Genomic DNA, 72,089 nt, shown 5'->3' with positions numbered 1-72,089 from the left:
CCATCTCGAATCAGACCAAAACATATTTGCCCATTTCCTCGCAAGTTACCTCTGTATGTGGCAGAGGTATGTACACCTTCAGCTAATAGCCACAGACTAAAAGATCAATCGCAAAGATACCTTTAACACAGAAATGAAATGAATGAATGAAATGAAAATTGCTTATTGTCACGAGTAGGCTTCAAATGAAGTTACTGTGAAAAGCCCCTAGTCGCCACTTCCGGCACCTGTTCGGGGACGCTGGTACGGGAAATGAACCGTGCTTCTTTAAAAGCCAGCTGTTTAGCCCTGTGCTAAACCAGCCCCAAGCCTCCCTATTAATGTACTGGAGACAACCCTCACCAACCCAGTTGATAGGTCCAAGAGACCTCAACTAGAACAGCAGCTCCATCCATCCCTGCAGAACACGGGCTAATTTGGAACCCACAATCAGTTTTCTTTCTGACCTCTTTCAGAGCTAAACTTAAAATTTGCTCTGGGTTCCACTTTCTGGATGTATTATCCCAAATGGGAGTGTGTCCCATGTGCAGGATGTGCTTAAATGACCACAAACCTGTGGGCAGGCTATGTGGGCAGGACGCCGGGGGCTGTACGCCGGGGGGCTGGGCACTGGGGGCTGGTCGCTGGGCACTGGGGGCTGGGCACTGGGCGCTGGGGGGCTGTACACTGGGGGGCTGTACACTGGGGGGCTGTACACTGGGGGGCTGTACACTGAGGGCTGTACACTGAGGGCTGTACACTGAGGGCTGGGGGCTGTACACTGGGGGGCTGTACACTGGGGGCTGGACCGCACTGGGGGCTGGTCGCTGGGGGGCTGTACACTGGGGGGCTGTACACTGGGGGGCTGTACACTGGGGGCTGGGCACTGGGGGCTGGGCACTGGGGGCTGGGCACTGGGGGCTGTACACTGGGGGGCTGTACACTGGGGGCTGGGCACTGGGGGCTGTACACTGGGGGGCTGTACACTGGGGGGCTGTACACTGGGGGGCTGTACACTGGGGGCTGGGCACTGGGGGCTGGTCGCTGGGGGCTGTACACTGGGGGGCTGTACACTGGGGGGCTGTACACTGGGGGCTGGGCACTGGGGGCTGGTCGCTGGGGGCTGTACACTGGGGGGCTGGGCACTGAGGGGCTGGGCACTGGGGGGGCAGGCTGTGTGTGGGTGTGTGTGTGTGAAGATGGCTGGAGCACATTGAGAAAGGAGCAGAGACAATGCTGACTTACCGGTATGAGCTGGGAGCGGTGTCCTGAGCAGGAAGATGCAGGGGGAGGGTCGCTGTCTGTGGCCGGTGGGAGGGTGGGGTCGCTGTCTGTGGCCGGGGGGTGGGTGGGGTCGCTGTCTGTGGGTGGTGGGGGGGTCGCTGTCTGTGGGTGGTGGGGGGGCACAGGACCAGTCCGCAGCCTCGGACCCTCCAGGAATCGGTGAGAAGTCGAGGCCACACCCCCCAATCACACTGACCTTGCAACAGGAAGAGCTCTCTGCCAATCAGAGGCAGCCGGCCAATGAGGTCATGGTGCGGTGACGTCAGGGGGACCCCGAGGGAATTCCCTGCGGAGTGACTGAATTGTGAGGGTCAGTTTCCGGGGAGGGGGGCAGTGCCCAGGGAGGGGGTTCAGTGCCCAGGGAGGGGGGCAGTGCCCAGGGAGGGGGGCAGTGCCCAGGGAGGGGGGCAGTGCCCAGGGAGGGGGGCAGTGCCCAGGGAGGGGGGCAGTGCCCAGGGAGGGGGTTCAGTGCCCAGGGAGGGGGTTCAGTGCCCAGGGAGGGGTTCAGTGCCCAGGGAGGGGGCAGTGCCCAGGGAGGGGGGCTGTGCCCGGGGAGGGGGCAGTGACCAGGGAGGGGGGAGGGGGTTCAGTGCCCAGGGAGGGGGGCAGTGCCCAGGGAGGGGGCAGTGCCCAGGGAGGGGGCAGTGCCCAGGGAGGGGGTTCAGTGCCCAGGGAGGGGGCAGTGCCCGGGGAGGGGGGCAGTGCCCAGGGAGGGGGCAGTGCCCAGGGAGGGGGTTCAGTGCCCAGGCCGGGCAGGACAAGGCTGCACCCGGCTCAGTGCTTCCCAATGATTGTTGCTGTTACTCGGGACATGAAAGAAGCAGCGGGTTGGGGAAGCCTCCCACCCCTCCCTGCCCCCCTCCCGGGCGAGGCAGATCCAAAACCAGGCTCCTATTGACAGAGGCAGAGGCGGTGGGGCAGTGAGACCCGGTGGGGTCGGTGGGTGGGATGAGTTTGAGGGTGGGATCAGGTTGAGGGTGGGATCAGGTTGAGGGTGGGATCAGGTTGAGGGTGGGATGATTGAGGGTGGGATGATTGAGGGTGGGATGATTGAGGGTGGGATCAGGTTGAGGGTGGGATGATTGAGGGTGGGATCAGGTTGAGGGTGGGATGATTGAGGGTGGGATCAGGTTGAGGGTGGGATGGTTGAGGGTGGGATCAGGTTGAGGGTGGAATGATTGAGGGTGGGATGATTGAGGGTGGGATCAGGTTGAGGGTGGGATGATTGAGGGAGGGATCAGGTTGAGGGTGGGATAAGATTGAGGGTGGGATCAGATTGAGGGTGGGATGATTGAGGGTGGGAAGATTGAGGGTGGGATGATTGAGGGTGGGATCAGGTTGAGGGTGGGATGATTGAGGGTGGGATCAGGTTGAGGGTGGGATCAGATTGAGGGTGGGATCAGATTGAGGGTGGGATCATTGAGGGTGGGATGATTGAGGGTGGGATCAGGTTGAGGGCGGGATCAGGTTGAGGGTGGGATGATTGAGGGTGGGATGATTGAGGGTGGGATCAGGTTGAGGGTGGGATCAGGTTGAGGTTAGGGTGAGTTTGAGGGTGGGATGATTGAGGGTGGGATGATTGAGGGTGGGATCAGGTTGAGGGTGGGATGATTGAGGGTTGGATCAGGTTGAGGGTGGGATGGTTGAGGGTGGGATGATTGAGGGTGGGATGATTGAGGGTGGGATGATTGAGGGTGGGATGATTGAGGGTGGGATCAGGTTGAGGGTGGGATGATTGAGGTTGGGATGATTGAGGGTGGGATGATTGAGGGTGGGATGATGGAGGGTGGGATCAGGTTGAGGCTGGAATGATTGAGGGTGGGATCAGGTTGAGGGTGGGATGGTTGAGGGTAGGATGATTGAGGGTGGGATCAGGTTGAGGGAGGGATCAGGTTGAGGGAGGGATCAGGTTGAGGGTGGGATCAGGTTGAGGGTGGGATCAGGTTGAGGGTGGGATCAGGTTGAGGGTGGGATCAGGATGAGGATGGGATCAGGTTGAGGGTGGGATCAGGTTGAGGGTGGGATCAGGTTGAGGGTGGGATCATTGAGGGTGGGATGATTGAGGGTGGGATCAGATTGAGGGTGGGATGATTGAGGGTGGGATCAGGTTGAGGGTGGGATCAGGTTGAGGGTAGGGTGAGTTTGAGGGTGGGATGATTGAGGGTGGGATGATTGAGGGTGGGATCAGGTTGAGGGTGGGATGATTGAGGGTGGGATCAGGTTGAGGGTGGGATCAGGTTGAGGGTGGGATCAGGTTGAGGGTGGGATCAGGTTGAGGGTGGGATGATTGAGGGTGGGATGATTGAGGGTGGGATCAGGTTGAGGGTGGGATGATTGAGGGTTGGATCAGGTTGAGAGCGGGATCAGGTTGAGGGTGGGATCAGGTTGAGGGTGGGATTAGGTTGAGGGTGGGATGATTGAGGGTGGGATCAGGTTGAGGGTGGGATCAGGTTGAGGGTGGGATGATTGAGGGTGGGATTAGGTTGAGGGTGGGATCAGGTTGAGGGTGGGATCAGGTTGAGGGTGGGATCAGGTTGAGGGTGGGATTAGGTTGAGGGTGAGATGGTTGAGGGTGGGATCAGGATGAGGGTGGGATGATTGAGGGTGGGATGATGGAGGGTGGGATGATGGAGGGTGGGATCAGGTTGAGGGTGGAATCAGGTTGAGGGTGGGATCAGGTTGAGGGTGGGATCAGGATGAGGGTGGGATCAGATTGAGGGTGGGATCATTGAGGGTGGGATGATTGAGGGTGGGATCAGATTGAGGGTGGGATGATTGAGGGTGGGATCAGGTTGAGGGTGGGATCAGGTTGAGGGTAGGGTGAGTTTGAGGGTGGGATGATTGAGGGTGGGATGATTGAGGGTGGGATCAGGTTGAGGGTGGGATGATTGAGGGTGGGATGATTGAGGATGGGATCAGGTTGAGGGTGGGATCAGGTTGAGGGTGGGATCAGGTTGAGGGTGGGATCATTGAGGGTGGGATGATTGAGGGTGGGATCAGATTGAGGGTGGGATGATTGAGGGTGGGATCAGGTTGAGGGTGGGATCAGGTTGAGGGTAGGGTGAGTTTGAGGGTGGGATGATTGAGGGTGGGATGATTGAGGGTGGGATCAGGTTGAGGGTGGGATGATTGAGGGTGGGATGCTTGAGGATGGGATCAGGTTGAGGGTGGGATCAGGTTGAGGGTGGGATCAGGTTGAGGGTGGGATGATTGAGGGTGGGATCAGGTTGAGGGTGGGATGATTGAGGGTGGGATCAGGTTGAGGGTGGGATGATTGAGGGTTGGATCAGGTTGAGGGCGGGATCAGGTTGAGGGTGGGATCAGGTTGAGGGTGGGATTAGGTTGAGGGTGGGATGATTGAGGGTGGGATCAGGTTGAGGGTGGGATGGTTGAGGGTGGGATCAGGTTGAGGGTGGGATCAGGTTGAGGGTGGGATCAGGTTGAGGGTGGGATTAGGTTGAGGGTGAGATGGTTGAGGGTGGGATCAGGATGAGGGTGGGATGATTGAGGGTGGGATGATGGAGGGTGGGATGATGGAGGGTGGGATCAGGTTGAGGGTGGGATCAGGTTGAGGGTGGGATCAGGTTGAGGGTGGGAAGATTGAGGGTGGGATGATTGAGGGTGGGATGATTGAGGGTGGGATGATTGAGGGTAGGATGGTTGAGGGTGGGATGATTGAGGGTGGGATGATTGAGGGTGGGATGGTTGAGGGTGGGATGATTGAGGGTGGGATGATTGAGGGTGGGATGGTTGAGGGTAGGATGATTGAGGGTGGGATGATGGAGGGTGGGATGGTTGAGGGTGGGATGGTTGAGGGAGGGATCAGGTTGAGGGAGGGATCAGGTTGAGGGAGGGATCAGGTTGAGGGTGGGATGATGGAGGGTGGGATCAGGTTGAGGGTGGGATAATGGAGGGTGGGATCAGGTTGAGGGAGGGATCAGGTTGAGGGTGGGATCAGATTGAGGGAGGGATCAGGTTGAGGGTGGGATGATGGAGGGTGGGATGATTGAGGGTGGGATTAGATTGAGGGTGGGATGATTGAGGGTAGGATTAGATTGAGGGAGGGATCAGGTTGAGGGTGGGATCAGGTTGAGGGTGGGATTAGATTGAGGGTGGGATCAGGTTGAGGGTGGGATTAGATTGAGGGTGGGATTAGATTGAGGGTGGGATTAGATTGAGGGAGGGATTAGACTGAGGGTGGGATCAGGTTGAGGGTGGGATTAGATTGAGGGTGGGATCAGGATGAGGGTGGGATGATTGAGGGTGGGATGATGGAGGGTGGGATGATGGAGGGTGGGATCAGGTTGAGGGTGGGATCAGGTTGAGGGTGGGATCAGGTTGAGGGTGGAAGATTGAGGGTGGGATGATTGAGGGTGGGATGATTGAGGGTGGGATGATTGAGGGTAGGATGGTTGAGGGTGGGATGATTGAGGGTGGGATGATTGAGGGTGGGATGGTTGAGGGTGGGATGATTGAGGGTGGGATGATTGAGGGTGGGATGGTTGAGGGTAGGATGATTGAGGGTGGGATGATGGAGGGTGGGATGGTTGAGGGTGGGATGGTTGAGGGAGGGATCAGGTTTGAGGGAGGGATCAGGTTGAGGGAGGGATCAGGTTGAGGGTGGGATGATGGAGGGTGGGATCAGGTTGAGGGTGGGATCAGATTGAGGGAGGGATCAGGTTGAGGGTGGGATCAGGTTGAGGGTGGGATGATGGAGGGTGGGATCAGGTTGAGGGTGGGATGATGGAGGGTGGGATCAGGTTGAGGGTGGGATCAGATTGAGGGAGGGATCAGGTTGAGGGTGGGATTAGATTGAGGGTGGGATCAGATTGAGGGAGGGATCAGGTTGAGGGTGGGATCAGGTTGAGGGTGGGATCAGGTTGAGGGTGGGATTAGATTGAGGGTGGGATTAGATTGAGGGAGGGATTAGATTGAGGGAGGGATTAGATTGAGGGTGGGATTAGATTGAGGGAGGGATTAGATTGAGGGAGGGATTAGGTTGAGGGAGGGATTAGATTGAGGGAGGGATTAGGTTGAGGGAGGGATTAGATTGAGGGAGGGATTAGATTGAGGGAGGGATTAGATTGAGGGAGGGATTAGATTGAGGGAGGGATTAGTTGGGTCAATGTGAAAGTGCTGTGTCCCAGAATCCGCGCCCTGCTGCACTTCCTAAATTACTGGGACTTTTTCAGTTATTTTCTAACACGTGAATGTGAAAGGAAATATTTGCAATAAAATTTCCCCTACGATATGGAAAGGTCAAACAGCAGAGAATTGCAATGAGTAACACCGGAAACCTGACATCTTTCCTCCAAAATGATCTTATTTCGCTCTCTTCGCCGCCTTTTTCTGCAGAAAGCTCTCCATGGGCACAAAGGGCAGGATTTCCACCCCCCTGCCCGGCTTTCCAGCTGGGACTTGGGCTGGATAAACTGCTGCCTTTCTCAATCTGGGAGAGGTCCCATTCTGAGTCTCTGCGCTGTCCAAATGGGAACATATAAATGTTCCCAGCCTGTTCACACCGTCAAACTTCCGCAGGCAATCTCCAGCCACTGGAAAACTGCAGATACCGTCTGGAGAATCAAACCCCAGAACTGAGGTTCCAGCTAACAGGACAGAATGGCCAGGGCTCTCCACAACACAGACAGTCCCCAGGCAGCTAACAGGACAGAATGGCCAGGGCTCTCCACAACACAGACAGTCCCAGGCAGCTAACAGGAGAGAATGGCCAGGGCTCTCCACAACACAGACAGTCCCCAGGCAGCTAACAGGAGAGAATGGCCAGGGCTCTCCACAACAGAGACAGTCCCCAGGCAGCTAACAGGACAGAATGGCCAGGGCTCTCCACAACACAGACAGTCCCCAGGCAGCTAACAGGACAGAATGGCCAGGGCTCTCCACAACACAGACAGTCCCCAGGCAGCTAACAGGAGAGAATGGCCAGGGCTCTCCACAACAGAGACAGTCCCCAGGCAGCTAACAGGACAGAATGGCCAGGGCTCTCCACAACACAGACAGTCCCCAGGCAGCTAACAGGAGAGAATGGCCAGGGCTCTCCACAACACAGACAGTCCCAGGCAGAAATCTTTAAAATGATGAAGGGGTCTGATAGCAAGATGTCCCTATTTGCTGTGTAGGTCCAAATCAATCAATAGGGGATGGACATTAATCCAATGGGGAATTCAGGAGACACCCTTTACCCAGAGAGTGGGGAAAAGTACCTTAGGAAGTTCCATTATGAATGTACCAAATTGATGGTCAGGGAAAGGGCAGCTGAGGGTTTATGTAGTCTGCACCGCACTACAATGATCGGTGCATCAGGACTAAACCTTACTCAGCTGCCTCTACCCACCCACCCCTACACACACACACACAGGCTCCACACCCACCGAATTCCAGGGGGAGCAAAAACAGGGAAAGACCCCCAGTGCTGATTAAGGGGGGGGGGGGATGAAACTCTGGACCAACTGTTTTTTTATGAATACATTTACTTTCTGCAGCATAGTAAGAAGTCTTCCAACACCAGGCAACGCCGGCATCTCCACATCATTTCTGCAGCATAACCTGGCAGCCGCCTCAAAGACAGACAGCGAGTCAAGTATTTCAGCTGGCAGAACTATCCTCTGGAGAAAGACACACCCAGTCTCCTCCTGCTCTTACATTCCCCTCTTATCCTCTCCAATTTGTCAAACGGAATGGAATGTGGCTGTGTTAAACATTACCAAGGAGAGGGAGGAGGTTGCTGTTGTTGGATATTGGGGAGGAGCGTGGATTAGTAAATTGTCCCGTTTACCTTGAGCTGCTGTTGGCGAGTGAGGAGTTTCCGCAGACTCTGTATCAGATACTTCATGTAGCGATTCACTGCACTTATTCCCAAAATGACACAGTGTAACACTGCTGAATAGGCAGTTTACAGACAGAGGAACTCCGATAATGTGTCAGTAATGTACAGATACATAAATCAGTCATCATAGAAGAATTTGATAATGTTTGGAATTAATATATATTTCTTAAAATACTGATCATTTAGACTGGCATAGATACTGTGAGATGCCAAGAAGGTCCAACAGCACCGATAACAGCAAGCCCAATTTGATTCTCCACCAAAATTAAACCCTCTCTGCTCTGGCCCAGACACCATTCCAGTGCTGAATCAGCTCTGGCCCAGGTACCAGTCCAGTGCTGAATCTGCTCTGGCCCAGACACCAGTCCAGTGCTGAATCAGCTCTGGCCCAGACACCAGTGCAGTGCTGAATCTGCTCTGGCCCAGACACCAGTGCAGTGCTGAATCTGCTCTGCCCCAGACACCAGTGCAGTGCTGTTTCTGCTCTGGCCCAGGCTCCAGTCCAGTGCTGTATCTGCTCTGGCCCAGGCACCAGTCCAGTGCTGAATCTGCTCTGGCCCAGGCACCAGTCCAGTGCTGAATCTGCTCTGCCCCAGACACCAGTGCAGTGCTGTTTCTGCTCTGGCCCAGGCTCCAGTCCAGTGCTGTATCTGCTCTGACCCAGACACCAGTCCAGTGCTGAATCTGCTCTGGCCCAGACACCAGTCCAGTGCCTGAATCTGCTCTGGCCCAGACACCAGCCCAGTGCTGAATCTGCTCTGGCCAGGTACCAGTCCAGTGCTGAATCTGCTCTGGCCCAGACACCAGTCCAGTGCTGAATCAGCTCTGGTCCAGGTACCAGTCCAGTGCTGAAACTGCTCTGGCCCAGAGACCAGTCCAGTGCTGAATCAGCTCTGGCCCAGGTACCAGTCCAGTGCTGAAACTGCTCTGGCCCAGAGACCAGTCCAGTGCTGAATCAGCTCTGGCCCAGACACCAGTCCAGTGCTGAACCTGCTCTGGCCCAGGCACCAGTCCAGTGCTGAATCTGCTCTGGCCCAGGCACCAGTCCAGTGCTGAATCTGCTCTGGCCCAGACACCAGTCCAGTGCTGAATCTGCTCTGGCCCAGACACCAGTCCAGTGCTGAATCTGCTCTGGCCCAGACACCAGTCCAGTGCTGAATCTGCTCTGGCCTCAACACCAGTCCAGTGCTGAATCTGCTCTGGCCCAGGTACCAATCCAGTGCTGAATCTGATCTGGCCCAGGCTCCAGTAGAGTGCCTGAATCTGCTCTGGCCCAGGCACCAGTCCAGTATTGAATCTGCTCTGGTCCAGGCTCCAGTCCAGTGCTGTATCTGCTCTGGCCTAGACACCAGTCCAGTGCTGAATCTGCTCTGGCCCAGGTACCAGTTCAGTGCTGAATCTGCTCTGGCCCAGACACCAACCCAGTACTGAATCTGCTCTGGCCCAGACACCAGCCTAGTGCTGAATCTGCTCTGGCCCAGACACCAGCCCAGTACTGAATCTGCTCTGGCCCAGGCACCAGTCCGGTGCTGAATCTGCTCTGGCCTAGACACCAGTCCAGTGCTGAATCAGCTCTGGCCCAGACACCAGTCTAGTGCTGAATCAGCTCTGGCCCAGACACCAGTCCAGTGCTGAATCTGCTCTGGCCCAGGCACCAGTCCAGTGCTGAATCTGCTCTGGCCCAGACACCAGTCCAGTGCTGAATCTGCTCTGGCCTAGACACCAGTCCAGTGCTGAATCTGCTCTGGCCCAGGCACCAGTCCAGTGCTGTATCTGCTCTGGCCCAGGTACCAGTTCAGTGCTGAATCTGCTCTGGCCCAGGCACCAGCCCAGTGCTGAATCTGCTCTGGCCCAGACACCAGCCCAGTACTGAATCTGCTCTGGCCCAGACACCAGCCCAGTACTGAATCTGCTCTGGCCCAGACTCCAGTCCAGTGCTGAATCTGCTCTGGCCCAGATACCAGCCCAGTACTGTATCTGCTCTGGCCCAGGCTCCAGTCCAGTGCTGTATCTGCTCTGGCCTAGACACCAGCCCAGTGCTGAATCTGCTCTGGCCCAGGCACCAGTCCAGTGCTGAATCTGCTCTGGCCCAGACACCAGTCCAGTGCTGTATCTGCTCTGGCCCAGGCACCAGTCCAGTGCTGAATCTGCTCTGGCCCAGGCACCAGTCCAGTGCTGAATCTGCTCTGGCCCAGGCACCAGTTCACTGCCAGGATCAAGAAAAAATAAAATGTTAGAATGGTGGAAAAGTTGGGCCTCACTCAATCTGCCTGAACTTCTTACCTGTCCCACAAACCAGTGTCTCAACAAACACAGTTTGCGCCCAACTGGAGGGGATTCAAATGCTCTCGGGAAGCTCTGTGAACTATTATATGTCCCAACTGTGTGTTTGTGAGGGTGTGTGGGTGCATGAGGTGTTTGTGGGCAGATGTGTGTGGGCTTGTATGTGAGGTGTGTGTGGCTGTGTGTGTAAGGGTGTCTGGGTGTGTTTGAGAATGTATGTGAGGGTATGTTTGTATGTGGGTGTGTGTGTGTGAGGATGTGTGTTTGAGGGTGGGTGTATGAAGGTGTGTAGGTGTAAGACTGTACGTAGGAGGGTGTGTATGTGTACATGGGTGAGTCTGGTTGTTGTAGGAGTAGAGTCTGGTATATACAGGGTTAATGAGGGTCTGAGTACAGTAACTCCTGGCCAGTGAATGCACATGACCCAGATCTAGGGTCAGTCCAGAGATGTGAAAGGCGAGTATGGAGTCAGCTGTATTCCTGTACCTACTCCTGTATGTACTTATATCGGTATGAGTTGACAATACAGACCTGCTATTAATATACTCGAGACTAGGAAGCCTGCTTCATGGTGTCTACAGCAGCATTCTTCAATCAAAAACCCTTATCCTCACAAAAATGCAGAAAATCTAAGAAAATAAACAGATTCTGAACTGACACAAATTCCAAACTAAAGCTAAGCCCAGAGAAAATTCACCAGAAAGAAAAATTTCCAGAGAGCGAGGACCTAGCAGCAGAAAGATTGACATTTTACTCCAGCATACGGCTCCATTGAATCACCCTGCGGTATCCAGCTCCAGTACAGCTGGCAGCCTGCTGGATAGCCAACCCTGAGAAATCCCTTTCCATTCATTCAGTCAGAAACACCATTTGAAAGAAACCCATTTCTCATCCCGACCTCCGTCCCGGGTCTCAACTTGTGGCTCCCGAGCATTGGGAAAAAGAATGGATCAATAATTCTGTCTACTTCAGGCACCTCGCAACCATCTGATTCTACACGTCCCGACTCGCAATGCAATACCGCTAATTAACTGTAATCGGCGGCCACCTCGCCCACTCAGCCATTGTAGTCCCTTCTTCTTCAGGTAGACGTGAGCCGCCGATAATTTGGTAAATACGTCAGAAACCAGCGTGCGAGAGCCCCGTTGTTCAGCTGTGAATGGCCATGCTGTCTGGGTAGCCTGGAATCTCCTAAAGCTGCACTACAACTTTTGGAAATCTTCAAAATGGATGGCAATTCCACACTTTCTGCTCCACTGGGATTCACTCATGTCCAGAGTAGTCCTCAAATTACAGTCTTTGGACGAAAAGGTTTTAAGATGCACCATTGCTACAGACCTGAATAAAAAAATCAGAACAAGTCAATACACTTCTTTACTGGATTGGGCCAGTTGCGACAATATCATTGCACGGCCAGCTAGCGATAAGTCATCTGCCAAGTTTACAAAGGAACACACAAACTAGGAGCAGAAGTAGACCACTCGGCCCATCGAGGCTGCTCCACCAGTCAATAAGATCGTGGCTGATCTGTTTTTAATCTCAACCCCACGCTCCTGCCACCTCCGATAACCTTTCACCCCCCCGTGTCCATCAAGAATCTATCTAGCTCTGCCTTAAAAATATTCAAACACTGCCTCCACTACCTTTTGAGGAAGGGTATTCCAAAGATTCACAACTCAGGTTCGATTCCCGCTTGGGTCACTGTCTGTGTGGAGTCTGCAAGTTCCTCCCTGTGTCTGCGTGGGTTTCCTCCGGGTGCTCCGGTTTCCTCCCACAGTCCCGAAAGATGTGCTGTTAGGTGAATTGGACATTCTGAATTCTCCCTCCGTGTACCCGAACAGGCGCCGGAATGTGGCGACTGGGGGCTTTTCACAGTAACTTCATTGCTGAATGAAGCATAACCTCCCTTCTCTTGGATTCAATTCCCCTCACAATAAACAATAACATTCGATTAGCTTTCCTAATTACTTGCTGCATCTGCATACTAACCTTTTGGCGATTTCCGCATGAGGACACCCAGATCCCTCTGCAAGTCAGAGCTCTGCAATCTCTCACCATTTAGACCATAGATTTATTTTTTATTCTTCCTGTCAAAATGAACAATGACACAATTCTTCACATTATACTCCATTTGACAGATTTTTGCTCACTCGCTTTATCCATCCTTTTGCAGCTTCTTCGTGTCCTCTTTGCAATTTATTTTCCTATCTCTCTTTGTGCTATCAGCACATTTACCAACCGTACATTTGGTCCCTTCATCCAAGGCATTTGTATAAATTTTAAAGAGTTGAGGCTGATGATATTTTAAAAGTCTTCACCGTTTATTTTAACTTGAGGTCCAATAAAATATTGGAGACAGCCAAGTTTGATGAGAGTCCAACTGCTCGGGGACTTTATTGATTCCTTCAGAAACAATTTCCACAGGATGACAGAGAGATGTGAATACAGCGATTTCAAGTCTGAGCTCATCTGAGGCAAAGTCACGGTGGGCTTTACAAATAATTCACTGTCTGATCTCCTACAAGTTAAAGGTGATCTTAGCCCAGATAAGACAGTCCAGCTGGTTCGATTATCTGAGCAACACAGGACCAAGGGGAGAGAACATTACTTGGGGCAGAATCCAATCCTCAGTCCACCATATCAGGTCACAGAAACGCAAGGACCACCCAACGTGAGGAAAGCGATTCCTGAAGAGCCCAGCAGATAGTCTTGCTCACTGATGTGGTGTGAAGGACCCTCATAGGAAAGATCAGTGTGCTGCGAGCACGGGCCAATGTCTTCCACTGTAACCAACAAGGACACTTTGGGTAAACTGCAAGTCAAACTCCAGTATCGCACAGACATCCCATAATCCGCAAGGTCAAGACCGAAAACCCTGAAGAGATACAGCCTTGCTTCTTTGGTGAACTTTCAATTCGGAATGCTGGCATCCTGGTCATTGAGGTTTGGTAACAAACAGATCTTTCAGCTGATGTATGTTGTCTGGAATTATCCGTTCTCTCTTCTGAGCACAGTCTGCATAGCCCTCGATCTCCTCCAGACAGCAGGGGCTGTCAAGAATCCCCTTGTCATTAGCCAGCCAAAACAGCACAGTCCTGATCCCCTCAAATACAAAAGAGTATTCAGACCCTGATTTCACCTGAATCTGTCTTCTCTTTCTGCGGAGCATGTTTATCTGTCATCATTCCTGGTCCCAGGAATGGTCAGACCAACCTCCCATAAACCAGATTACCACAGCACCTCCAATAGAAGTGGTACCAGAGAACGATCAACAGTCTGAGGAGCCTCTACCTCCAACTATGATGATGATCTAGTTGGCAGAGACAACCAGAAGGAATGCTGGAACATAGTGGCAGCCTGGCTAACCAATCACAAAAAGCTGTGGTCAGCATCTTACCCAATCTCTTCTTACCACAGGAACATCCTTCCTCAGCCTCTGAGATCTTCTCCATGGCCTTAATGTCCCACAAGAATTTAGCAAGAGTAACAGCAGCCATACACCACCAAACCACCAGATCAACCATTCCCCACCAAACCAGCCAGATCAACCATTCCCCACCAAACCAGCCAGATTAACCATTCCCCACCAAACCACCAGATCAACCATTCCCCACCAAACCAGCCAGATTAACCATTCCCCACCAAACCAGCCAGATTAACCATTCCCCACCAAACCACCAGATCAACCATTCCCCACCAAACCAGCCAGATTAACCATTCCCCACCAAACCACCAGATCAACCATTCCCCACCAAACCAGCCAGATTAACCATTCCCCACCAAACCAGCCAGATTAACCATTCCCCACCAAACCACCAGATCAACCATTACCCACCAAACCAGCCAGATTAACCATTCCCCAATAAACCAGCCAGATTAACCATTCCCCACCAAACCAGCCAGATTAACCATTCCCCACCAAACCACCAGATCAACCATTACCCACCAAACCAGCCAGATTAACCATTACCCACCAAACCAGCCAGATTAACCATTCCCCAATAAACCAGCTAGATTAACCATTCCCCACCAAACCAGCCAGATTAACCATTCCCCATCAAACCACCAGATCAACCATTACCCACCAAACCAGCCAGATTAACCATTCCCCACCAACCACCAGATCAACCATTCCCCACCAAACCACCAGATCAACCATTCCCCACCAAACCAGCCAGATCAACCATTCCCCACCAAACCAGCCAGATTAACCATTCCCCACCAAACCAGCCAGATCAACCATTCCCCACCAAACCACCAGATTAACCATTCCCCACCAAACCAGCCAGATCAACCATTCCCCACCAAACCACCAGATCAACCATTCCCCACCAAACCACCAGATCAACCATTCCCCACCAAACCACCAGATCAACCATTCCCCACCAAACCAGCCAGATCAACCATTCCCCACCAAACCACCAGATCAACCATTACCCACCAAACCAGCCAGATCAACCATTACCCACCAAACCAGCCAGATTAACCATTCCCCACCAAACCACCAGATCAACCATTCCCCACCAAACCAGCTAGATTAACCATTCCCCACCAAACCACCAGATCAACCATTCCCCACCAAACCAGCCAGATTAACCATTCCCCACCAAACCAGCCAGATCAACCATTACCCACCAAACCAGCCAGATCAACCATTCCCCACCAAACCAGCCAGATCAACCATTACCCACCAAACCAGCCAGATCAACCATTACCCACCAAACCAGCCAGATCAACCATTACCCACCAAACCAGCCAGATTAACGATTCCCCACCAAACCACCAGATCAACCATTCCCCACCAAACCAGCCAGATCAACCATTCCCCACCAAACCAGCCAGATTAACCATTCCCCACCAAACCAGCCAGATCAACCATTCCCCACCAAACCAGCCAGATTAACCATTCCCCACCAAACCAGCCAGATCAACCATTCCCCACCAAACCAGCTAGATTAACCATTCCCCACCAAACCAGCCAGATTAACCATTTGCTGAGCTTCTGCGCACCTCGCGCACCTGTCCTCTACCCCGAAGAACTTGCCCATCCTAGCCACTGTCATGTGTGCCCGGTGGACTACCTTAAATTGTATCAGGCTAAGCCTGGCACATGATGAGGAGGTATTAACCCTGCTTAGGGCATCCACCCATAGACCCGCCTCTATCTCTCCTCCCAGCTCGTCCTCCCACTTGCCCTTGAGCTCCTCCACCGGTGTTTCCTCCGTCTCCGAAAGCTCCTGGTAAATATCCGATACCTTCCCCTCTCCCACCCAGGTACTGGAAACTACTCTATCCTGTATCCCCCATGGCGGCAGCAGCGGAAAGGCCGGAATCGGCTTTCTCAGGAAGTCTCGCACCTGTAAATACCTAAACTCGTTCCCTGCTGGCAATTCAAATTTATCCTCCAAAGCTTTCAAGCTGGGAAAGCTCCCGTCTATAAATAGATCCCCCAGCCTTCTAATTCCTGCCCCCTGCCAACTCCAGTACCTGCCATCTAGCCTACCCGGTACAAACCTGTAGTTGTTATAAATCGGGATCCAAATCGATGCTCCCTCCACTCTCTTATATCTCCTCCACTGCCCCCAGATCCTCAGAGCCGCCACCATCACCGGACTTGTGGAGTATCCGGCTGGCGAGAACGGCAGAGGTGCCGTTACCAATGCTCCCAGACTGGTGTGTTTACTTGACGCCGCCTCCATCCGCTCCCATGCCGACCCCTCCCCCACTACCCACTTCCTAATCATGGCTATATTAGCCGCCCGGTAGAAATTGCAGAAGTTCGGCAGCGCCAACCCACCCTCCCCCCGACTGCGCTCCAGCAACACTTTCTTCACTCGCGGGGTTTTACTCTCCCACACAAAGCCCGAAATAATCTTATTCACCCGCTTGAAAAAGTCCTTGGGGATGAAGATGGGGAGGCACTGAAGGACAAACAGAAATCTGGGGCGGACCGTCATTTTCACGGTCTGTACCCTCCCCACCAGTGACAGCGGGAGCATGTCCCATCTCTTAAAGTCCCCTTCCATTTGTTCTACCAACCGGGATAGGTTTAACTTGTGCAGTGCCTCCCATTCCCGGGCCACCTGGATTCCCAGATATCGAAAGCTCTTCCCTACCATTCTAAGCGGCAGCTCTCCCAGTCTCTTCTCCTGTCCTCTTGTCTGGATCGCAAACATCTCGCTTTTCCCCATGTTCAATTTATACCCCGAAAAATTGCCAAATTCCCCCAAGATTCGCATTACTTCCCCCAGACCCTCCAGCGGGTCTGAAATAGACAAGAGAAGGTCAACTGTGTCGAGCGAGACCCTGTGCTCCACACACACAGCCCCCCCCCCCCCCCCCCCCCCGAAGTAGCCCTTTCTGGTTCCTAGAGGCGCTTAACGCCATGGCCAATGGCTCTATGGCCAGAGCAAACAGTAACGGGGAGAGGGGGCACCCTTGCCTCGTCCCTCGGTGTAGTTTAAAATACCCCAACTTCAGCCGGTTCATACGCACACTCACTACTGGTGCCTGATAGAGCAACCGCACCCAGTCAATAAAGCCCTCACCAAACACAAACCTTCCCCGCGCCTCCCACAGGTAATTCCACTCCACCCGATCAAAAGCCTTCTCCGCATCCATCGCTACCACCACCTCCGCCTCCTCTCCTTCTGAGGCCATCATAATAACAGTTAGAAGTCTTCGAACATTGGCCTTGAGTTGCCTGCCCTTACCAAATCCCGTCTGGTCTTCCCCTATCACCCCCGGGACACAGTCCTCTATCCTTGCTGTATCTTAGCCAGCAGTTTGACATCCACATTCCGTAGAGAAATCAGCCTGTATGACCCGCATTGCTCCGGATTCTTCTCCCGTTTCAGGATCAATGAAATCAAGGCCTGCAACATTGTTGAGGAGAGGACTCCCTTCTCTCTTGCTTCATTAAATGTCCTCACCAGCAGTGGACTCAATATCTGTGAAAACGTCTTATAGAATTCCACCGGTTAGCCGTCAGACCCCGGGGCCTTGCCCGACAGGAGACCACAGACCTGTTGGCACCAGTGAGACAGATGGATTGGGACTCGCTTTGATTGGCTGGTGACCAATGAATTGGCCCAAAAGGCTGTACTCTGCCTGGTAACAGGTGGTAATTGCATTACATCCCAGTGGAATGCTTTTCTGAGTCCCAGAGTTTTAGTTTTGATCCTGGCAGCTCAAAGGAAGGTCCTGCTACTCTCCTCCGAATCTCTTTCCAGAAAGCTGGGCCTTCAGCTCGAGGGTCACATCCAGACCAAGATCTTTCTGTGTAGACACTTTATTTTACATCAGACCTTGCCTTTAGCTCGTAGTTTGACTTCAAGCCTTTGCAGTCTCAATAGAATGACACCCAGTCTGACTGGCGAGAGAATCAGCCCTCACAGTGGGTTTATGGAGGGGATTCATTCGATCTTTTTGGAAAGAGTTTGTTAAATTCCTCCATCCAGGCTGCAGAATCAAAAGTGAAACCAAACTGGAACCTCGTAACTTTGATAACATTTTAGTGGGATCAGATCCAATCAACGGCTGTTACCGGGCAGAGTACAGCCTTTTGGGCCAATTCATTTGCCACCAGCCAAATCAGTAAAACCGAGTCATCGCTGATGTTAGCCAGTCTAAAACAGCACCACCTTCTGGAACCTTCTATTTGAATTAAAGCCACAGGTGTCTGAAAGACACATGACCACAAATCATCCATTGATCAAAAATGCAATGGCAAAAGCCAAAGAAAGGGTAAATAAGGGAATAAACGCGAAGGACCCTTACATACCCCCCCCCCCCTCGCTCAAAAGAATGAAACTTCAGAGCATGGATGTTTCATTATGAGGTATGCAAGCCATAAATCACAAATACATATCCTTCTGCAGCTTCCCTACCCAATCGCTACATTGGTAACTTGGCCATCTTTAAACATGTGACAGAGCATCCACAAACACATTATCATTTCCAGGAATATGTACTAGGGGCTGGTTTAACTCAGGGCTACATCGCTGGCTTTTAAAGCAGACCAAGGCAGGCCAGCAGCACGGTTCAATTCCCGTACCAGCCTCCCCGAACAGGCGCCGGAATGTGGCGACTAGGGGCTTTTCACAGTAACTTCATTTGAAGCCTACTTGTGACAATAAGCGATTTTCATTTCATTTCAATTTTAACATTGAACTGTTGTAATGATAATCTGCAACTAAATAATCTTGTATTACAGATCTTAAACGTCTCTATAAACACAAGCAGATTATGGTCTGGAGAGGTGAGGGGCAGCAGCAATGGTTCATCGTCCAACATGGCTCCCAAACTCTACTTGGTGTTCTGTGGACCACACTGTTTTTGCTCTTGTTTGTGCAACATGCCCAACATGCACTGTATTTCCATCTCTAACTGAGCCAGTTTCTGTGGTTTTAGTCGAGACAGCTGTGGCTTTAGTGGTTCAGAATTTATCATGTCAAATCATGAGTATCTAACAGAGTTCCCCCTGTTTTTTTCCCTACAACTCCATCTCCACTATTTCTGTCTCTCGCATAATGCAATCAGTCTTTTCTGATTGTCCAATTAATATTTAACCAAATTTTGAGGATCTCCTGCAACTAAACTGCAAGTAGTCTTGTCAATGCTGAGAGAAATATTGGGTTCATGTTTAACCAAAAAAACACACTTCATCCCGTCCAGGTTTACATTCTCTCTTGTCCTTCACATGTCTACCTTCAGCAACAAGTGCTGCTGAGGGTTCAATCCTCTCTGACTTGGTTGACTGAGTTCTCAAAATCTGGTTCGTTACCAGTGCCATTTGATATGTGATCAACTTCTTTCCACATTTTTTTATTTGAGTATTTGAGTCCTTAAATTCCAAACCTTTTGTCCGTATGCATCAGGAACCAATTCATATGCACCCAGAATAACCTTTTTGTAAGCTCGTCATAATCCTGAAACACCCGCTCTGACAGGGTAGCATTAACCTCTTGTTCCTGCCTGGTCAGTTTACTCTGCGTGGGTAATGTCCACTTTTCTCCTTGGCCACTCCATTCGGGTCTCCATTTTCTCAACAGCCTGAAAAAAGACGGGCTGGTTTAGCACAGCGGGCTAAACAGCTGGCTTGCAATGCAGAACAAGGCCAGCAGCGCGGGTTCAATTCCCGTACCGGCCTCCCCGAACAGGCACTGGAATGTGGCGACTAGGGGCTTTTCACAGTAACTTCATTGAAGCCTACTTGTGACAATAAGCGATTATTATTATTATTTATTTTTAAAAATTTAGATTACCTAATTATTTTTTCTAATTCAGGGACATTTTAGCGTTACCAATCCACCTACCCTGCACATTTTTGGGTTGTGGAGGTGAAACCCACGCAGACACGGGGAGAATGTGCAAACTCCACACGGACAGTGACCCAGAGCCAGGATCGAACCTGGGACCTCAGCGCCGTGAGGCAGCAATGCTAACCACTAGGCCACCGTGCTGCCCTAGCGATTATTATTAAATGGTTTCCAACTCCTTCTCTTTGCATTTTAGGGGGGCCTGTATAAATTTAAACATATCGCCCCGGGGTTCCATACTAGAATTGGTCTCGCCTCTCGTTTCTGGCAACTTCCCACTAATTTCCAGCACCTACATCCGGAACTCTCTCTCCTTTTGCTTTTTCCTCTCTGTAGTTCCAGCTTCTGCACCCCCAATTTCTTTTTCTCTTTCCTTTTTTTTAAATTTAAATTTTTCTGATGAAGGGACAATTTAGCATGGCCAATCCACCTATCCTGCACATCTTTGGGTTGTGGGTGTGAGACCCACGCAGACAGGGGGAGAATGTGCAAACTCCACACGGACAGTGCAAACCTGGTCGCGCAGGTGGAATGTAATATTCCGCACAGCATCCAGGGAACGGGAATTCTCGTCTTTCCCATGCTGTTTGCGGAGTATGAGCTCCCTCACTAGGGGCGGGGTATCTCAATTACCCAGTGTATATAAGGTCGGCCAGCAAGGCACTGGCCAGATAGAATCCAGTAGGGGTCGACCGGGAAGTGTCGTTTGTAAATAAAACATTATTTTTACTTGGTGTGGACTCCTGTCCCCTTATTAAACTGGCGACGAGGAGGAAACTGGTTTTCTGTCAACGTTGCAACCTTCTCAGCTGAACCTTCTGGAAACAGGTTTAGAGGTCTTTGATTCGCCGTGCCTCTATTTGGGCATTTAGGGTTGCCCTAACCCTAATTTGATGCTGGTGTTGGAGACTGGAACCGATACGCTAAACGGGTGCGTTATTTCTTCCGGGTCAAAAATATGATGGAGAGCGAGTGCCAGACAGTCATACTGTTGATGGCTTGTGGACCGCATATGTTTGGGATGATCCGGAGTGTAACGTACCCAGCAGGGTTTTGTGAGCATGGAAGTGTTTTGTCTGATATACTCCGTGATCGGTCTGCAGTCTCCATAATATGGAAACTCAGAGAAAGCTTTAGGGTGAAGTCTCCCTAGGTTTTCAGCAGGCGCTGCCGATCTCCCTGTCCCAAGAAAGTGCGGAATGCAGCATCTGAGAGATACAAGGAATGGAGGTGAACGTTTTGGGATGTTGTTCCTCACGTAGTATCCTCGCGGTTTGGACTGAACGCCTTAGTGACTCTGGCTTCTGGGGGAAGAGCCAGCTACCGGTATGTACAATGTCCCCAAACCCGGCTGAAGGCAATTCAGGCCTGTGTGCTACATGTGGATCCTGGCCTAGAACTACCTGTCGGCAGCAGGAAGGCCAGTGCTTCAGATGCCACGGTCAACGCAAGTGTCAGCCTTGGGGCCGGCCTTTGCATCTGGATGACCAGAAGAGACAGAGGATGAGGCTGAGATGCAGCTGGACTGTTTGGCAGCGCCCTGTGTGGCCCCTAGTCACATTCTGATACAGGTGAATGGTCTTATCCTCCAAATGGAGCTGGATATGGGAGCGGCCATTTCTATCGTGGTGCAGAGCACTTTTGATCTTACCAAACAAGGAGAGCATTCTTTGTCTTTGCTGACATGGCAGCCACGGCATGTGGCCGTTTATACCCGAGAACAACTGAATATTGTGGGGTCCACCCTCACTCCAGTGATTTATGGGTGCCGGACTGTGCACCTTCCTCTCATTGATGTGCAAGGAACCGCCCTGGCCTGTTGGGTCACCAGCTCCAGTTGGATCAGCAGCATTTCCTCCAAATGGGATCTGGCGGTTTGTGGATGGTACGGAGCAAATTCCCGGAGGTTTTCCTTGGGCACCATTCAAGGCGACATGGCCAAATCCAGGTGGCTCTTCCTGCCCTTATCAAATGTTGGGAGTTGGTTTTATGGAAAATCTTAAATCAGCAGAATGAGAGTCAGAGTGTGGCCAGAATGAAAATTGCACGGAGAACATTGGCATGGAGAACATTGGCATGGAGAATATTGGCATGGAGAACATTGGCATGGTGAATATTGGCATGGAGAATATTGGCATGGAGAATATTGGCATGGAGAACATTGGCATGGTGAATATTGGCATGGAGAATATTGGCATGGAGAATATTGGCATGGCGAATATTGGCATGGAGAACATTGGCATGGAGAATATTGGCATGGAGAATATTGGCATGGAGAATATTGGCATGGAGAATATTGGCATGGAGAACATTGGCATGGAGAACATTGGCATGGAGAATATTGGCATGGAGAATATTGGCATGGAGAATATTGGCATGGAGAATATTGGCATGGAGAACATTGGCATGGAGAACTTTGGCATGGAGAATATTGGCATGGAGAACATTGGCATGGAGAATATTGGCATGGAGAATATTGGCATGGAGAACATTGGCATGGAGAATATTGGCATGGAGAATATTGGCATGGAGAATATTGGCATGGAGAATATTGGCATGGAGAACATTGGCATGGAGAATATTGGCATGGAGAATATTGGCATGGAGAATATTGGCATGGAGAGCATTGGCATGGAGAGCATTGGCATGGAGAGCATTGGCATGGAGAGCATTGGCATGGAGAACATTGGCATGGAGAATATTGGCATGGAGAATATTGACATGGAGAACATTGGCATGGTGAATATTGGCATGGAGAATATTGGCATGGTGAATATTGGCACGGAGAATATTGGCATGGAGAACATTGGCATGGTGAATATTGGCATGGAGAATATTGGCATGGAGAATATTGGCATGGTGAATATTGGCATGGAGAATATTGGCATGGTGAATATTGGCACGGAGAATATTGGCATGGTGAATATTGGCATGGAGAATATTGGCATGGTGAATATTGGCACGGAGAATATTGTCATGGAGAACATTGGCATGGTGAATATTGGCATGGTGAATATTGGCACGGAGAATATTGGCATGGAGAACATTGGCATGGTGAATATTGGCATGGAGAATATTGGCATGGAGAATATTGGCATGGTGAATATTGGCATGGAGAACATTGGCATGGTGAATATTGGCATGGAGAACATTGGCATGGAGAATATTGGCATGGTGAATATTGGCATGGAGAACATTGGCATGGTGAACATTGGCATGGAGAACATTGCATCAAATTTCACGAAACCTTCCAACTATTCCACTGTCAACAAAGGCAGTGGCTGATGTGCTCTGCCCGCTGCATTGTGGGATTTGTAGTTCGGGGTGGGGTTCCCGCTGCATTGTGGGATTTGTAATTCGGGTGGGGTTCCCGCTGCATTGTGGGATTTGTAGTTCGGGATGTGGTTCCCGCTGCATTGTGGGATTTCTAGTTCGGGTGGGGTTCCCGCTGCGTTGTGGGATTTGTAGTTCGGGGTGGGTTTCCGCTGCATTGTGGGATTTGTAGTTCAGGTGGGGTTCCCGCTGAATTGAGGGATTTGTAGTTGGGGGTGGGGTTTCCGGTGCATTGTGGGATTTATAGTTCGGGGCTGGGTTCCCGCTGCATTGTGGAATTTGTAGTTCCGGTGGGGTCCCCGCTGCATTGTGGGTTTTGTAGTTACGGTGGGGTTCCCGCCACTTTCCCAATGCGGGGCTCCAGCGGAAAAGTCTACAACTCCCCCCGCGAGTTAGGCCAAACTCTCCCAATGGAACATTTACAAATATAAGATTAATAAACTGCATCAAATTTCACGAAACCTTCCAACTTTGAAAAGATAAATACATTTCCCGTATGTGATAACATTCTGACCGGAAGCCGCCGCTTCGCCTCCCGCCTCGTGCGTCACGTGGCTCCTAATAACCGTTAGATTCAAACCTCAGAGAGAGGGTGAGGGGGGGGGGAAGGGAGGGGGGGGTGGAGGGAGGGGGGGAAGGGGGGTGGGGGGAGGGAGGGGGAAGGGGGGTGAGGGGAGGGTGGGGGAGGGGGAAGGGGGGGGGTGGGGGGGAGCGGGGGAAGGGGGGGTGGGGGGGAGCGGGGAAGGGGGGGTGGGGAGGGAGGGGGGAAGGGGGGGTGAGGGATGGAGGGAGCGGAGGGGATAGGAGGGGGTGAGGTGGGGGAGGGAGGGGGAGAGGGAGAGGGCGGGGGTGAGGGAGAGGGCGGGGGTGAGGGAGGGGGAGGGTCTAAGGTAGGGGGGGTGAGGGATGGAGGGAGCGGAGGGGCTAGGAGGAGGGGGTGAGGTGGGGGAGGGAGGCGGTGAGGTGTGAGGGGGGGTGTGGGGGAGGGGAGGGTGTAAGGTAGGGGGTGGGGGTGGTGGGAGGGAGGGGTAAGGGAGTGGGGTGGAGGGAGGAGAGGGTGTAAGGGTGGGGGGAGGGTTGGAGGGGGGCTGGGGGAGATGAGTGGGGGGTGAGGGATGGAGGGAGGGGATAGGAGGAGGGGAGGAGAAGATGAGGGGAGGAGGTGAGTGAGGGATGGAGGGAGCGGAGGGGATAGGAGGAGGAGGGGAGAAGAAGATGAGGGGAGGAGGTGAGTGGGGGTGTGAGGGATGGAGGGAGCGGAGGGGATAGGAGGAGGAGGGGAGGAGAAGATGAGGGGAGGAGGTGAGTGGAAGGGGTTCAGTGGGAGTGGTTGAGGGGCACGATATTGGGCAGGTGCCCGGGTGCGCTGCCCAAGGTCAGGATTTGGGGCGGTCATTCCTATGAAAAGTGGGGGATGGGTGCAGGGCAGGTAAGTGCGGCCTCTGCGAGGGTGGGTGTCCTGGAAGGGGGTCTGAGGAGGGGAGCCCTCAGGGATCCCATAGCGGAGTGTCCTGACTTGGGGGGGGGGGTAATGCCCTTGTGTGTCTGAGGTGAAATTTCCCTTGGGTGCGGGGGGGGGGGGGGGGGGGGCCTGAACTAATTTAGAGATCAGGGCCCCGATCTCTTGAGGAGCTGTTCTGGCTAGCAAGTTCAATGTGCTTCCTTAGAAAGCACCTTCCAAACTCATGATCGCTGCCACCAAGAAGGACAAGGGCTATGTTGCCATATCTTCACTGTCAGTGGCTCAAACTCCGAGAACTCCCGCCATGATAGCACTGCGGTGTACCCGCAGCACATGGAAGGCAACTCACCAACATCTTCCCAAGGGCAACATGGCCGTAAAATCCTGCCCAGGGAGAAAGATAGATGTAAACAGAGCCATAAGGAGAATGATGACAGAGAACAACAGGTTAAAGTCCAACAGGTTTATTTGGAATCACGAGCTATCGAAGCGTAGCTCCTTCATCACTCATCTGTTTGACTTTAACCTGGCATTGTAAGACATCTTCCCACCCCAGTCCAACGCCGACATCTCCACATAATGATGAACAGAGAGGCAGAGTAAGAGTGGCCAATAGATAGAGAGTCAGACAGACAGACATGGACGGAGAGACAGCCTGGCAAAATAAAATAATTGCAGCATAGGTTAAACAAAATTTTGTTAACAAAGAGATGAGGTAGTTTTTTAATGTTACGATCTGGAATGCATTGCCAGTGGAAGTAGATTCAATAGTAACTTTCAAAAGGGAGTTAGATAAGTAGTTGAAGGTGTCATGTCAGTGTGCCTTTAAGAAAGGTTTGTGTGGGTGGAGCTGAGCTGTGGCTGTGTGAGCTGTTTCTGGTTTCACTTTTTTTGATTTGACTGCTGTGGACTCGGACAGGAGAAATAAGTGTTTTGGCCTGTCTCGTTTCATTTTAAATATCTGTTCCAGTAAAAATCACCTTGGTGGTTGAGGTGGGTTAAGATATAGTTTGCTTTCCAGAAGGGCTTACACCTGCTGGTGAGACGGGGTCAGAATATCAGGGAAAGTCAATCTTATTCAAGTGAGAATGCAGAGTGCATTTCTGGGAATTTATTTTTGAATTGGAACAGTTAAGGGGAAATTCATTAAGTGTTACACATAGATTAATTTAGCTGTGGGGTGTCTTTATGTTTGTAATTGATAAAAATTCTTGCTGTGTGTTTATATAAATGTTAACTAAGTTTGGAATAAAGCTTATTTTGATTAAAGTGTCCAGTAAGACTGTTGAATAACACCTGGCAGGTAGACTCTTGTGCTCACCCAAGCCAGATTCAACATAAAAAGTTATAGGTCAGGTGAACTCCATAATACACTGTGGAGTTGTAAACCCTGGCCCATAACAAAATTGGGGGCTCGTGGGATAAAAGTCTATCTTTCGTGATTGGGTTGGCTTAGTGAACTTAAAGTGAGGGGTGAGCATATTTGTGTTTGCTTTTCAAGTGTTGTCTTCAAGTTTAAATAGGGAGTGTGTTGTGGCAATGGCTCTTTCAGAGGCTCAGAAGTTTGTGAGGGTGGAGAAGGTACCTTACAAACGGAGACTAAAAAAGGCTTTTAGATTTGGCAAAAACATTGCAGTTAACATTGCCTGACAAAATAAGAAAAGAAGAGGTCATTGCGGTGGCAGCTGAGCATTTAAAAGAGACACAGTCAGAATCAGTGGAAATGGCAAGAATTCAATTACAGATCAAGCAGCTTGAACCTGACAAAGAATTAAAGCAGCTTGAATTCGAAATGAGGGGAAAAGAAAGAATAGTCCTAGCAGTACAAAATGCGAGAGAAAGGGAGGTACAGATCAGGGAAAAAGAAAAGGAGAGAGAGCAAAGAGAAAAGGAACGAATAGCCCCAGCAGAACAAAATACGAGAGGTCCTGAGTTCAAATCACAGACGAATCCCCAATTTTGTTATGGGCCAGGGTTTTTAAAACTCCAAAGTGTACTATGAAGTTCACCTGACCCATAACTTTTTATGTTGAATTTGGCTAGGGTGAGCACAAACCTCATTAACACTACACGCTGTATGCTTCATCCGATGCCGTTGCTTATGTAGTTACATTGTGTACCTTGTGTTGCCCTATTATGTATTTTCTTTTATTCCCTTTTCTTCCCATGTACTTAATGATCTGTTGAGCTGCTCGCAGAAAAATGCTTTTCACTGTACCTCGGTACACGTGACAATAAACAAATCAAATCCAAATCCACAAGAGCCCACCTGTCAGGTGTGATTCAACAATCTTCCTAAACATTTTAATCAAAATAAGCTTTAGTCTAAGAACTTAGTTAACATTTATAGAAACACACAATATTTTTTATTAATTACAAACATTACACCCCACAGCTACAATAATCTATGTATGACACTTAATTAATTCCCCCTTAACTGTTCCAATTCAAAAAACAAAATCCCATAAACCCAAAACCCCTTTTCAAGGGCATAGAACAGTACAGCACAGAACAGGCCCTTTGGCCTTTGATGTTGTACCGAGCCATGGCCAATCCACCTACCCTGCATATCCCCGGGTTGTGGGTGCGAAACCCACGCAAACACAGGGAGAATGTGCAAACTTCACACAGACAGTGACCCAGCACTCTGCATTCTCCATTGAATAAGACTGGCTTTCCCTGAGATTCTGATGCCATCTCATCAGCAGGTTTAAACCCTTCCAGAGAGTAAACTATATATTAAAATCCACCACCAAAGTGATTTTACTAGAACAGATATTTAAAACGATACGCAGCACAGGCCCTTCGGCCCTCGATGTTGCGCCGACCTGTGAAAGCCCATCTACACTATTCCCTTATCGTCCATATGCCTATCCAATGACCATTTGAATGCCCTTAGTGTTATAGATATAATGTTAGTGAATAGGGAGAGAGCAGTTGAACACGTGGCTACAGGGATGGTGCAGGAGGGAGGGTTTCAGATACCTGGATAACTGGGGCTCATTCTGGGGTAGGTGAGACCGCTACAAACGGGATGGTCTACACCTGGACCAGAGGGGTACCAATATCCTGGGGGGAAAACTTGCTAATGCTCTTCGGGAGGGTTTAAACTAATTCAGCAGTGGGTTGGGAACCTGAACCTGAACTTCCAGTATACAGGAGGTTGAGAGTAGTGAGGTCATGAGTAAGGTTTCAAGGTTGCAGGAGTGTACCAGCAGGCAGGAAGGTGGTTTAAAATGTGTCTACTTCAACACCAGGAGCATCCGGAATAAGGTGGGTAAACTTGCAGCATGGGTTGGTACCTGGGACTTCGTGTTGTGGCCATTTCGGAGACATGGATAGAGCAGGGACAGGAATGGTTGTTGCAGGTTCCAGGGTTTAGATATTTCAGTAAGTTCAGGTAAGGTGGTAAAAGAGGGGGAGGGGTGGCATTGTTAGTCAAGGACAGTATTACAGCGGCAGAAAGGACGTTTGATGAGGACTTGTCTACTGAGGTAGTATGGGCTGAGTTTAGAAACAGGAAAGGAGAGGTCACCCTGTTAGGGGTTTTCTATAGGCCTCCGAAAAGTTCCAGAGATGTAGAGGAAAGGACGGCAAAGATGATTCTGGATAGAAGTGAAAGTAACAGGGTAGTTGTTATGGGGGACTTTAACTTTCCAAATATTGACTGGAAACGCTATAGATCGAGTACTTTAGATGGGTCCGTTTTTGTCCAATATGTGCAGGAGGGTTTCCTGACACAGTATGTAGATAGACCAACAAGAGGCAAGGCCGTATTGGATTTGGTACTGGGTAATGAACCAGGACAGGTGCTAGATTTGGAGGTAGGTGAGCACTTTGGTGATAGTGACCACAATTCAGTTACGTTTACTTTAGCGATAGAAAGGAATAGGTATATACCGCAGGGCTAGAGTTAAACTTGGGGGAAAGGCAATTATGATGCGATGAGGCAATAGGATGCATAGGATGGGGAAGGAAACTGCAGGGGATGGGCACAATTGAAATGTGGAGCTTGTTGAAGGAACAGCTTCTGCGTGTGCTTGATAAATATGTACCTGTCAGGCAGGGAGGAAGTGGTCGAGTGAGGGAACCATGGTTTACAAAAGTAGTTGAATCACTTGTCAGGAGGAAGAAGGAGGCTTATGTAAAGATGAGACGTGAAGGTTCAGTTGGGGTGCTCGAGAGTTACAAGTTAGCAAGGAAGGACCTAACGAGAGAGCTAAGAAGAGCCAGGAGGGGACATGAGAAGTCTTTGGCAGGTAGGATCAAGGATAACCCTAAAGCTTTCTATGGGTATGTCAGGAATAAAAGAATGACTAGGGTAAGAGTAGGGCCAGTCAAGGACAGTAATGGGAAGTTGTGCGTGGAGTCCGAGGAGATAGGAGAGGTGCTAAATGAATATTTTTCGTCAGTATTCACACAGGAAAAAGACAATGTTGTCAAGGAGAATACTGAGATACAGGCTACTAGACTAGAAGGGCTTGAGGTTCATAAGGAGGAGGTGTTAGCAATTCTGGAAAGTGTGAAAATAGATAAGTCCCCTGGGCTGGATGGGATTTATCCTAGGATTCTCTGGGAAGCTAGGGAAGAGATTGCTGAGCCTTTGGCTTTGATCTTTATGTCATCATTGTCTACAGGAATAGTGCCAGAAGACTGGAGGATAGGAGATTTACCAGGATGTTGCCTGGTATGGAGGGAAGATCTTATGAGGAAAGGCTGAGGGACTTAAGGCTGTTTTCATTGGAGAGAAGAAGGTTAAGAGGTGACTTAATTGAGGCATACAAGGTGATCAGAGGATTAGATTGGGTGGACTGTGAGAGCTTTTTTCCTCGGATGGTGATGTCTAGCACGAGGGGACACAGCTTTAAATTAAGGGGAGATAGATATAGGACAGATGTCTAAGGTAGGTTCTTTACTCAGAGAGTAGTAAGGGCGTGGAATGCCCTGCCTGCAACAGTAGTGGACTCACCAACATTAAGGGCATTTAAATGGTCATTGGATAAACATATGGATGATAAGGGAATAGTGTAGATGGGCTTTAGAGGGGTTTCACAGGTCGGCGCAACATCGAGGGCCGAAGGGCCTGTATTGCGCTGTAATGTTCTATGTTCCTGTCCGAGTCCACAGCAGTCAAATCAAAAATATTGAAACCAAAAACAGCTCACACAGCTCAGCTCTACCCACACAATGACATCACTGAAGCCATGTGATGAGACAAAAACTTTTCTTAAAGTGACACTCACATGACAAAGGGAAATCTAATGATAGGGTTCCAGGGACCGAACAGGACTAGTACAACTCTTTCAAAGATTTGGCACAGACAGAGTGGGTTGAATGGTCTCCTCCAGAGCTGTATCATTCTGTACAAATTCCTAATCCTCCATAGTAACATTTTATTCTGAATTTTGAGTACAGTATTACTGACACAAAAGGTGCTGGGAGATATATTTCAGGGAGGAGGGACACACCCCCATGATGGTTTTTAACCTAGGAGGCACTGTCCTGAGTTGAAGCTGTAGGAAATAAGGAAAGTTGGAAATATATGTAAATTATAGTCAAGATATTTTTATATATTCCCTCAGGATGATTTCAAAATAATCTGCCAAAAATATTGTTGTCTTGTTACAGCTGCACATCTATTTTTTTGACTGGATTATTCTGTGTTTTGATGCTGACTGTACACCATAGAGTTTGACTGGCTTCACCTTCAGTGTAAGTTACATACAATAAGGAACTAAAAACCTTTTTAGTCTCTTAATGGTTAACAATTTTATGTACTTGTTTTAGAAAAACCCTTTGTATATTTGAAACTCATGATGTAAAATTGCTGCAACCCACGGTTTGCTCGTTGTTTGTCTATTGTTGTGCTCTGAGTGAATGAAGAGGGTTTTAAGTTTCTCAGAACTGAGGGATGACAAAGCAAGTCTTTCAGTGCTGAATAATGTGATTCTTACCGATTTTCAGAGATGCAGCTTCAGAAGAATCATTGTTTCTGTAGAATATGATTGAAGATGACTTACCAGCAGGAACCAGACAGGAATCTGTACTGTCTACCTGCTGCCATTATCAACTAAGGTATTTATAAACAACACATCACTATTCATATTGTTACAAGGATTTTATATATTGGCTGAGAAATAACAACATAGAAGGACACCAATTGGTCCATCGTTCCTATCTCTTCAAATAAAGCTGTGCAATGCAATAATAATGTAATAATTTATCTGGGGTTCACATCCGATAAGCTGAGAGAGTGGTTCTGTGGTGGTTTATCGATGTCACACAAGCCCCAGGTATTAATTCTCACAACCTTCACCTTTCGAATCTGTTGGTATATTGTTGGGACACTAAAACAAAAGCTGTAGAAACAACCGGCCAGCCTCAGTTTTAATAACCTTGGCCAGGTTAGCTGTTGCTGAATTAAAGAAAAACTTACATTTATGTAAAAAATATATAATAACATTTTTTAAATAAATACAAAATCATAAAATAAACAACAAAACACAGCAGCATCAATTCCCCTTTAACAGCTGACGGTGACTAGCTCTTTAAAGAATACAATAAAAGGCCACCATCATTTGTGGAACCTGTCAATTGCACTCCTTAATGTGTATATAACTTTCTCCAAATGCAAAAGCTCTATGAGATCCCCCAGCCACACCGAGGTACTGGGTGGAGAAGCTGACCTCCATTCCGACAGGGGCTGGTTTAGCTCACCAGGCTGAATCGCTGGCTTTTCAAGCAGACCAAGCAGGCCAGAAGCACGGTTCGATTCCCGTACCAGCCTCCCCGGACAGGCGCCGGAATGTGGCGACTAGGGGCTTTTCACAGTAACTTCATTGAAGCCTACTCGTGACAATAAGCGATTTTCATTTCATTTCAACAGAACCCACCTGCGAGCGACCAGCAAGGCGAAGGCTAAGACATCCGCCCCCACACCCGTCTGCAGCTCTGGCAGGTCTGATATGGCCGCTCGGGAACTGGCTCCAAATTCAAGTCTCTCACATGTGAGGAATAAAGAGACCCAAAATCTCCCCCGCCATCATCCTCCCTTAAATCTCCGAGATACTCCCCCCCCCCCCCCCCCCCTTCCAGACCTGCGAGCATCAAAACCCTTTCCAATAGTGAGGAAGGCGGCACTACCAAAAACGACGGGGAAAACCTTCCTTGCAAAGTACCTCACCTTTCCGCCTGTGAAAACCCGAACTTCTTTGACACCTCCTCCAGGCTCACGAACCGCCCCTCCAAAAACAAGCCCCTATGTCATCCGCTTCCTTATCCACCCAGCCCCGAACCTGGCATCCAGTCTTGCCGGTTCAAACATCTAATAATCACAAATCGGCATCTGCTTCGGCATCCTACCTAATTTAAAATGCTGTCGAAACTGACGCCAGATTTTCAACGTCGCAACCACTTGAATACTTCCCTGGAGAGAACGGCAGTGAGACTGTCACCAGCACCAGAAACCCCTTCTGCTTACACAAGCCTGACTCCATCCTCACTCACACTGCCTCCTGATCACCACACCAACCCAACACCTCTGCCACGTTCACCGCCCAATAGTAATAGATCAAGCTCGGCAGCACCAAACCCCCTGACTGGCAGTCCCTTTGTAAGGGCAATCGCCGAATCCTAGCAAACGTACCCACCCAAATCAACGATGAAAACAGCCTCTCCACCGCTGTAAAAAATGCCTTTGGCAAAAAAAACGGCAAGCATTGGAATAGGAACTGAAGATGTGTCAGAATGGTCATCTTCACGGATTCCACTCGGCCTGCCAAGGACAGAGGGAGGCTATCCCATCTCTGCAAGTCCGCCTTAACCCTACCCACCAGACTCGTAAAGTTTAACTTAAGAAGCCGAGCCCAATCCCACACTACCTGCACCCCTAAATACATAAAATGATGCCCGTCAAACAAAACAGCAACACCCCCAAATTAACTCCATTCTCCGGTCGGGTAACCAAAAAACACTTACTCTTCCCCAAGTTTAACTAATGCCCAGAGAACGCACAAAACCGCTTCAAAAGCACCATTATGCCCCCCCATTGTCAGGACTGGGTCGAAATATACAGTAATCGATCATTACCATACAGAGACACCCCTATATTCAATCCCCTCCCTCACCACCCCTCTCCACTCACCCAAGTTCCTCAACACAATTGCCAAAGGTTTTATCGCCAACAGGAATAAGAGCGGGGACATAGGGCACTCCTGCCTAGCTCCCCTATACAGCTGAAAATACTTTGAGGTCATGTTATTCGTGAAAGCATTAGCCTTAAATTCCTTGAATACCTTGATTTCGACTTGGAACGGTCCACCTTTGGATCCAAGACTGTATTCCAATCCTCTCCCAGGATCAACCAGGAAAGTCACCACCACCCTCTTCATGAAATCTACCTAGTCCCAATTTGGAGATTACACATTCACCAACACGACTGAGATGCTCTCCAACACCCCCAAGACCATAACAAATCTACCCCCCACGATCCGCCACCACCTTCTGCATCTGGAACCAGATTCTTTTATTGATCAGGAATAAGCACCCATCCCTCCAACATTTCAAACAAGCAGTCCCTGCCCAACATGGCAGCTGGCCCCACCTATCGAATGGAGCCAAAAACAGCCCCAGTCATCATCAGCAAAATACCCCTCTCCACCCCATAAATCCCAAAACCACTCTTCTCCCTCCCATCCCCCCACCATTTCATAGAATTTACAGTGCAGAAGGAGGCCATTCGGCCCATCGAGTCTGTACCAGCTCTTGGAAAGAGCACCCTACCCAAGGTCAACACCTCCACCCTATCCCCATAACCCAGTAACCCCACCCAACACTAAGGGCAATTTGGACCCTAAGGGCAATTTATCATGGCCAATCCACCTAACCTGCACATCTTTGGACTGTGGGAGGAAACCGGAGTACCCGGAGGAAACCCACGCAGACACGGGGAGGATGTGCAGACTCCACACAGACAGTGACCCAAGCCGGGATTCGAACCTGGGACCCTGGAGCTGTGAAGCATTTGTGCTAACCACTATGCTACCGTTCTGCCCTTTACACCTCCTGGGCATGCTGAAACCTGCACAAACAGGATCAGCAGGCAGCAGCCCCTTCCCTCCACCTCGCTCCCGTTTACTAGCGAACTGCTGGTCGTTGTGCCTTGATAATGCTGCCTCCATCCTTTCAGCACCTCACCATGCTTCCGCACCATCTCGGACATCCTTCCAATCCCTTCCCTCATCGGGGCAACGGGTTTTCCACCAACTGGTTAAGACTCTCCAGCATTTACCTCCCACGCTACTCGAAATGCTAGCTCAACTGCTTCTTAAACTCAGCCACCATCACCCCCACCAGTGCTTCTATCGTTACCAGAGCGGCCCCACCCGGAGAGCTCACCTCCACCATCTACCCTCCCACCGCACTCCTCACTGAACTTGACCCTGCATGCAGACCAGCACTTGCACCTTTTGTCGTGGTATTATTTCTTTGGCTTTTAGACATCCTTTCACAACCAATGTTCAATTAGGAAAGGTTTCCATTCAAATGCTCCCCAAAAAGTGTGTGAAGAAGGCCTAAAACCAAGGACTCTGGCAGGAGCTACCCAATGTGCAACCTCCTCCTACATGTCGCCACTGGAAGTAAAACAAAACCTTGCATTTAGATAGTTGTTTTCACAACCACTGCAAGTCTCAATGCAGTTTACAGCAATTGAAGTATTTTAAAAGTGTAATCACTGTATAGGAAACGTGGCTGCCAATTTGCACAAAGCCAGTTTCTACAAACAGCAATATGATAATGACCAGATAATCTCTTAGTGATGTTGACTGAGCCAGGACACCAGGAAAGTGCTCACAGGCTAGCCATCCAGTTTGACTATTTTGCCAAAGTGTGATCCACTTTGATTGCGGTGACACCTATTCTGTTTTCGCACACTGGCCGCGATTTAATGGCCGCGTTGCACTTAAGCGAGAGCGCAACGAGGCTGTTAGAAGAAGGGGGGGCAAAAACGAGAACGCGGAAGGTATCGATCCGTCCGCGATCTATCCGGCCCGCTCCCCTTGACGAAATCGGGATCACGCCTTAGTGTGGCGAGAAATCAGCAATCACCACTTAAGGCCAATCTCCATGCAATTAACGAGAGTGACCCCCTATCTAACGGCCTCCCCAGCAAGTGGTCATGCAGGCGCCAATTAGCACTTCTTTGTAAAAACGTGAAACTGGCTGAAGGGCTGCTGCAGGGACCCGAGAAGGTGAGTAATCATCTTTGCTCACAGGCAAAGAGCACGGGGGGCACTGGGTTTGCTTCCCCGGTGGTCGGAAGGGGGGGGGGAGCAACCGGGGTGTGGCAGCTTGGGTTGGGGTGGGCCGCCATGGGGAGGGGGTATCGCAGGGGCGGGGGGGTGGTTTCCAATCACCCGCAGGTATTCATGCCAACCCAAACCCTGGATCCGGTGCAATCCTAGCCCCTGACTGTCTGCCCCCAACATCTATAACTTCCACTGACCGTGGAGGCTTCTGGCCGTGCAGCTGAAGGCTATAGCTAATTGGGAATTGGCAATCATAGTTAAGTGAGCACTTCACACATCCCAAGTGGATCCCGGTGGGTAGGTGTTCCATGTAGCATGTGGAGTTATTGCTTAGCATCCCAATCAGACCATGATGCCTGGACACTGTGCCTGAACACTGCAGGAGGCAACACTATGGACGCAGCGTCCAACATCCGAACACCCAGAGACTGGGATCCAGCACTGGGGACATTACCGTTGGATCGATCTCTGGCTGCCCTATGCCACCTGGCTCTGCCAGCCCTGTTGGCTCCCCAAAGTCTGCACCATGGAGTCACCGCCCTCGGTGATTGTCCTCAGTGACTGGACCGTGCTCTGAGGTGCCTCGGCAATGCCCACCTGGACTGGGACAAGCTCCTCAGTGCCTAGGCTATTCCCATTTCAGACTGGGACATGAGCTGCAGCGCCTCATCAAGGTCCACCTGGTACTGGGTCACATCCCCCAGCGAGTCGGACATTCAACCGAGGCCCTCAGCCATGGCTGTCATTGACTGAGCCACGCTTTGGACACCTCCACTCATTCTGCTGATGTCGACCAAGGCTGTAATGAGGTCAGATCCTGAGTGACCATGGTGGAACTCTAACTGAGCGTCGGTGACCAGGTTATTGCTGTGCAAGTGCCACTTGATAGCAGTGTTGATGACCCCCTTCCGGATGATTGAGAGTAAATTGATGAGGTGGTAATTCATTGGATTGGATTTGTCCTTTTTGTGTATAGGAACTAACTAGGCAATTTGGCACATCACCCCTAGTTGCTAGTGGTGTGCCTGCACTGGACCAACTTGGCTAGGAGTGCGGAAAGTTACAAAGTGACCATTCTTCAGTTCTTCACACAGTCCTGTTGCTTGTTTGCTGGCAGCTACAAATGAAGGAATCTCTCCATGATTTTGCGCTCAAATCACGGACGTGCAGGGTGCGTGGCGTCAGTGTACATGCCGCGCTCGTGAATTGCTCTCTGCCACCACTTCTGGCGGGAAGACTCCATCGTTTGTAATTAAAGGTCAGTCGTGCCCAGCATTCTTGAAAGCCGATTGGGAATTCCGCAACTGATCGCTCCGTGAAGCTCCCAACATCCACCATGTTTGAAAAACCTTGTTCTACAGTATATAAAAACCCGTACTGTTAGTGAATGACAACTTCAAACCCTGTTAATATGTTACGTTAATTATATTCCTTTCGTGAAAAACAAATCTTGTTTTAAAAATAAATTGGTTTCTTAATCGCCAGCTTTGGCATCTGGTGCTTTACTAGCAGATCACAGCTGTAATGGAGGATGGGAGCTATCCAATAATTTACACAACTCCATGCTTATGGAGAATTACTCCACAAGAAGCAAAAGCTTCCTGCATTTATTTCCGACATTTCTTTCCAATTTGCACGATTTTCTTATATTGCAACTTTTCTGAGCATCAGAATATTCTTGGCAAGTTGCATGTTGGAATCGACTGGCTTTTTAAATAACTTTTCCAAACGTCCTTTCATATGTTCCCTCCTTAAGCGTAACTTAATCACACTAACTTATTCCCTATGGCTCAGGTCAGTGAATGTCTTGGGTCCAGGGTTTTACTAATTCTATTTTTAGATCTGCATGGCAATGGCGTAGTAATGATTCATATTCCAATTCCAGCATTCACCCTCCTCTGTTTATTCAACAGCAGAGAGCAACATGGAATTATAACAAACTTGAGATTGGCTAGCCAGTTCCCACAATTAGATGAGACGTAAAGGGGAAAAGAGGTTTATATAACTTAACAAAACTTAGACAATATAATCACAGAATAGTACAACAAAGCAAGAAGCAGTTCAATCCATTGAATCTTATAGATTGCAAACTTTCCAAATTCTCCCTTGGTGTATCTGAACATGTGCTGTTGTGTGACGACTGGGGGATTTTCACAGGAACTTCATTGCAGTGTTAATGTAAGCCTACTTGTGACACGAATAAAGGTCATTATTATTATTGTATTGTTTTTTGTTTTGAGGACCTCATTAATATAATTTACACTGTACAAATAATAAATTACAGTACAATTATGGCACAGAGGATGCTAGTTGCCCTATTGTGCCTGTGTTGACCACAAAAGAGCTATCCGGTGTAAACCCATCTTCTAGCTCTCAAAGGCTAGAGTTTGGGCAATAAAAATCCTTAGGGATGGGCAATAAAAATTCTGGCCTAGTCAGCAACATCCATGTCCCGTCAAAAAATAAAAACCTGTAGCCCCGCAAGTTATGGGGCTGGATTCTCTGATTCTGGGGCTATGTCCCCACGCCGGCATGGGAATGGTGGCAAACAATGGTGCAAAATGGCCACCGATTCCCCGGTGAATCCGCAGCCTCCACGCCAAATTCCAGACGGGTGAGACCATGAGAGACCCACGACGTCGGGAACTCGGCCGGTCGGGGGCGCAATATCGGGGGGCAGGCCTCAGGCAACGTCCTGAGGCCGTCAATACATGGCGTGCCATACTCCTAGAGTATGCCGCTGTGGAGGAGGCGGAGCATCGCAAAAGCGGCACCACCCCCAATTTGGTCGGGAACTCGGATTCCCCAGCCAATTGCCGAACGCAAGATTCCAGCCCATAGTACTTCAAGTACGCACCAAATTATTTTAAAAAATTTGTTGCCAAAATTTCCTCGACGCACCATCTTAACTTGGAAATATATTGTTATTTCTTCACTTGTTGCTGGGTATTAAACATAGAAACATTAAAGATAAGATCAACTGTGATTTCCCACCTACAGTTGTTGACAGGATCCTCAACAGTGTCTGGTCCATCTCCCGCGCCACTACCCTTGCCCCCTCCACTCCCTCCAGAACAAGGATAGAGCCCCCCTGGTTCTCACATTTCACCCCAGCAGCTTCCGTATACAAAGCATAATCCTCCGCCATTTTCGGCAACTCCAGTATGATGCCACCACCAAACACATCTTCCCTTCACTCCCTCTGTCAGCATTCCGCAGAGACCGTTCCCTCCGAGACAATCTAGTCCACTCCTCCACCATACCCAACACCTCTCCCATTATCCATGGCACCTTCCCATGCAATCGCAGAAGGTGTAACATCTGCCCCTTTACCTCTTCCATGGCCAGACCCAAATCACTCATTCCGGATTAAGCAGCGTTTCACTTGCATCTCTTCCAATTTGGTCTACTGCATTCGCTGCTCCCAATGTGGTCTCCTCTATATCGGAGAGACCAAACGCAGACTGGGTGATCGCTTTGCTAAGCATCTTCGGTCTGTTCGCATTCAGGACCCTGATTTCCTGTTGCTTGCCATTTTAACAAAAGACCCTGCTCCCAGGCCCACATGTCTGTCCTTTGCCTGCTGCAATGTTCCAGTGAAGCTGAACGCAAACTGGAGGAACAACATCTCATCTTCTGGTTAGGCACACTACAGCCTTCCGGTCTCAACATCGAATTCAACAACTTCAGATGATTAGCTCTACCCCACCTCGACCCATTTGTTTTCGTCCCATTTCATTTTAACTGTCTTTTACCATTTCTTTCTTTCTTTCTTGTCTTTATATATATTTACCCCCCCCCCCATCTTATCCATTTTTCCTTACCCTTTCTCCCTTTGCTTCCCTGTCCCCTCCCCCCACATCTACATCGGTCACAGTTTACCCTCTTATGTTAGTTTCTCTGCTGTTTGGCCTTTCACATCTTTTGTTCTCTCTGGGGACTGCCATTAACACTCTTTCCTCTTGGTTTCGGTGGCCATTAGCACCCGGTTTCCCTGGGTTTCTGTGGCTATGACTCATCTTTCATTCTCATTCCACAGTATAAATATTTCCCACTTTCTCTGTCTGTTAGCTTTGGCAAAGAGTCATTGGACTCTAAACGTTAGCTCTTTTCTCTCCCTACATATGCTGCCAGACCTGCTGAAATTTTCCAGCATTTTCTCTTTGGAGGCCATTCGGCCCTTTGAGCCAGCTCCGCCATTCATCATGGCTGATCGTCCAACTCAATAGCCTAACCCTGCTTTCTCCCCATACCATTGATCCCATTCACCTCTAGTGCCATATCTAGCCGCCTCTTGAATGTATTCAATGTCTTAACCTCAATTACTTCCTGTGGTGTTAAATTCCACAGGCTCACCACTGTTTGGCTAAATGGTCTACCTCGAATCCTCAGACTGTGACCCCTGGTTCTGGACACACCCACCATTGGGAACATCTTCCCTGCACCTACCCGGTCCAGTCCAGTTAGAATTTTATAAGTCTCTATGAGATCCCCCCATTCGTCTGAACTCCAGCGAAAACAATCCTAACCTAGTCAATCTCTCCTCATATTTCAGTGCCGCCATCTCCGGAATCAGCCAGGTAAACCTTCGCTGTACACCTTCGAGAGCAAGAATATCCTTCCTCAGAAAAGGAGACCAAAACTGCACACAATATTCCAGGTGTGGCCTCACCAAGGCCCTGTATAATTGCAGCAAGACATCCCTGCTCCTGTACTTGAATCCTCTCGCAATGAAGGCCAACATACCATTTGCCTTCTTTGCAGCCTGTTGCACCTGCATGCTTACCTTCAGTGAGTGATGTACGAGGACACCCAGGTCCCGCTGCACACTCCCCTCTTCCAATTTACAACCATTCAGGCAGTAATCTGCCGCCTTGTTTTTGCTTCTAAAGTGAATAACCTCACACTTATCCAAATTATGGTGCATCTCCCATTGATTTGCCCATTCGCCCAACTTGTCCAGCTCATGCTGAAGGATCTCTGCATCCTTATTATTATTATCCTGGAACTCCCCTCCATCAGCAGTGTGTGTATGTACACCAACAGACTGCAGGGGTGCAAAGAGGCAGCTCACTACCACCTTCACAAGCAATTACGGATGGTTAATAAATGCTGTGCTTGCCATCAACATCCATCCCATGAAATAATTATAGAAAAAGCCCTTCCAGGAAATTAGTCCAGACCCTCAACACCCTCTAAAAAAGGTTTCTCCTCATCTCCACTGTAATTCTTCTCTAACCCCTTTACTAGTTACTTTTTATGCTTCTGATTATTGACCTCTTTTCCAAGGGAAATAGTGGAAAAGAAGAACATATCTACACCCCTCATATTTTTTTTACCTCCATTAAATCTCCCTTCAACTGCCTCAGTTTGGAAAACCCCTCAATAAGCAAAATACTGTAGATGTTAGACTCTGAAATCAGAATAGAGGACACTGGAAAACTCAGCAGGTCTCTGCCAGCATCTATTAGGAAAGAAACCAAGTCAACCTTTCCAGTCGGTAGATTCTTCGTCAGAACTGAAAGAAAGGAGAATGTAGAAAATACAACAAAAAGTAGCAAAAGAGGCAGGAGGGTGTTTAGCATGAGGCAATGCATGTATGGAATATTTAGAAAAAAGAAAGGAAGATGGAGTAGAAAGATCAACATCTAAAGTTGCCAATCGCAACATTGAGCCCCGAGGACATCTTTCCTGATGGCCAAAATTCTCTACTTCTGGCATCAACCTCAAATTTCTTTGATACCTTCTCTACATAATAGCATAATAGATCACACTAGTCACTTGTAGATTTTTAAAAGTTTAATCCTAAAGCAAGGTTTGATATGCCGCTCAACCACTTTTGAAGGTGAATAAAGGATCTTGTGTCCACAATATAATTTCCAGGAGCTATCGTAATAAAGCGAAAGGCTGGTCTGCATGTTATCCTGGGTGTATTAATAAAAGCTTACCTAAACATTAGATTTGATTAAGGGCAGCACGGTGGCACAGTGGTTAGCATTTCTGCCTACGGCGCTGAGGACCCGGGTTCGAATCCCGGCTCTGGGTCACTGTCCGTGTGAAATTTGCACATTCTCCCCGTGTTTGCGTGGGTTTCACCTCCACAACCCAAAAATGTGCAAGCTAGCTGGATTGCCCACACTAAAATTGGCCCTTAATTGAAAAAAATATAATTGGGTACTCTAAATTTAATTTAAAAAAAAAGACTTGATTAAGACACCCACAAAGACATAAGGAGTTGGGACTCACCTAAAATGCAGAAGTCAAACCTCTGGAGTAGAAGGGTGCAACAGGCCTAGAGCCATCACAAGGGGTTGCAGAAATACACCAACCCACTATGCCATGTAATCTACCTGTTGCCATCCAGCAGAGGGCAGCAGAGCGGAGCTACTGATTGCCTGTTCTGGGGAGATTTGCATACGTGCAGTGCGGTCAGCGTAATTTGAAGGTGTACTTGTGGAAGAGACCCGAGGTGTTTGAGTGAAGTCAAGCATCCAGCAGAGGGCAGCAGAGCGGAGCTACTGATTAGCTGTTCTGGGGAGATTTGCATACGTGCAGTGCGGTCAGCGTAATTTGAAGGTGGTTTGTGAAGGGGCTGTTGTCAAGTGACAGTTAAACCTGAAACATTTCCTCAGTGTTTCCCTTCCTACCTCCTCCTCTAACCAAAAAAAAAACAACCGTGGTTTTTGGGAAGGTAAGTTCATCTCTTTAAAAACTTACCTTGAAGGGTGACATCACAGCAAAGCAGTGACCTGATTGGCTGGCAAGGAAAGTGTTCCAGTTAGCAGTTGCTGGGAGAAATTTAACTCTTCGTGTGTTGGTGAGTATTGTGATCAGTAAGTAAATTCTTTATTCCTTTCACTTATTAATTATTTGATTATATTTGTAATCAGTTAAGGTAAAGGGTAAAAATGGCAGGAGATCCCAGACCCATGTTATGCTCCTCGTGCGCAATGTGGGAGTTTAGGGACGCGGCCGATGCCCCTGGCTCCTTCATGTGCGGGAAGTGTGTCCAGTTGCAGCTCCTGTTAGACCGTATGACGGCTCTGGAGCTGCGGATGGACTCGCTTTGGAGCATCCGCGATGCTGAGGAGGTCGTGGATAGCTCGTTCAGTGAGTTGGTCGCACCGCAGATTAGAATTGGTGATGGAGACAGGGAATGGGTGACCGAAAGGCAGAGAAAGAGCAGGAAGGCAGTGCAGGTGTCTCCTGCGGTCATCTCCCTCCAAAACAGGTATACCGTTTGGAGACTGTTGGGGGAGATGACTCATCAGGGGAAGGCAATAGTAGCCAGGCTCATGGCACCGTGGCTGGCTCTGCTGCACAGAAGGGCGGGAAAAAGACTGGCAGGGCTATAGTCATAGGGGATTCAATTATAAGGGGAGTAGACAGGCGTTTCTGTGGTCGAAAACGAGACTCCCGAATGGTACGTTGCCTCCCGGGTGCTCGGGTCAGGGATGTCTCCGATCGGCTGCAGGACATACTAAAGGGGGAGGGTGAACAGCCAGTTGTCGTGGTGCATATAGGCACCAACGATATAGGTAAAAAAAGGGATGAGGTCCTACAATCAGAATTTAGGGAGTTAGGAGATAAGTTAAAAAGTAGGACCTCACAGGTAGTAATCTCAGGATTGCTACCAGTGCCACGGGACAGTCAAGAATAGTCAGAATGAATACGTGGCTTGAGAGATGGTGCAGGAGGGAGGGGTTCAGATTTTTGGGACATTGGAACCGATTCTGGGGGCGGTGGGACCATTACAAACTGGATGGTCTACACCTGGGCAGGACTGGAACCAATGTCCTAGGGGGTGCTTTTGCTAACACTGTTGGGGAGGTTTTAAACTAATGTGGCAGGGGGATGGGAACCAGATTAGGAAGTTAGAGGTCAGTAAAGAAGCAGCAACTAAAGCCAGTAAGGTACAAGACAATAAACTCAATGTGACTAAGGGGAAGAGTAGACAGGGACGAGATGATGAACGCAAAGGGACAGGTGGTCTGAGGTGCATTTGTTTTAATGCGAGAAGTGTAGCAGGTAAGGCAGATGAACTTAGGGCTTGGATCAGTACCTGGGAATATGATGTTATTGGTATTACTGAGACTTGTTTGAGGGAAGGGCAGGACTGGCAACTGAATATCCCAGGGTATAGATGCTTCAGGAGGGATAGAGAGGGAGGTAGAAGGGGTGGAGGAGTTGCATTACTCGTCAGAGATGATATCACAGCTGTGATTAAGGAGGGCACGATGGAGGATTCGAGCACTGAGGCAATATGGGTGGAGCTGAGAAATAGGAAAGGTGCAGTAACATTGTTGGGACTTTACTACAGACCTCCCAAAAGCGAGCATGAAGTAGAGGTACAAATATGCAGACAGATTATAGAAAAATGTAGGAGCAATAGGGTGGTTGTGATGGGAGATTTTAACTTCCCCAACATTGAATGGGATTTGTGTAGTGTTGGAGGTGTAGATGGAGCAGAGTTTGTAAGGAGCATCCAGGAGAGTTTTTTAGAGCAGTATGTAAATAGTCCAACTCGGGAAGGGGCCATACTGGACCTGGTATTGGGGAATGATTCCGGCCAGGTGGTTGATGTTTCAGTCGGTGATTACTTTGGGAATAGTGATCACAATTCCGTAAGTTTTAGAATACTCATGGACAAGGACAAGAGTGGTCCGAAAGGAATAGTACTAAATTGGGGAAAGGCAGAGTATAACAAAATTTGGCAGGAGCAAGGGAATGTGGATTGGGAGCAGCTGTTTAAGGGTAAATCCACATTTGAAATGTGGGTGTCTTTTAAGGAAAGGTTGATTAGGGTGCAGGACAGACATGTTCCTGTGAAAATGAAAGATAGAAATGGCAATATTAGGGAACCATGGATGACGGGTGAAATTGTGAGACTAGCTAAGATGAAAAGGAAGCATACATAGGATCGAGGCAACTCAAAACTGATGAAGCTTTGGAGGAATATCGGGAAAGTAGGACGAATCTCAAACGCGCAATAAAGAGGGCTAAAAGGGGTCATGAAATATCTTTGGCTAACAGGGTTAAGGAAAACCCCAAAGCCTTTTATTCGTATGTAAGGAGCAAGAGGGTAACTAGAGAAAGGATTGGCCCACTCAAAGACAAAAGAGGGAATTTATGCGTGGACTCAGAGGAAATGGGTGAGATTCTTAATGAGTACTTTGCATCGGTATTCACAAAGGAGAGGGACAAGACGGATGTTGAGGCTAGGGATGGATGTTTAAATACTCTAGGTCAAGTTGTCATATGGAAGGGGGAAGTTTTGGGTATTCTAAAAGACATTAAGGTGGACAAGTCCCCAGGACCGGATGGGATCTATCCCAGGTTACTGAGGGAAGCGAGGGTTGAAATAGCTGGGGCCTTAACAGACATCTTTGCAGCATCCTTGAGCATGGGTGAGGTCCCGGAGGACTGGAGAATTGCTAATGTTGTCCCTTTGTTTAAGAAGGGTAGCAGGGATAATCCAGGGAATTATAGACCTGTGAGCTTGACGTCAGTGGTGGGCAAACTGTTGGAGAAGATACTGAGGGATAGGATCTATTCACATCTGGAAGAAAATAGACATCAGTGATAGGCAGCATGGTTTTGTGCAGGGAAGGTCATGTCTTACAAACCTAATAGAATTCTTTGAGGAAGTGACAAAGTTAATTGATGAGGGAAGGGCTGTAGATGTCATATACATGGACTTTAGTAAGGCGTTTGATAAGGTTTCCCATGGCAGGTTGATGGAAAAAGTGAAGTCGTATGGGGTTCAGGGTGTACATAGAACATATAGAACATAGAACGATACAGCGCAGTACAAACCCTTCGGCCCTCGATGTTGCACCGACATGGAAAAAACTAAAGGCCATCTAACCTACACTATGCCCTTATCATCCATATGCTTATCCAGTAAACTTTTGAATGCCCTCAATGTTGGCGAGTTCACTACTGTTGCAGGTAGGGCATTCCACGGCCTCACCACTCTGCGTAAAAAACTCACCTCTGTCCTATATTTATTACCCCTCAATTTAAGGCTATGTCCCCTCGTGCTAGCCACCTCCATCCGCGGGAGAAGGCTCTCGCTGTCCACCCTATCTAACCCTCTGATCATTTTGTATGCCTCTATTAGGTCACCTCTTAACCTTCTTCTCTCTAACGAAAACAACCTCAAGTCCATCAGCCTTTCCTCATAAGATTTTCCCTCCATACCAGGCAACATCCTGGTAAATCTCCTCTGCACCCGTTCCAAAGCTTCCACGTCCTTCCTATAATGAGGCGACCAGAACTGTACGCAATACTCCAAATGCGGCCGTACTAGAGTTTTGTACAACTGCAACATGACCTCATTACTCCGGAACTCAATCCCTTTACATTTTCCTCCAAATCATTTATATATACTATGAACAGCAAAGGTCCCAGCACGGATCCCTGCGGAACACCACTAGTCACAGCCCTCCAATTAGAAAAGCACCCTTCCATTGCTACTCTCTGCCTTCTATGACCCAGCCAGTTCTGTATCCATCTTGCCAGCTCACCCCTGATCCCATATGACTTCACCTTTTGTACCAGTCTACCATGAGGGACCTTGTCAAAGGCCTTACTGAAGTCCATATAAACAATATCCACTGCCCTACCTGCATCAATCATCTTTGTGACCTCTTCGAAAAACTCTATCAAGTGAGTGAGACACGACCTCCCCTTCACAAAACCATGCTGCTTCTCACTAATACGTTCATTTGCTTCCAAATGGGAGTAGATCCTGTCTCGAAGAATTCTCTTCAGTAATTTCCCTACCACTGACGTAAGGCTCACCGGCCTGTAGTTCCCTGGATTCTCCTTGCTACCCTTCTTAAACAAAGGAACAACATTGGCTATTCTCCAGTCCTCCGGGACATCACCTGAAGACAGTGAGGGTCCAAAGATTTTTGTCAAGGCCTCAGCAATTTCCTCTCTAGCCTCCTTCAGTATTCTGGGGTAGATTCCATCAGGCCCTGGGGACTTATCTACCTTAATATTTTTCAAGACGCCTAACACCTCGTCTTTTTGGATTTCAATGTGACCCAGGCTATCTACACACCCTTCTCCAGACTCAACATCCACCAATTCCTTCTCTTTGGTGAATACTGAGGCAAAGTATTCATTTAGTACCTCGCCCATTTCCTCTGGCTCCACACATAGATTCCCTTGCCTATTCTTCAGTGGACCAACCCTTTCCCTGGCTACCCTCTTGCTTTTTATGTACATGTAAAAAGCCTTGGGATTTTCCTTAACCCTATTTTCCAATGACTTTTCGTGACCCCTTCTAGCCCTACTGACTCCTTCCTACTTTCTTTATATTCCACACAGGCTTTGTCTGTTCCCAGCCTTCTAGCCCTGACAAATGCCTCCTTTTTCTTTTTGACTAGGCCTACAATATCTCTCGTTATCCAAGGTTCCTGAAATTTGCTGTATTTAACCTTCTTCCTCACAGGAACATGCTGGTCCTGAATTCCTTTCAACCGACACTTAGATAGATAGAGAAATACAGCACAGAACAGGCCCTTCGGCCTACGATGTTGCGCCGAACTTTTGTCCTAGGTTAATCATAGAATTTTGGACAATTTTTCATGGCCAATCCACCCAACCTGCACATCTTTGGACTGTGGGAGTAAACCGGAGTACCCGGAGGAAACCCACGCAGTCATGGGGAGGATGTGCAGACTCCACACAGACAGTGACCCAAGTCGAAATCGAACTTGGGACCCTGGAGCTGTGAAGCAATTGTGCTATCCACAATGCTACCGTGCTGCCCTTAAGAAGTTAACCTACACTCCATTATTCTACCCTAATCCATGTACCTATCCAATAGCCGCTTGAGGGTCCCTAACGTTTCCGACTCAACTACTTCCACAGGCAGTGCATTCCATGCCCCCACTACTCTCTGGGTAAAGAACCTACCTCTGACATCCCCTCTATATCTTCCACCATTTATCTTAAATTTATGTCCCCTTGTAATGGTGTGTTCCACCCGGGGAAAAAGTCTCTGACTGTCTACTCTATCTATTCCCCTAATCATCTTATAAACCTCTATCAAGTCGCCCCTCATCCTTCTCCTTTCTAATGAGAAAAGGCCTAGCACCCTCAACCTTTCCTCCTATGACCTACTCTCCATTCCAGGCAACATCCTGGTAAATCTCCTTTGCACCTTTTCCAAAGCTTCCACATCCTTCCTAAAATGAGGCGACCAGAACTGCACAGTACTCCAAATGTGGCCTGACCAAGGTTTTGTACAGCTGCATCATCACCTCACGGCTCTTGAATTCAATCCCTCTGCTAATGAACGCTAGCACACCATAGGCCTTCTTCACAGCTCTATCCACTTGAGTGGCAACTTTCAAAGATCTATGAACATAGACCCCAAGATCTCTCTGCTCCTCCACATTGCCAAGAACCCTACCGTTAACCCTGTATTCCGCATTCATATTTGTCCTTCCAAAATGGACAATCTCACACTTGTCAGGGTTAAACTCCATCTGCCACTTCTCAGCCCAGCTCTGCATTCTATCTATGCCTCTTTGAAGCCGATAACAGCCCTCCTCACTATCCACAACTCCACCAATCTTCGTATCATCTGCAAATTTACTGACCCACCCTTCAACTCCCTCATCCAAGTCGTTAATGAAAATCACAAACAGCAGAGGACCCAGAACTGATCCCTGCGGTACGCCACTGATAACTGGGCTCCAGGCTGAATATTTGCCATCCACCACCACTCTCTGTCTTCTATCGGTTAGCCAGTTTGTTATCCAACTGGCCAAATTTCCCACTATCCCATGCCTCCTTACTTTCTGCACAAGCCTACAATGGGGAACCTTATCAAATGCCTTACTAAAATCCATGTACACTACATCCACTGCTTTACCTTCATCCACATGCTTGGTCACCTCCTCAAAGAAGTCAATAAGACTTGTAAGGCAAGACCTACCCCTCACAAATCCGTGCTGACTATCCCTAATCAAGCAGTGCCTTTCCAGATGCTCAGAAATCCTATCCCTCAGTACCCTTTCCATTACTTTGCCTACCACCGAAGTAAGACTAACTGGCCTGTAATTCCCAGGGTTATCCCTATTCCCTTTTTTGAACAGGGGCACGACATTCGCCACTCTCCAATCCTCTGGTACCACCCCTGTTGACAGCGAGGACGAAAAGATCATTGCCAACGGCTTGGCAATTTCATTTCTTGCTTCCCATAGAATCCTTGGATATATACCATCAGGCCCGGGGGACTTGTCTATCCTCAAGTTTTTCAAAACGCGCAACACATCTTCCTTCCTGACAAGTATCTCCTCGAGCTTATCAGCCTGTTTCACACTGTCCTCTCCAACAATATGGCCCCTCTCGTTTGTAAATACTGAAGAAAAATACTTGTTCAAGACCTCTCCTATCTCTTCGAACTCAATACACAATCTCCCGCTACTGTCCTTGATCGGACCTACCCTCGCTCTAGTCATTCTCATATTTCTCACATATGTGTAAAAGGCCTTGGGGTTTTCCTTGATCCTACCCACCAAAGATTTTTCATGCCCTCTCTTAGCTCTCCTAATCCCTTTCTTCAGTTCCCTCCTGGCTATCTTGTATCCCTCCAGCGCCCTGTCTGAACCTTGTTTCTTCAGCCTTACATAAGTCTCCTTCTTCCTCTTAACAAGACATTCAACCTCTCTTGTCAACCATGGTTCCCTCACTCGGCCATGCCTTCCCTGCCTGACAGGGACATACATATCAAAGACACGCAGTACCTGTTCCTTGAACAAGTTCCACATTTCACTTGTGTCCTTCCCTGACAGCCTATGTTCCCAACTTCTGCACTTCAATTCTTGTCTGACAGCATTGTATTTACCCTTCCCCCAATTATAAACCTTGCCCTGTTGCACGCACCTATCCCTCTCCATACTAAGTGAAAGTCACAGAATTGTGGTCACTACCTCCAAAATGCTCCCCCCACTAACAAATCTATCACCTGCCCTGGTTCATTACCAAGTACTAAATCCAATATGGCCTCCCCTCTGGTCGGACAATCTACATACTGTGTTAGAAAAGCTTCCTGGACACACTGCACAAACACTACCCCATCCAAACTATTTGATCTAAAGAGTTTCCACTCAATGTTTGGGAAGTTGAAGTCACCCATGACTACTACCCTGTGACTTCTGCACCTTTCCAAAATCTGTTTCCCAATCTGTTCCTCCACATCTCTGCTGCTATTGGGGGGCCTATAGAAAACTCCCAACAAGGTGACTGCTCCTTTCCTATTTCTGACTTCAACCCATATTACCTCAGTAGGCAGATCCCCCTCGAACTGCCTTTCTGCAGCTGTTATACTATCTCTAATTGACAATGCCACCCCCCCCCCCCACCTCTTTTACCATCCTCCCTAATCTTGTTGAAACATCTATAACCAGGGACCTCCAACAACCATTTCTGCCCCTCTTCTATCCAAGTTTCCGTGATGGCCATCACATCGTAGTCCCAAGTACCGATCCATGCCTTAAGTTCACCCACCTTATTCCTGATGCTTCTTGCATTAAAGTATACACACTTCATCCCATCTCCTTGCCTGCAAATACTCTCCTTTGTCAGTGTTACCTTCCCCACTGCATCACTACGTGCTTTGGCGTCCAGAATATCGGCTTCCTTAGTTGCTGGACTACAGATCCGGTTCCCATTCCCCTGCCAAATTAGTTTAAACCCTCCCGAAGAGTACTAGAAAACCTCCCTCCCCAGGATATTGGTGCCCCTCTGGTTCAGATGCAACCCGTCCTGCTTGTACAGGTCCCACCTTTCCCAGAATGCGCTCCAATTATCCAAATACCTGAAGCCCTCCCTCCTACACCATTCCTGCAGCCACGTGTTCAACTGCACTCTCTCCCTATTCCTAGCCTCGCTATCACGTGGCACCGGCAACACACCAGAGATGACAACTCTGTCTGTCCTGGCCTTTAACTTCCAGCCTAACTCCCTAAACTTGTTTATTACCTCCACACCCTTTTTCCTACCTACGTCGTTGGTACCAATGTGCACCACGACTTCTGGCTGCTCACCCTTCCCCTTCAGGATCCTGAAGACACGATACGAGACATCCCTGGCCCTGGCACCCGGGAGGCAATATACCTTTCGGGATTCTCGCTCACGACCACAGAATCTCCTATCTATTCCCCTAACCATTGAATCTCCTATTACTATTGCTTTTCTATGCTCCCCCCTTCCCTTCTGAGCCCCAGAGCCAGACTCAGTGCCAGAGACCTGGCCGCTAGGGCCTTCCCCGGTAGGTCATCCCCCCCAACAGCATCCAAAATGGTATACTTGTTTTAAGGTGACGGCCACGAGGGTCCCTGCCCTGTCTGCCTGTTAGTTTTTCTTTCCCCTGACTGTAACCCGCTACTCTTGTCCAGTACCTTTGGTGTGGCTACCTCCCTGTAACTCTTCTCGATAACCCCCTCTGCCTCCCGGATGATCCGAAGTTCATCCAGCTCCAGCTCCAGTTCCTTAACAACTGTCTCTGAGGAGCTGGAGTTGGGTGCACTTCCCGCATGTATAGTCAGCGGGACACCAGTGGTATCCCTCACCACCCCATCCTACAGGAGGAGCATGCAACTGCCCTAGCCTCCATCCCCTCTTACTTTACAGAATTAGCTGCCCCGTGGACCAACTGGACCTCCGCCCTCCGACTCTGCTTCCAGTCAGCTGTACTCTAAATTCCTGGCTCCCTTCACGCTCTTTGATAAATATAGGAAATGAAATGTAAGGAGCACCTTACTCCCTCCTCACCTAACTCCCTCAGTCACCAAACTCTCACTGTAGCACTCAATGCAACAAGCTCAGCACTCCCTCAGTCACCAAAACTCTCACCGTAGCACTCAAATGCAACAGCTCAGCACTCCCTCAGTCACCAACTCTCACTGTAGCACTCAAATGCAACAAGCTCAGCACTCCCTCAGTCACCAAACTCTCACTGTCGCACTCAAATGCCACAAGCTCAGCACTCCAGTGCAAACAAAGTCTGCACTGTAACTAGCTCCTATTTATGCTGTGACTCTAGCCTCTGAAAACTGGCCTAATGCAATTAACTAATTAACAAGCTCCAGCTGTAAGTAAGTACAAGTAGAACCTTGTTTAAAGCTGATTCAAAATTCACCTTCTTATGGACCAAACAGCAACTTTTAAGTTAATTAACTAAATAAAAGAAATACTAGACTTTAAATAAAAATGAACCCTTATACTCCCTCAGTCACCAAACTCTCACTGTAGCACTCAAATGCCACAAGCTCAGCACTCCAGTGCAAACTTGAAAGCCTTCCACTTGTCAGATGTTGATTTACCCTCAACATCCGCCCCCAATCTAGGGCGCGATTCTCCGCAAATGCGGAGAATCGTAAAGGCTGCCATGGGACAGGCCGTGACCCATGGCAGCCTTCTCGGCCACTTCCGGGGCCGATTCTCCCCCCCGGGCGGGGCTCGCGGCCCCGTGCGTCATGGCGGCATGTCAAGCGTCATGGTGGCTGATGCGGCCAATGACATCAGCCGTGCATGTGCAGGTTGGACAACGCCAACCCGCGCATGCGCAGTTGGCGTCTTTCCCTTCAGCCGCCCGGCAAGACCTGGCGGCTTGATCTTGCCGGGCGGCGGAGGGGAAAGAGTGCGTCTGTTTTGGACGCTGGCCCGACGACCGGCGGGCACCGATTGCGGGCCTGTCCCCTCCCGAGCACAGTCGTGGTGCTCCTATGCCAATCGGACCTCTAGATGCCCCAAACGGGCATCTGGCGCCCGTTTCACGACGGCAGCGAGGAGGTGTGTTTGCTGCCATGTTGAAACGCACGTGAAGGCCCGGCCGCTCGGCCCATCGGCCTCGGAGAATCGCTGCTCGCCGTAAAAAATGGCGAGCGGCGATTCGTGGCGTCGGTCAGGCGTGGGGGGGGGAGAATAGCGGGAGGGCGTGAAAAATGTCGGGAGGCCCTCCCGCTATTCTCCCACCCGGCGTGGGGGGCAGAGAATCGCGCCCTAGGTTCTTCAGTTCCTGCCTAATATTGTTATAATTTGCCTTCCCCCAATTTAATACATTCACCCTAGGACCACTCTTATCCTTGTCCACCAGCACTTTAAAACTTACTGAATTGTGGTCACTGTTCCCGAAATGCTCCCCTACTGAAACTTCTACCACCTAGCCGGGCTCATTCACCAATACCAGGTCCAGTACAGCCCCTTCCCTAATGACATGGCTAATCAGAATTGAACCTTGAAAGAAATGTATATCATTGAAATTAACAAAATTGAAGAGCAACCGACTTGGAATCTTCCTCTGTCATTTATTTTTTCATTCCCCTTTCTGCCATTCTTTCTTGAATTGAGTCAATCCTTACTGATATCGCTCAGCGACAGTTTAATGGATGCTAGACATCCTTTGATACGCATGGTTATACTATTTAGGGAGGTATCATCACAGCTGAGTCAAAACATGTTTTTTTCAGTAGGGGTCAGTGGATAACAAATCTGGAGTGAAAACTAGCAGCTTTTACCCTCAACTTCATATTCGGTGAATGTTTTGCATGGATTACCAATCCAGGCCTCTGAACTATCTGATAACGTGTTGAGGCTATTTGTAATGCGTTTATTACCATTTGAACTGAAATCTGCTAATTCTACACATGCAAAGGATTCAAACTGGTCTTTGAATTTAAAAAAAATGGTGTTTGGGCTACGGTATAAATGCATAATTATTCTGTAATGGATTAGAATATTTTAACACTTGTTGTACATCTGCTATGAAGACATCTTGTGTGCTTCTGTACTTAAGTAGACGTAGATTGCAGTTCTTTCTCAGAAAGCACAATGTGCGTGATGTAAATATTAGTGGTCAGCTCTGGCCTAGTTTGCAAAGGCAGCATGGTAGCACATTCCTGTCTGAGTAGGAATCATGTCCCACTCCAGTGCTTGAGCACAACAATCTAGACTGACACTCCAGTGATGTTCTGTGTGGGAGTGCTAATTAGTCAGATGTGACTCTTTCAGGTGAAATCTCAAACAGAGATCTTGGGCGCAATTCTCTCCCCCCTCCACCCCACCCCACGCCAGGTGGGAGAATCGCGGGGGCGCCGGGCGAGTCACGCCACGCCGCCCCGGCACCCGCATGCGATTCTCCCACCCCCCCCCCCCCCCCAAACCGGCGCGCTGCGATTCTCCAGCCCGGATGGGCCGAGTGGCCTGTCCAGTACGACGGGTTCACACCGGCGCCGACCACACCTGGTCGCTGCCGGCGTGAACAGCGCGGGAATGCTGCGGGGGCGGTCTGTGGGGGAGGAGGGGGGATCGAGCACCAGGGGGCGCTCAAAAGGGGTCTGGCTTGCGATCGGTGCCCACCGATCGGCGGGCCGGCCTCTCCGAAGAACGTATTCCTTTCCTCTGCCGCCCCGCAAGATCACTCCGACATTTCTTGCGGGTGCCCGCGGGGAGGACGGCAACCGCTTTACGTGGCGCCAAGGCCCGGCACGCATAAATGATGCGGCGCCGCTCCTAGCCCCCCAGCGGTGGGAGAATAGGGGGCAAGGAGCGGCCTCCGACGCCGGAGTGAAACACTCCAGTTTTCACTCTGGCGTCGGCACTTAGTCTCCCGTTGGGAGAATCCTGCCCCTTGGGTGCAATTTAATGGAAATGAAACTGAGTCTTGTTTCGAGCACGTTTTGCTGGGTGTTTGCGGGTGCTGGCAGTGCCAAGAGCATCCCCGCTATTAAACAGGACTTTCTTCATTTCAGGGCCTCGGCGATGCACTTCGTCCCATTTCCTGCACTAACAAGCCCCACTTGTAAGTGCAAAGAAGAGACCCTAATCTCAAGAGCCAAGCCCCCCCCCCCCTCCACCATTAAGGGGTCCCTCAACCCCCCCTGCACCTTATCAGGGCAGGGCATCCCTGGGCCCAATCCCCAGTATGGGCAAGATGCCACCAGGGCACCTTGTGGCTGGCATCAGGGTGCCAGGGTACCACCCTACCCAGAACCTGACCACTGAGGGACACCCAATCACCTGGGAGATAAGTGCCTATACACCTGGTCCACATTGGTGGAGACCAGTGCTAAACAGCACTCACTCAGGGTCTCCACGGTCAAGAGTTAGATCCCACGCCTTGGGTAACTCTGGCGATAGTCTATTCAAGTGAACCTGACTGTACACTTGAATATGCAAATCTGGATCCCAACCTCATTGGGTGGGATCCAGATCATGACGCCCCGCGAGATCTCGTTAGATCTTGCGCAGCGCAACAAGGCCGTTAAAGCTCGTGAGATGCTTCTCTATTTCGGTCGGTAGATCGTGGCCTTTGTCTGCCCTCTAAGGAATAACAAGGGTCGTAACCTGGCCAATCAACATCACAAAAGCAGGTTATCTGGTCATCATTGCATTGCTGTTTGTGAGTGTATGTTGTGCATTCATGTTTCCTACATTATAACAGTGACTTCATATCAAAAGTATTTCATTGGCTGCAAAGCGCTTTGGAATGTCCACTGGTTTTGAATGGTGCTATATAAATGCAAGTTTTTCTTTTCTTTGGATGCCCACACTCCAACACCAGCTGAGGAGGGGGATGTCAGTGTGCATACACTGAACCCCTAACCACAGCATCAATTAGGAGGATGTCATGTAACTTGCACATCTGGGCTAGAATTGTCTGGCCATTGGAATTTTCTTCCCACTGGCAGCGCACCCTCACCCTGTGGTTTCCCACTGGCAGCGCACCCTTACCTGTGGTTTCCCACTGGCAGCGCACCCTTACCTGTGGTTTCCCACTGGCAGCGCACCCTTACCTGTGGTTTCCCACTGGCAGCGCACCCTCACCCTGTGGTTTCCCACTGGCAGCGCACCCTTACCTGTGGTTTCCCACTGGCAGCGCACCCTTACCTGTGGTTTCCCACTGGCAGCGCACCCTCACCTGTGGTTTCCCACTGGCAGCGCACCCTCACCCTGTGGTTTCCCACTGGCAGCGCACCCTTACCTGTGGTTTCCCACTGGCAGCGCACCCTTACCTGTGGTTTCCCACTGGCAGCGCACCCTTACCTGTGGTTTCCCACTGGCAGCGCACCCTTACCTGTGGTTTCCCACTGGCAGCGCACCCTTACCTGTGGTTTCCCACTGGCAGCGCACCCTCACCTGTGGTTTCCCAGTGCTGTGAGGAGGCTTCAATGGGAAATCCCATTGACAATTGCGGGAGGAGAGAATCCCGCCATCAGTGAACGGTGCGCCGCCGAAGAAAACACGATTGAGGGAACAGAGAATCCCATCCCTGATCTCTTATAGACAGCCAGGGGGAATAAGATTCAGATAAAAAAGATAAAAGACTCCTATACAGTTTATTTAAAACCTTGTTATGATCCCTTGCCCTAGATAACCATTTGTGCTGGCAGTGCCATCAGGTGCAAAAACCTGAACCGTGGGTTTCAGAACTTGACCAACAGTTGGTGTCACCGTGTTGCCTCCATGAGGTTGAGAGCGATATGGATAGCACGTTTATTGATGTGGCCACCCCACAGTTTAAGAGTATACAGGGAGGGGGCAGCACGGTGGCACAGTGGTCAGCATTGCTGTCTCACGGTGCTGAGGGCCCTGGTCCGATCCCGGCTCTGGGTCACTGTCTGTGTGGAGTTTGCACATTCTCCCTGTGTTTATGTGGGTTTCGCAGGCCAGGTGGATTGGCCAAGCTCGGCACAACATCAAGGGCCGAAGGGCCTGTTCTGTGCTGTACTGTTCTATGTTCTATGCTAAATGAAATGAAAATCGCTTATTGTCACGAGTAGGCTTCAAATGAAGTTACTGTGAAAATCCCCTAGTCGCCACATTCCGGCGCCTGTTTGGGGAGGCTGGTACGGGAATCGAACCGTGCTGCTGGCCTGCTTGGTCTGCTTTCAAAGCCAGCGAATTAGCCCTGTGCTAAACAGCCCCTTAATTGGAAAAAATGAATTGGGTACTCTAAACTTTAAAAAAAAGAGTATGCAGGGAGAGAGGCAATGGGTGACCAACAGGCAGTTGAGGTAGTCCAAGAATCTCCTGAGTGTATTTCACTCTCCAACCAGTGCTAAATACAGATGAGGGTGATGGTTCACCCAGAGAGTGCATGGTACTATGTTGTATGGGGTGTGGAGAATTGGAGGGGGCAGTACAAGGTTCAAGGAAGACTGGGAGAGCAATAGTGATAGGTGATTCGATAATTAGTGAAACACACAGGTGCTTGTGCAGCGACAGACATGAATCCAGGAGGGTTTGTTGTCTCCCTGGCACCAGGTTTAAGAATGTCACTGGCTGCAAAGCATCCTGAGTGGGGAGTAGTCACAGTATACATTGGCGTGGCCAAATATGCAGAAAGACAAATATGGTCCTGCATTTAGAATTTAGGGAGCTTGGTAGGAAATTAGCAAGCAGGACCTCAAAAGTAGTAATCTCCAGATACTCCCAGTACCATGTGCAAGTGAATATTTAAATGTTAGGATAAAGCAGATGAATGAGTGGCTAGAAGATGGTGCAGGAGGGAGGGCTTTAGATTCTTAGGACATTGGGACTGACCCTGGGGGGAGATGGGACCTGTACAGGCCAGATGGGTTACATAAGAACATAAGAACTAGGAGCAGGAGTCGGCCATCTGGCCCCTCGAGCCTGCTCCGTCATTCAATGAGATCATGGCTGATCTTTTGTGGACTCAGCTCCACTTTCCAGCCCGAACACCATAACCCTTAATCCCTTTATTCTTCAAAAAACTATCTACACCTAAATAGAGCCAGACTGAGTTCTTTGCAGTGCAATTTTCTTGTGCTATTGGGAAGGGTTTCAACTAACCTGGCCAGGAGGAATTATTTATTTATTTGTTTTTTAAATAAATTTAGAGTACCCAATTATTTTTTTCCAATTAAGGGGCAATTTAGTGTGGCCAATCCACCCATCCTGCACATCTTTGGGTTGTGGGGGGGGGACGAAACCCACGCAAAAACGGGAAGAATGTGCAAACACCACACGGACAGTGACCCAGGGCCGGGATCGAACCTGGGACCTCAGCGCCGTGAGGCTGCAGTGCTAACCACTGCGCCACTGTGGTGCTGCCCTACGAGGAGGAATTATTAGAGAGGAATACCAGAGTGCACAGAATACTGAATCATATAATTCACATTGCAGAAGGAGGTTATTCGGCCTGTATAGTCTGCACCGGCCCTTGGAAAGAGCATCCTACCTACGCCCGCACCTTCCACTCTGGCCCCGTAACCAAGTAATCCCACCCAACCTTTTTTGGACACTAAAGGCAATTTATCATGGTCAATCCACCTAACATGCACATCTTTGGACAGTGGGAGGAAACCCACGCAGACACGGGGAGAACATGCAAACTCCGCACAGACAGCGACCCAAGCTGGGAATTGAACCTGGGACATTGGAGCTGTGAAGCAACTGTGCTAACCACTGTGCTGCCCTGCCCCCTCTACCTACTGGTAGAGCTAAATAGCACTAGAGTAGGGAATAGTAGGTTATTAGGTGGTTTCGGTTAAAGGGAGAAAATAAGTTTAAATCAAGGTTAATGTGCACGTGTGTGAATACACAGTGCGGTCAATAAGATTGGTGAGTTACAGGCTTAAATTGCCATGTGGAAATACAATGCTGTGGCTATAACCAACTTGGCTTAAAGAAGGCAGGACTGGGTGTTAAATATCCCTGGGGGTATTCTGAAAAGTTATGGAAGGCAGAAAGGGGGGGGTGGGGGGGGTGGCAGTATTGATTAAGGAGAGCATTGCTGTGCTGGAGGGGAGATGTCCCAGAGGGGCCATGGACAAAATCTATTTGGTTGGATCTAAGAACAAACAAGTTGCAATTTCATTGAGGTCTATAGGCCTCACCTAGTGGAAAGGATGTAGAAGACCATATTTGCAAGGAAAGAGGTGCAGTAGTAGTTATAATGGAGGACTTTCATTATCGGAATATAGACTGGGACAATAGTAATGCGAAGGGCAGAGAGGAGCAAAAGTTCCTAGAACGTGTTCACAGAATTTTCTACAGCAATATGTTTCCAGTCTGGATGAGAGGGGAGGCACTGCTGAACCTGGTTCTTGGGAATGAGGTGAGATAAGTAGATCATTTTTGCATTGGAAAACATTTAGGGGACTGGTGGCAGGGTAGCACAGTGGTTAGCATTGTTGCCTCACAGCGTCAGGCTCCCAGGTTCGATTCCGGCTTGGGTCACTGTCATGCGGAGTCTGCATGTTCTCCTCGTGGGTTTCCTCCGGATGCTCCTGTTTCCTCCCAAAAGACGTGCTGTTAGGTGAATCGGACATTCTGAATTCTCCCTCTGTACCCGAACAGGCGCTGGAGTGTGGCGACTGGGGGCTTTTCACAGTAACTTCATTGCAGTGTTAATGTAAGCCTACTTGTGACACTAATAAAGATTATTATTATCATTGTATCATAAGGTTTTGGATGTTCAGAGCAACCTAGAGTAAGAATAATTAACTGGGGGGAAGTCTTCTTGAATGGAGTAAAAATGAACCTGGGACGAATAAGTTGGAATCAAAAGTTAGCAGGAAAAGCAAATACCTTTGAAGAAGAGACAGCTTTGGCCCAGTCAAAGTGTATTATCTCTAAAGGGAAGGTAAACAATCTTGACAAAAGAATTGAGATTAAAATGAAGAAAAAAGTAATTATAACATATGTCAATAAAAACAATAAAGGGGCAGCACAGTGGCGCGGTGGTTAGCTCTGCTGCCTCACAGCGCCGAAATCCCAGGTTCGATCCCGGCTCTGGGTCACTGTCCGTGTGGAGTTTCCACATTCTCCCCGTGTCTGCGTGGGCTTCACCCCCACAACCCAAAGTTGTGCAGGGTAGGTGGATTGGCCACGCTAAATTACCCCTTAATTGGAAAAAATTAATTCGGCACCCTAAATTTTAAAAAAATAATAAAAACAATAAAAACCTGACTGTTCAGAGGGGAAGTGAAAAGGTAAATAAAAGAAGTAAAGAGGAAGTATGGACTGGCAGGTAACATAAAAGAATCCCGAAGCCTTCTATAGGGATATAAATGGTAAACGGGTTGTAAAAGGAGGAGTAAAAGCAAGTAGGGACCAAAAAGGGGATTTATGCATGGAGAAAGGAGGAATAGCTGAGGGATTAAAGACTATTTTGCATGTGTCTTTATCAGGGAAGAAGGTGCTACTTAGGCCACGGTGAAAGAAGAGGTAATTAAAATACTAGAAGGATTTAAAATTGAAAAAGAGGTATTAGCTAGTCTGTCTATACTCAAAGTTAACAAAGCCCCAGGACCAAATATGATTTGTCCAAAGATACTGGGGGAAGCAAGAGTGAAAATTGCAGAGGTGCTGGCCATAATTGTCCAATATTTCGTAGACTCTGAGGTGGTTTCAAGAGATTGGAAAATTATAAATGTTAATCTTTGTTCAAGAAAGGTTGTAAAGATAAGCCCAGCAATACAGACCAGTCAGTGTAACTTCAGGAAACAATGGGCAGAATTCCCCAGAGCCCCCTGCACTGGATTTTCTCACTGCTGAGGAAGCTCACCATTGGCCGCCGCTGGGATCTTCCAATCCCACTGAAGTCGATGGAGATTTACATTCGTCTCCCTGGTGGGGAGAGCTGGAGAATTCCGCCTCATAAATTGGGACAAAATTGATGGGCGCATAGACAAATCCAGATTAGTTAAGGAAAGCCAGCATGGATTTCTTAAAGAAAAATAGTGTTTAACTAACTTACTGGAGGTTTTTTAAAGAGCAAACATCAAGGGTTTCTGAGGGCAATGCTACTGATCTGCTGTACCATGAACTTCCAAAAGGCATTTGATACAGTGCTGCACAACAGACTTGTGAGCAACGGTATAGCTCATGAAATAAAAGTGAAAGTAGCAACATGGATACAAAATTGGCAGAGTGATAGGAGCAGAGAATAATGGCAAATAATGGTTTATCAGGCTGGAGGAACGTTTGTAGTGGAGTCTCCCAGGGAGTTATTGTTGGGACCCTTACTCTCCTCAATATTTAGTTATCAGCTAGACATTGGTTTACGGAGCACAAAGTTCAAAATTTATGGCTGATATGAAACTTGGAAGCTTTGTGAATTGTGAGGAAGATAATGTAGAACCTCAAAAGAATATAAACAAGTTGCAGATGAAATTCAATGTGAACTAATTCATTTTGGTATGAAGAACATGGAGAGGCAATATAAAAGAAAGGATACAACTTTGAAGGTGGCGCATGAGCAGAGGAACCTTGGTCATTGGTGGCAGGGCAGGTTGAGAGAATGGCTAATATAAGAATACCGCTTTCTAGGCTTTATTAATAGGGTTAGAGAATACAAGAGAAAAGAGGTTATTCTGAACTTTCATAAAGCACTAGTTTGGCCTCACTGGAGTATTGCGTCCACTTTTGGGTGCCGCAATTTAGGAAAGATGTGTGGGAATTGGAGAGACTGCGGAAAAGATTCACGAGACAAAGAACTTGAAGATGGCTGTTTTCCTTGGAGAAGAGAGGGCTGAGGGTAGATTTGATGAAGGTATTCAAAATCATGAAGAGTCTGAACAGGGTAGATAGGTAGAAATTGTTCCCAATCGTGAAAGGATCAAGAACGAGTGAACACAGGTTTAAAGTAATTGGCAAAAAAAAGCAAAATCGGCATGAAGAAAAACATTATCATGCAGCAAGTGGTTGGGGTCTGGAATATACTGCCTGAGAGTGAATCTGCCTTCACCACAATCAAGGCAATCAAAAGAGAATTAGACTGCGACCTGAAAAGGAGGTTACTGGGAGGAGACAGGGGAATGGAACCAGGTGAATTGCTCATTTGGAGAGCCGGTGCAGTCACAGCAGGCCAAATGGCCTGCTCTGTAACAATTCTGTCAGATCAATCATACTTGAAGATGTATGTCAGACTTGTACGTGACTGACCCACAAATTCCAGTAAAACATCAATAAGTTGCAAGTGAACAGTTATTAAGCCTATTAACGTACAGAGGCAAAAATACGTAAAAACCACCAAGCTAAAGAAAAGGTAGTTAGTAAGCAGTTACCAAAAGAGAAAAGGAACAATTAAATCACTCAATACATCTTGAAAATATTTTTCTTCCCTTTTTGTTTTATCTTAGCTTCAGGACCTGGTGTTTAAAAAAAGATCCAAGGCACAAAACAATTACATAATTGACAATAAAAGCATGAACTTTATCTATTTGATTGCCTCTTGTGCTTAAAATCTAAAGCCTTGTTCCTTTGTCAGGTACTTAAGACGTGAGTTTCCAGGACTTGCTGGAGTGAAGACCTTCTATAGGTAGCAGGCTACAACAACCTCAACACCAATTCAGACATGTTGTATGTTTAAAGTTTGCCAAAAGGACAAAGTTAAGAACCACAGTAAGTGTAGCCAGGACCAAAAGACAGACAGATTTTGTGATTGGGAAAAACAATGCAAATGGAGTTCAATATGGGGAAGTGTGTGGGGTTATGAAGAGCTTAGGGGCAATTTAGTTGTATTTGTGACATTTGTAATGATGGCGAATGGTGGCAGCTCGCGTCCTATGTTGAACGTCAATCATCCACCCAATAGTCGACTCTTTCTGGTTATCAGTAAATCAATATCAGAGGAGGCAATTAGAGAGAAATTTTCCCTCTTCGGCGATATCCAGGATATTTGGGTAGTGCGTGATAAACAATCCAAAAGCCATAAGGGCATCGCTTACGTGAAATTTGATAAATCATGGCAGGCTTGTAAAGCGATGGAGGTCATGCATGGCAAGACTCTCACTGGGGATACCAAACCCATCAAGGTGTTCATTGCACAGTCTAGAGGATCTAATAGCCACCATGACGTTGAAGATGAGGAGTTGACTAGAATTTTTGTTATGATTCCAAAATCCTATGCAGAAGATGATCTGAAGGAAAAGTTTAAGGATTTTGGAGATATTGAATACTGCAATATTATCAAGAACAAGAAAACTGGGGAGAGCAAAGGCTTTGGTTATGTGAGATTTCTGAAACCATCTCAGGCTGCTGAGGCCATTGAAAACTGTGACCGATCTTTTAAGGCAATACTTGCGGAGTCAAAACATAAACCTGCCTATTCTGAGAATAACTATGTGGGAGGGCTCAAAGACAAATTATTGTCATATGGGTCAGGATTTCATCCTCTAAAAGGTCAAAATATATTACCTTTTCATGAATTTAGCAGCTTAGAAACAAATGAAATAAGAGGTGATGAAAGGAGAAGAAAATCAAGAAGAGATGGTGAAATGAGAAGATTTGGTGAGATGAGTGGAGCTGGTGAAGTGAGAGGTAGAGAAAGAAGAGCTGGTACAACAAGAGAAACTGGTGAAAGGAGAGGTGGAGAAAGAGTTGGTGAAATGAGATGTATCAATGAAATGGGAGAAAGAAGGACAAGTGATATGAGAAGATCTGGTCAGATGGGAGGTGGTGAAATGAGAGGAATTGGTGGGATGGGGAGTATTGGGATGGGAGGAATTGGTGGGATGGGAGGAGCTGGTGGGATGGGGAGTGATGGGATGGGAGGAGCTGGTGGGATGGGGAGTGATGGGATGGGAAGAATTAGTGGGATGGGGAGTGTTGGGATGGGAAGAATTGGTGTGATGGGGAGTGTTGGGATGGGAGGAGCTGGTGGGATGGGGAGTGATGGGATGGGAGGAGCTGGTGGGATGGGGAGTGATGGGATGGGAAGAATTAGTGGGATGGGGAGTGTTGGGATGGGAAGAATTGGTGGGATGGGGAGTGATGGGATGGGAGGAGCTGGTGGGATGGGGAGTGATGGGATGGGAAGAATTAGTGGGATGGGGAGTGTTGGGATGGGAAGAATTAGTGGGATGGGGAGTGTTGGGATGGGAGGAGCTGGTGGGATGGGGAGTGATGGGATGGGAGGAGCTGGTAGGATGGGGAGTAATGGGATGGGAGGAGCTGGTAGGATGGGGAGTAATGGGATGGGAGGAGCTGGTGGGATGGGGAGTGATGGGATGGGAAGAGCTGGTAGGATGGGGAGTAATGGGATGGGAGGAGCTGGTGGGATGGGGAGTGATCGGATGGGAGGAGCTGGTGGGATGAGGAGTGATCGGATGGGAGGAGCTGGTAGGATGGGGAGTGATGGGATGGGAGGAGCTGGTAGGATGGGGAGTGTTGGGAAGGGAGGAGCTGGTAGGATGGGGAGTGTTGGGAAGGGAGGAGCTGGTGGGATGGGGAGTGATGGGATGGGAAGAATTGGTGGGATGGGAGGAGCTGGTGGGATGGGGAGTGATGGGATGGGAGGAGCTGGTGGGATGGGGAGTGATGGGATGGGAAGAATTAGTGGGATGGGGAGTGTTGGGATGGGAAGAATTGGTGGGATGGGGAGTGTTGGGATGGGAGGAGCTGGTGGGATGGGGAGTGATGGGATGGGAGGAGCTGGTGGGATGGGGAGTGATCGGATGGGAGGAGCTGGTAGGATGGGGAGTGATGGGATGGGAGGAGCTGGTGGGATGGGGAGTGATCAGATGGGAGGAGCTGGTAGGATGGGGAGTGATGGGAAGGGAGGAGCTGGTGGGATGGGGAGTGTTGGGATGGGAAGAATTGGTGGGATGGGGAGTGATGGGATGGGAGGAGCTGGTGGGATGGGGAGTGATGGGATGGGAGGAGCTGGTGAGATGGGGAGTGATGGGATGGGAAGAATTGGTGGGATGGGGCGTGATGGGATGGGAGGAGCTGGTGGGATGGGGAGTGATCGGATGGGAGGAGCTGGTGGGATGGGGAGTGATGGGATGGGGAGTGATGGGATGGGAGGAGCTGGTAGGATGGGGAGTGTTGGGAAGGGAGGAGCTGGTGGGATGGGGAGTGATGGGATGGGAGGAGCTGGTGGGATGGGGAGTGATCGGATGGGAGGAGCTGGTGCGATGGGGAGTGATGGGATGGGGAGTGATGGGATGGGAGGAGCTGGTAGGATGGGGAGTGTTGGGAAGGGAGGAGCTGGTGGGATGAGGAGTGATGGGATGGGGAGTGATGGGATGGGAGGAGCTGGTAGGATGGGGAGTGTTGGGAAGGGAGGAGCTGGTGGGATGGGGAGTGATGGGATGGGAGGAGCTGGTGGGATGGGGAGTGATGGGATGGGAGGAGCTGGTGGGATGGGGAGTGATGGGATGGGAGGAGCTGGTGAGGTGGGAGGAATTGGTGAGATGGGAGGAGCTGGTGAAGTGGGATGTGGTGAAATGAGAGGAATTGGTGAGATTATAGATGGTGAAATGAGTGGAGCTGGTCACACAAATGTTGGTGAGATGAAGGAAGACGGTGAAAAGAAAGAAGTCAGTGAAATGAGAGGAACTGGTGAGATGAGAGGTTTTTGTGAAATTAGAACTGGTGAAACAAGGAATGGAGAAAATATTACTACTTGTCTTTCAGTGTCTACTAGATGCATGCTTACACATGAGCAGATTTATAGTCTTTTCGATGTCATCCCAGGAATTGAATTTTGTGAAATTCAGAGAGACCCCAAAATAGGTTATGCTATTGTTCGGTACAACAATGTGGCATCAGCAGTACATGCCAAAGAAAAGTTGCATGGATTTGAGTACCCGCCTGGTAATCGACTGAGAGTCAATTACATTGAAGATGCCCTTGGTGAGAGGTGTTCAAACCCAGTTGGAATGATGGCCTTGCAACTTGTGGCAGCTCAGATGATGTCAATAACCTGTAGCAATTCTGTTGGCCGTCAGATGGATCCTTCTTCAACTGGTTTTAGAGGAAGCACTTGTATTCCAATATCTCAGTGGCAGGCTGACTTTGTTGTACCTACACCTCAAAATGGTGATCCTTCAAGAGAAGATTCAGTCAAACGCCAAAGAACACACTGAGACATTTCAGAGAGGGGACGTATCAGCTGGCTAGCTGTCTGACCAATTTAAAAATACCCAGTAACTTCCAACTGAGCAGTTAACTTTATTTACTTTTAATTTGTGAGCAACAAATGAAGATCTTGATGTGGTTTAATTCACACTATTTAAGATAGGAATTTTCAAAGTCTATAACTTGTAGAAATGTACTTGAATCCATGTAACCTTACAATCCCAGTCAATTTGGATTATACCTGTTCATGTGCAGTCTTATATAACGTGTATGCCGCAAAATAAAACTTGCTTGTGAGTTATTCTGGTTTTGTATACTTGCTGCATGGTTTTATGCCACACTATTGTGATTGAGGTACAAAGCAAATTAAGCCCACATTTCAATGTCTAAACCCAAGATAAAATTGTACCACTGCTCGGAACAAACTATAATTAGGTTTAATCTTACTTGGCCAAACTAAGACTGCAGCAAATCTAATGCTGGTCCTGGATTTCAAGAGGACTAACAAAAATGACTGATTATCTGGCAAAAGTTGACTGGGAAGCCCTCCTAAAGGAAATCAAATATGGAGGACAAATTAGTTATATGTTAAACGATTTTCAAGTGTCAAAATGATTAAAATGATACACAACAAAACAATTTTGGATGACAAGGAATGCACAGAGGCAAATTTGATAGAAACTGAAGGCATTTAGGATACACATTTTGGATATTTAACTCACAGAAGAACAGGGAAAAGTATTGCATACAATTGAGGGAGACGAAAACAGCCATAAGATTAGCCAAGATATTTCTAAAAAAAAGATGGTTTGTTATAAAAACAGCTATTTCAGCTAATGTTAGTCAGAAGACAATTAAGGACTGTATAGGGCCACACAAATTGTTGGACTGATTCTCAACTTATGGTAGAGCTGCCGATTGACTCTTGCATATATGCCTGTAAATAATAATTATCTTCCATATTTGGGCAGGAGGTTGATGGGGACATTGGTTTTGGTTTGTATATCATTATTACTATTGAAATAGACAGTAATGTCATCTTGGATGGATTAGGAAAACTCAATTTATAAGACTCCAGGTCTGATTAATATCCATCCAAGCATGATTAATGAAATGTTACAGCTGTTCTGTTAAGACCTTTACATTTAACTTCAATAGCTCAATAGGATCAAGGATATAGGATGTTGGAAGCTAGTTCATGTAATTCGTATCTTCAAAACAAGGACACAAATCAGAATAATTGAATGACGGATGTATCAGTAAAATATCCATTATTGAGAAGATGTTAGAAGGGATCTTAGGACATGTCCATTATGATCACTTGGAAAAGGAAGGAAGCGACCATTAGAAATTCACAATACAGCTTGTGAAAAATAGGCCAAACAACTTTGATAGATTTTGGAGGGAGGCAATTGGGAATGAATGAGAGAAATCAGGTAGGCATTACCTACCTGGACTTTCAGAAAGACTTTTAAAGATAAATCACACTAGATTACTTTACAAGATAAAAGGTATTAGTTGAAATTTGAAGCCCTGGATTAGGAATTGGTTCTCAATCCACAACTAATAGTGTCTATTTAACAGATGTGGTTGAACCTGGAAAAATATTTCTCGTGGTATCCCCTAATAATCAGTTCAAGGCCTGATACAGATAAACGGTCGACATTAAAACCACAGATAGTGGCATTGCGAGTATGGAAGTAAGTTTCCAAGTGAAATTGGCCGGAATTCTCTGGCTGTCGGGATTCTCTTTACTCACCGGCAGTGCACCATGGGTTTGCAGCGTGGACTGGCTTTAATGGGAAATCCCATTGACAGGCGACGGGAAGAGAGAATCCCACCACCAGCAAACGGTGCGCCGCTGAGAAACACGGAGCCGGGAGGGGGGGAGGGGGCGAGAATCCAGCCCAAAATCAATCTATGCAATGGTTAAAACAATGGAGAACTGCAATCCAATTCAAAGAGAGCGTGCTTGCGTTGGTAAATGGTGTTGAATTCAGATAAATGGAGTCACATGCATGTGAGTACATGTATTTTATACTGATAACAAAACTGAAAGAGGTTGGGAGAGAAACATTCTCGATATTATTGTGCACAGTTATGAGGGTTTTTTTCCTAATACTGTTTCAAATTTCTTGTTATCGGGTAGAAATGTCACAACTCCCCTCCAATGTTAAGGCATTACAATCTTGACTTTATTTAACCCTGTTGCTCTCAGTAATCTGCACCTTTTGCTTCAGATAGCCATGGTTCATGCAGGATGGAGGATATATCACTGCCCATCTGGTCACATTTACAGTTTTTTTGGGCTGCTTTGTGGCAGGTAACATTTGCACCACATAAATGCCAGGCATTGACCATCTCTAACAAGGGGGAATCTAATAACTTACCTTGATATTCAAAGGCATTCCCATTGCTGAATTCCTCCACCATAAACATCTGGGGGCCATTATACTAAATGCATTCCAATCACTCAAGCGTGTGATTTCACTGCATTTTCATCTCTTTGATGTGGCCAATGATTACAAATATTAGGGTTTCACCACTTGGGTCACTGAATGGTGAAGGGATATGAATGGCTCAAAGCTGCAGATGGTTTTTACGAGCTGTCAATCACAGACCACTACTGGAAAGTAATGAATGGACTGCAGATAGTGGATCCATGGGAACCAAATGCAGACACAGCTTCTCTACTTCGAGGAAAGGACATATGGAGCTGCAGGGTAAGTATTACAGCTATGGAGCTGCAGGGTAAGTATTACAGCTATGGAGCTGCAGGGTAAGTATTACAGCTATGGGGCTGCAGGGTAGGTATTACAGCTATGGAGCTGCAGGGTAGGTATTACAGCTATGGGGCTGCAGGGTAGGTATTACAGCTATGGGGCTGCAGGGTAGGTATTACAGCTATGGAGCTGCAGGGTAAGTATTACAGCTATGGAGCTGCAGGGTAAGTATTACAGCTATGGGGCTGCAGGGTAGGTATTACAGCTATGGGGCTGCAGGGTAGGTATTACAGCTATGGAGCTGCAGGGTAGGTATTACAGCTATGGGGCTGCAGGGTAGGTATTACAGCTATGGGGCTGCAGGGTAGGTATTACAGCTATGGGGCTGCAGGGTAAGTATTACAGCTATGGAGCTGCAGGGTAGGTATTACAGCTATGGGGCTGCAGGGTAGGTATTACAGCTATGGGGCTGCAGGGTAGGTATTACAGCTATGGAGCTGCAGGGTAGGTATTACAGCTATGGGGCTGCAGGGTAGGTATTACAGCTATGGGGCTGCAGGGTAGGTATTACATCTATGGGGCTACAGGGTAGGTATTACAGCTATGGGGCTGCAGGGTAGGTATTACAGCTATGGGGCTGCAGGGTAGGTATTACAGCTATGGGGCTGCAGGGTAGGTATTACAGCTATGGGGCTGCAGGGTAGGTATTACAGCTATGGGGCTGCAGGGTAGGTATTACAGCTATGGGGCTGCAGGGTAGGTATTACAGCTATGGAGCTGCAGGGTAGGTATTACAGCTATGGGGCTGCAGGGTAAGTATTACAGCTATGGAGCTGCAGGGTAGGTATTACAGCTATGGGGCTGCAGGGTAAGTATTACAGCTATGGAGCTGCAGGGTAAGTATTACAGCTATGGAGCTGCAGGGTAAGTATTACAGCTATGGAGCTGCAGGGTAGGTATTACAGCTATGGAGCTGCAGGGTAAGTATTACAGCTATGGAGCTGCAGGGTAAGTATTACAGCTATGGAGCTGCAGGGTAAGTATTACAGCTATGGAGCTGCAGGGTAGGTATTACAGCTATGGGGCTGCAGGGTAGGTATTACAGCTATGGGGCTGCAGGGTAGGTATTACAGCTATGGGGCTGCAGGGTAGGTATTACAGCTATGGGGCTGCAGGGTAGGTATTACAGCTATGGAGCTGCAGGGTAGGTATTACAGCTATGGAGCTGCAGGGTAGGTATTACAGCTATGGGGCTGCAGGGTAAGTATTACAGCTATGGAGCTGCAGGGTAAGTATTACAGCTATGGGGCTGCAGGGTAGGTATTACAGCTATGGGGCTGCAGGGTAGGTATTACAGCTATGGGGCTGCAGGGTAGGTATTACAGCTATGGAGCTGCAGGGTAGGTATTACAGCTATGGAGCTGCAGGGTAGGTATTACAGCTATGGGGCTGCAGGGTAGGTATTACAGCTATGGAGCTGCAGGGTAAGTATTACAGCTATGGGGCTACAGGGTAGGTATTACATCTATGGGGCTACAGGGTAGGTATTACAGCTATGGAGCTGCAGGGTAAGTATTACAGCTATGGGGCTGCAGGGTAGGTATTACAGCTATGGGGCTGCAGGGTAGGTATTACAGCTATGGAGCTGCAGGGTAGGTATTACAGCTATGGAGCTGCAGGGTAGGTATTACAGCTATGGGGCTGCAGGGTAGGTATTACAGCTATAATATCACCCACAGCCCCTGTATGGACTGCTCTCTATCTTCCTGACAGAGGTCGCTTTTCTGGGGGGGTGGGGTCACTTAGTTAAGGGGCCCTGAGGAGGTTCCTTTAATCAGAGGGTCCTTGTGGGGGTCCTTCTGGGGGGGTCTCCCTATTACCGGGGTCCCTGTGGGGAGTCTCCTTATTACAGGGGTTCGGGGGATGCGGGTCACCCCGATACTTAGGGGTGGGGGGTTCACCCAGGCAACCGGGGTTGGGGACTGCTGTGCTGTGCGGGGTGGGGGGGACATAGGTTCATGTGTTCTCTACCATCATGGCCCTGACGGGGTGGACCTCGCGTGGCCCCCGCAAGGTGCACAACATCAGGTTCACGATTGCAGAAACCACAAGTTAACCTCGCTCATGCTGTGGGGACCGAAGAATCATCAGAGGGATCCGCTAAATACATGCAAATGGGTCATTTATATCCATGCTGCATCTGGTGTGCAGCGTGAAACTTGTACACGCTGCCAGCGAGGGTTCAGAGTATGGCGTGTGCACCGATCCCGAGAATCCCCGGAGGGGGGGGGCATGAGAATCGCATCATGCCGCCTCGACGCCGGCTCACCGATTCTCCGGTACCGACTCTTGGGCACCCGCAGGATCGCCGCCGCGCCAGTCGGGGGCCGTTGAAAGTGCCCCCCCCCCCCCCCCCCGGCGATTCTCTGGGCCTCGACAAGCCGAGTGGCTGCTGAGTTTGGCTGAGTCCCACCGGCATGGGTCACGTATGGTCCCACACGGCGGGACCTGGAAGTTCTGTGCGCGACTCCGGGGGGGGCCACCACGGTGACCTGGCCTGCGATCGGGGCCTACCGATTGGCAGGTGCGCTGGTTCCGTGGGGGCCTATGTTCCTCTGCACCGGGCCCCTGTAGAGCTCCGCCATATTGCCCGGGGGCAGGCACGGAGACAGGAACCCAATCGCATGCTAGCTGTGCCGCGCATTTGCAAACTCGCGCCGGCCGTAGCACTCCGATACCGACCTAGCCCCTTAGGAAGGGGAGCATACCTGGTGATCGAGGACTGTTGACTCCAGAGTGGTTGCCACCACTTTTCACGCTGGCGTCAGAACTTGGCCGCAGGATTGGAGAATCCCGGCCTGGATCTATGAGAAGAGGTGCAAAAATATAGTTTGGTATCATGCCTGTATGTGCTCATGTGTACATTAAAAATATACTATTGAATTTGAATAAAAGGAGTGAGTTGAAAACGGAAAGTTGGATTAAAACCAGGAACATTGGGACAAAGTCAATAAAACAAAATGAATCTTGTCAATCGGACAAAAAGAATACTCAGTTTTTCCCCTTTGTACACTGAGTTGTCTGAAATCAGCCTCGAGTAGATAGCAAAGATCTGTCATAACTGTCCATAAGACACAGGAGCAGAAGTAGGCCATTCGGCCCATCACGTCTGACCCTCCATTCTCAATTCCTGCTTATCCTTAATTCCACTTTCCTGCTTATTCCCTTAGCCCTTGTTTTCCTGCTCATTAAAAACCCGTCTATCTCAGCCTTGAACATACTGAATAACCCAGCTTCTACAGCCCCCTGAGTAATGAATTCCACAGATTCACTACGTTCTGAGAGAATAAATTCTTTGTCATGTCTGTCTTAAATGAGCAACCCCTTGCTCTGAGATTATACTCTCAGTCCTAGCGTCTCCCACAAGGAGAAACAACCATCCAACTCCCTGTCAAGCTCCCTGGGAATCATAAATGTCTCATAAGGTCACCCCTCGTTCTTATAAGCTCCAATGAATACAGGCCAAACCTACTCAACCTCTCCTCATAAGAAAATCCCTCCATACTTAGGATCAATCTAATGAATCCTCTCTGGACTGCCACCAATGCCAGTATATCTTTCCTGAAATAAGGGGACCAAAACTACTAGTGCCTTGTATAATTTTAGCAGCACTTCCCTACTTTTATATTCCATTGCCTTTGAAATAAAGGCTAACCTTCCATATGCCTTCCCTATAACCTTTGTGATTTATGCACGAGGCCCCCCAATCCCTCTATGCAGCAGCTTTTTGTAGTCTTTCCCCTTTAAATAATGTTCAGCTTCTTTATTTTTCCTACCAGATTGCATAACTTCACATTTTCTTACATTTTATTCCATCGACCAAGTTTTTCACCACTCACTTAACCTGCCAATATTGTTAGGATATCGGACCAGACCCCATTTTTTGTTAGGATACCGGACAAGAAACCCCAAACAATTTTGCGATTTGTAAAGTTGTGAGGAAAGGATACTTCACCCCAATGACTCTGACGAATAGGTATATTTTATGCTAAAACAAACTTTAATTTAAACATAGAATTAACCACATTAACATCAAAGAAATAGCTTTACAATTAACAGTTAAACAGTTTATAAATAAAAGGACAAACTTTAATTTATGCCCTACACCTTCATGATAAATATTCCAACCAAGCAACCCAATACAGTTCAAATGCCACTTATAAATAAAGTTAACAAAACAGGTTTACTTGCTGTCCTCTGTGTAGAGCTTTTGGAGAGAGACCCTTTAAAGAGCAGATCCAGTATACTTCTGACTTGTCAGATCCTTTTGTGAAACTTAACAGCATTTGGTAAAACTACAAACTACAAACAGACCTGGCACCTCCTATTACTTCCATCATCCGTATCTCACTAAGATATCCCATGATCTGCTTAGCTAGGACTAACCTCAATCCCTCAAATTATCTATACCCCAGGGAATCTCCAGCAATCAAAACAATATCCTGTTATTCGTCTACATATAAACAAGTAAGTGGTTAGAAACAATAGTTACCTCACTTTTACAACTTCTTAATTACAGCTTTAGTAGACACGCTGCCTGTCTATCTTAAACCCAGTGTTTTTAATAACATTACTACAACAAAATATAAAACATCATCAATGACCTCCCTTCCATCATAAGGTCAGAAGTGGGGA

General features: G+C 48.6%; 2 protein-coding genes across 2 annotated transcripts; both read left to right on the top strand.

Moving 5' to 3' along the window:
• Window positions 1-21,771: 21,771 nt before the first annotated feature.
• On the top strand, window positions 21,772-22,995 carry LOC119974358 (uncharacterized PPE family protein PPE16-like). Its single transcript, XM_038813128.1, has one exon. The coding sequence runs from the start codon at window positions 21,772-21,774 to the stop codon at window positions 22,993-22,995; it is 1,224 nt and encodes a 407-aa protein (XP_038669056.1).
• A 569-nt stretch (window positions 22,996-23,564) lies between these two features.
• Window positions 23,565-64,972, top strand: LOC119975223 (RNA-binding protein 45-like). The gene is made up of 5 exons (XM_038814849.1): window positions 23,565-23,635; window positions 30,134-30,217; window positions 30,470-30,580; window positions 61,076-62,079; window positions 64,228-64,972. Exons 4-5 carry the CDS (start codon window positions 61,170-61,172, stop codon window positions 64,677-64,679), a joined length of 1,362 nt encoding a protein of 453 aa, XP_038670777.1. The 5' UTR covers window positions 23,565-23,635; window positions 30,134-30,217; window positions 30,470-30,580; window positions 61,076-61,169; the 3' UTR covers window positions 64,680-64,972.
• The last annotated feature ends 7,117 nt before the right edge of the window (window positions 64,973-72,089 follow it).

The sequence above is a fragment of the Scyliorhinus canicula genome, chromosome 12 (assembly GCF_902713615.1).
Source record: "Scyliorhinus canicula chromosome 12, sScyCan1.1, whole genome shotgun sequence".
Classification (NCBI taxonomy): Eukaryota; Metazoa; Chordata; class Chondrichthyes; order Carcharhiniformes; family Scyliorhinidae; genus Scyliorhinus; species Scyliorhinus canicula.
Note: the sequence above shows the minus strand (reverse complement) of the source record. Positions and strands in the feature narration are given on the sequence as shown.

Bases quoted from the DNA above. Each gene is read 5' to 3' on its own strand.
- LOC119975223 (XM_038814849.1), top strand. From the start codon at position 61,170: ATGTTTAAAGTTTGCCAAAAGGACAAAGTTAAGAACCACAGTAAGTGT. The intron at 62,080-64,227 runs GTGAAATGAGAA...CTTGTCTTTCAG, and splicing joins AAGAAAATCAAGAAGAGATG to TGTCTACTAGATGCATGCTT.
- LOC119974358 (XM_038813128.1), top strand. From the start codon at position 21,772: ATGGAGAACATTGGCATGGAGAATATTGGCATGGAGAACATTGGCATG.